The following is a 68637-nucleotide window of genomic DNA, read 5'->3' as shown; positions in this document are numbered from 1 at the left end:
CCCAAACAGACCTTCTTCCCTAGAGCCTCTCCTTCTTCAGGAAGGAAATGCGGCAGCAAGGTCCAGAGGAGGGACAGCAGCCTTCTGCAACAGCCACTGCTGCAGTCTAAAACTCTTCTCTCTGCACTCACCAACCTCTCCATGGCCCATGTGTGCCTCTCTTGGCCTCCCCTCTCCAGGGTTAGCTGAGAGAGTACAACACCCTCCCCGTACACCTGGGAGAACGGCTACAAGCCCTGCTTATAGTGACTTGCCCTCAGCCTCTGTGGCAGAGCAGGAGGGAGAGCAGGGAGAAACAGCTTGTACATAAAGCACGCTGACCCTAGTGCTCTTCTTTGCCCAGTAACAGCAGAGATTAGACCTTTGGGGTTAGAAAAGAAACCAAGTACATAAGCCAGGGATTCCTGCAGCCAATGAGAAACCTGGATCATACAGAAATGTTCTTCCAGGAATGAGCCTCGAGGACACACACAGCTTCCACAGAGCTGTGATTTATTAGTCTGGTACGGTGGGACAGGTAATGTGATCAAAGCTGAATGGATCTGGGATTGCCCCTGCTCCTGATGAGCACGGTACTACCGGCTTTTTTGTCCTTGAGGGTACGCCCCACAACAGGAGAACAGCAACCAGCAGTGGCACAACTCACTACAGGGCTGGGATGGCTCTGCCACCTGACTATTTTCAGACCCACACTTCTACTTCTGAAAACCTCTTATCATCTCCCAGAGAGAGGGCAGCTCAGGGCAGTTTTTGGTCTTTTAACACAAGCAGATGGTAGAGAATCCGTGGTGCAAGGTGGAGAGTGTTCAGCAGGGGGATTTCTGCTGCAGACTAGACAGCTCCAAGGACACGTGGGTGACACCTGTGGCTCACCCAAATACACTGCAGCTCTCCAAAGTTCCCTGCCTCATTTTGGGCTTGGCTGCAGCCCACAGTCCTTCCTGCTGCCAGGTATTGTGGCTCTCTACCCTCTGAAACCATGACAAATGTTTGCCAGGGAGATGTGAGACCTTGCCCGAGAGACGGGATCAAAATGTAAACCAGACCTCCCTTACCTGGCCCTGCACAGCATCATCGCTGGCCTCCTGCTCTGAGGAGAAGCTGTCATCCTCTTCTTCAGAGTAGTTATCAATGTCTGGCGAGCGATCTGAAAGCAGATACTGCAGATGCCTCAGCTGAACACGACAATGTCAAGGCCAAATGACCAATATTGCTGGCAGGTGCTTGGGGATGCAGACCATCATCCACGCCCTACCCAAAATGTTTGGTTTGGCATCATTTTGGTCTGTGATGAGCATTAACACACCTGAAGCTTTGATTTTAGGACCAGAGGGGACACTCCCATCCTCATGGTCAATGGGTTGACTGGACAAAGAGTAGATGCTGATTTCAGCCACTCGGATGTTCACATCCTTCATGTTGCTGTGGAGGCTCAGGAGTTGCCCTCCATCTGTTGGGTGCTGCATCACCTAGGCAGACAGACAGACAAGCCCCCTGGCAGGTGATACAGGTGACCGGCAGCCCGCTCCTCTGCCTCATGGGGAGCCAAAAAAAGCCAGAGCACTCAGCACTGAATGCCTGCCAGCCAGCGGAGCTCCCTTTCCTGCATTGGTACAGGGAGGTCATGCCAAGCTCCCCCCTGATCCCAGCACCCCATACCTCAGCCATATTAATGATGCCCACAGCAAGGGTCTTGTAGCCCAGGATTGTGCGGTTCTTGTACCTCTTCCTCCTCTGCAGCATGATCTGCAGTTTATTGCCATCTCTCTTGAGAAAGTGTGGGTACTGGGGAAGGGAAGCATAGGGAGATGGCAGCATGATAGCAGGGCTCAGCACAGCACAAGGGTAGGTAGAGAACTCTTCCCCAGTGTTGATATACAGCAGGATCTGGCCTGCTCAAAGACCATTACATTACCCTCCAAATCCCCACTGCCCAGCAAAACAATCCCCAAAGCACTGGAGCAGCTGGCCAGCAGCATCAACCTGTACTGTTATGATCCAAGCCCTCTTCAGAGGCTGCCCCCTTCACAGCCAGCCCCTAAAGCTGAACTTGCAAAGGAACGCTGTGTGAGGGAAGCACCAGGAGAGTGACAAGGTACCTGCAATGAGAAGGTCAGCTCCAGCTCGGTCTCCATCAGGCCTCCAGGTGGGAGAACATATTCATTCGATCTCAGGACTCGCTTTGAACCCTATGAGAAGATCAGTAAGTACACACAGCTAAGCTGGAGCATGTAGGCCACTGCACCACGTACATAGGCTCTGCTCTGTCCCCATCTCTCAGAGCCACCTTGCAAACCCTGCATTCCTCTTGAGCTGCCAAATGCCCCAAAGATGCCATGGCCAGCAGAAGTCTAAGTCAGCCATGACCAGAGACCCTTCAGCAATGGAGCCAAATCCTAGAGAAACACAAGGCTAGAGCCTCCTGCTCTCCTTGTGTCCGCTGCAAATGGGTCAGCAGTCCCAAAAGCCAAGTAGCAAGCAGGTAGCCCAGTAACAGAAACCAAAGTTACATCCCTTCTGCAATCAAAGGAGGTGGTGATGGGCAGAGAGTACCAAGGGTGCTTCGCTGATGGGAACTGCAGCAGCGTCAGGCCAGCCTGAATGGCATTGGTTGAAGGCTTTTCCTGCACTGCCACTGCTGATATTATCCAGGCTAAAAAAGGAAGAAAAAAAACAAACCCAAAAACTAAAGAGAGGAAGCGAGAAAGGCCTCCACACCTTGCAGTAATGCAGTGTCACAGTTCTCACCGGCTCCACAGCAAAGACAAGCTCTACAGAAACAGTCCTTGGTTTCCAAGAGCTGTCTGCAACACAGCTCCCAGCAACTATGCCAGGAGTAAGGCTTTCCCTGTGAAAAGGCTTCCTGAGACGGAAGAGAAGAGGTGGAGCTAATCCCCTTCACCATCTGTGAGCTTTCCTGGCCAAGAACGCACCGACTCTTCCTTCCTGCATTGCTCTTTATTGAGATGGTAGGTGGCCACCGCTACAAGCATTTACTTTGACACATTCACTGTTTGCTGTTTGGAGAGGCTTTCCACCAAAGATTTGGTCTTTCATCAGGCTACATGGCCCAGTGCAGTTATTCTTCAGGAAGATGTTACTTCTGAGGACAGAGCTACGGCAAAGGAAAGTCCTGTACTACCTGACAGGTGACAGGCGTTGACCTTTTCTTGTCCACTGAGGCAAAAACCTGGCTCCCGGTCATTGCCACATCTTGAAAGCAGGCCGAAACAGACAGAAAAGCACCACCCAAAATTTGAGGTGAAGAAGATTTTGGGGAAAGAATAACTTTTTAAATATCATCAGGAAATTTGGTTCCTTAAGGAGTAACTGGAATTGCTTAGGAGTACAAAATCTCCAAACAAGACCAGAAGGAACCCTGTGAAGTGAGGTGTGGAAAGAAAACCCTGCGAGTACCTTCTACTCATGACAAGAGGCAGAAAACCCAACAAAGGCTGAACCAGAGCCACCAGCTGCATCCAGTGAGCAGCTGCATCCCTCCCACAGCACCTGCTCTGGGAGCACGGGGACTTCTTTTCCTTTTTCTTTGACAGCTTCCCCTACTCACAGCTCAAAATGGGGAGTTCCCAAACGATGATGTCTCTCTGCTAAGAAGCAGAATTGCATTTCCCTTCCCACCATAATCACAGTTATGGAGCCAAGACTAGATAATGGCACCTTTGTGGTGCTAAGCCAGGCATACCTGGCAGCACCAGGAAGGGTCAGAGCCTTGTTTCCACATAAGGTGCCTTTCGGAGCAGCTGCTTCCTGACAGCCTTACCCCAGTCCAGCAGAGCTACCACTGAAATGGGAGAGAACATAGATACCCTTTCCACCAGTCCCCAGTTGCCTACTTAGGAAGCTGCAGGTCCTCCACAAACTGCATGCATCATCTGCTTCCATCCAAGAGATGGCAACACTTGCTGGGCAGCCTTCAAACAGCTATTTGCAAGTGTGACTCATCTGTTACCTAGGAGAGGAGCGGGAGGAATGGATCCATCTGAGATCGTTCTGTAGGCAGGTTGCATTGAAGCTGCCTACAGCTTCCATCTGCCTTCCAGGAAGCCTTGGCAGTCACAGTCCTGGCAAGGCAGCTGCTCAGGCCTGCGGAGGCAGCCCAGGTAGAAGCACAGCCCTCCCAGACATGTGGGTCTCCATGCAGCCAGCCCACTTCCAGCCCCAGCCCTGCGCTGCTGGCATCCGCAGCCCAGCCTTGGTTGTTCCCTCCTTCCTGTGGCCAGGCAGCTCTCTCCTGCCCAGCTCGCTCCCTCACGAGTGCCCACATCGAGGGGGCACAGCCAGTGCTTTCAGCTTTCCTGGATGGCACCATACATGCAGCCAGCCAAGCAGGATGCTGACAAACTATGCGTGGACTGCAGCACCTTCCTGATTTCCTCCCTCCAGGCCCCTTGTTTCAGACCCTTTCAGATCCTTCTGGGCAACGAACCAGGCCTGCCATGAAGGCAAATCCCAGCTCCCGGAGCTCCAGTAACGCAGTAGCTTCCAGCACTAATCCAGGATTTAGGTCCTAATGTGTGCAGCACAAAGAGCTCTGTGGGAGCGCAAAGCTGCTGAGCTCCCGCCTCACGGTGCGTTCAATGGGATCAGCGGCTTCCCAGCCTGCTGACAAGAACGAAGGAAGGACACCGGCACCCCAGCTGGGTTAGGGGAGCTGCGGAGAGGGCAGCCCGCCTAGGAGGCTCCTCCAGTGATGTTCCTTGGCAAAGCATACGGCTGCACCCCCAAGGACTTCTCTCCACCAGCAGCTGCAGAGAGGGCTGGACCGCACGTATGAGATGGCGGCAAACTCCCTCTGCCTTTCCTTCTCCCTGGTTCAGAGTAGAGGCATGGTGAAAAGGAGGGGGCAGCCGAGGCAGCAGTAAGACTGTTTTGGGTGCACATGGCAGCAGAAGGCATGAACAGAGCTGCCCCATCCATCACACAGCCCTCCTGCCCCACTCAGGATGGGAATCCAGACAGAGAGTGCTGTCAGAAAGCACCCACACCTAAGGTTAGCTTAAGGGGTTGGAAATAATGGGGTAGGGATGCTGACCTTCCAACAGCAGCCTGAGAGCATACCTTTGGCTGAGGCAGGATGCTCTCAGTCCCAGTGCCTACCTACATTCATCCCTGATGCCCACCCAGCACCAGGCAGCTTGCACCTACTCCTGCAACATCATTGCTACCTACCTGCGAGCCCAAATCTCCCCAAGGCTGCTAAATGACACAGGAATGAGGGGTCAGCACAGAGGGAGGGACGCACAGACCAGCACTTCACGGAGGGCACAAGGACGGGCTCGCCGCCATCAGGCAGCAGCAGGGAGAGGAGCCTACCTGAATCTTCACGGCGATAAGCACAGAGCTCAGCTCTTTGTCCAGCTCTTTCAGCACTGTGAGTTTCTTCAGGCGCAGACTGCAGAGCCTGTAAGACAGAGAGAATGGGACGCATTCAGGCACCACCATCCCTGGGGCTGTGCCACATGGTACCCGGTGCTGGGAAGGCAGCCTGGATGCTCAGCCCAGCCGCACGCACGGGCTTGGCCAAGGGACGCTGGCATTCACGAGCCCCTGAGCCAGCCCATTGGGGAAAAAAGGAAAGAAGGAAAATTAACGGAGCTAAAGCAGGCTTAACGGATTAGCATGCGACAGGAAGTCCAACAGCAGGCCGTGTGGTGATGAGATCCCTTCCCTAGCAGGACCGTTGCCAGCTCTGCTTAAACCTACCTTGGCCACGAGTGCTGTTTATTTATAAACCAAAGTACTTAAATCCACTCTTATCCTGGACTTAGTTATGGCGAATGTTCCCGTGCAGACATCACAACTCAGCTGTTCCTTGCACAGTGTCACCAGAGCTAAACGTGGAAACACGGCCTGGTGAAAAACCCACCGAGGAAACTGAGCTCAGCAATCAAAGGATCAGCTGGTGTCCATGAGACGGCCAGCATGGGAACAGCAGCTAGCAGCTGAACCAGGGAGAAGCTCGCAGAGGGGCTAAGCACAGCTAGCACCACTCCCCAGCCAGCACTGACTGGCTTTCCAGGGACTCTGAAGGAGCCTTTAAGGATACTAGAAGACTACAGCTCTACCTGGCAGCTGTGCTCCTTATCCAAAGCAGTCTCCTCATTAGCCCCCTGTACTCCACCCAGAGGAATTTGGGAATCCCATCAGTAGCTGGTGTTTCTCCTCAAGGAAGTGTACATGCATACTTACAAGCTCTGACTATTTCCTCAGTCTGAAACAACGGGGCTCTTGCATCCTTGATCTCATTTGCTCAGGCACAGCTGCGACCCTGCAACCCCAAACCCTGTCCAAAACCCTGCATTCTGCAGCACCACCTCCCTTCCCAGACAGATTAGCATGCATGTTCTGGAGTCTACACGTATTTATTTACAGCAATTGAGTACAACTTTTTTAAAACAGTGCTCCTCAGCAGCTTGCCTACCCCTAATGACCCTCTTTTTATCTGTTACTTAATCAGTCTGTGCATCGCCCAGATCTGTGTCACTGCTTTGGCTTTAGTGCCATTTCTGGCCAGCAATGGGTCCCCCACTAATCCCTGCAGATCCCTACAGGACGGGACTGATCCACAATGATCACAACAGGTGAAATTTTTCAGAATACACAAACAACACAGGCACCAAACTCATACTTGGAGCCACTCCCATCCCCAAATAGGTATACTTGTTCCCTTCCCAGATCCAGGCTGCTGCTAGCGAGCCGTTTCCTTCCTCCCCAGTAAAATGAGTTGGAATTTTTGTTCTGAAGTCCGATGGAACTTTTTTATCACTGTGACCAACTTGCCTCGTGAGCATACCTTGAAAAGCAAATTTCCTGCAACACATACATTTAGTGAAATTCAGTTCCAGCATCAGAGCCCTGGCTCTGGTCTGAAGAACCTCCCAGCCCATTTCCCCTGCAGGCAATGGCAGTTCCCAGATGACACACACACCATGGATGGTTTTCCTGTCGCATTGCACAGCCAATGTTTCAGCAAATCCCTAAAGCCCTTGATGCCAGGGCAACACAACCCAGAAACCAGAGGTACCATTATTCTGGCTGCTGGAGGGGCAAGGAAAAAGGGAAGAAAACACAAGGTGTGCACGGTACAGGAAGAACAGGCTAGAGCTTTGCCCAGTAGCCTGGGGTACGCAGCAAGAGCAATTAGTGGGGAGAGGAAGACAATTCTGACCTACCTCTTGTCTCAATACAAAGATCTGGCTACACCAGAGGAAGGGGGAGCAGCAGCTTTACAAGCACTATGCAAAATGGGAGCTACACAGCTGCCCAAAAACTTACCCATGGGCTAGAAAAGGTTCCTGGCAGAGGCAGATCTGAGCTCAGGGTGAACAGGGTGTGCTGGCGTCCTGCACTGCTCCGTGCTTGGCTCACTGACCACTGGTGAGTTACAGCTCTGGGCAGTAAGTATTATTTTCCTGAATATTGTGACTGACTTCAAGTGGCAGCAGCCAGGCTGCTTGGTTTTTTCCTGAAGCTCCTATGCCATCTACAAATGCTGGAGCACACCCACCCTTCTCAGCAGCACTCCTTCACGCATCCTTGTCAATACTAATGCTATGAGATGCACAGCTGCAGGCTAAGCCTTCAACAGCAGCTGTTTAGCAGCTCTTTGATGTTTTTCCTGACTCTGACAGCTCCAGTTTGTTTTCCAAGGTGATACCCACCTCTGAGACAGGGCTCCTGGAGGGATGCCAGCTGTTCAGCAAGGCTCACAAAGGACCCGGCTGTGTATTCCTGCTCCTTTCTCTGTTTGCTTCCTGCAAACCCTACCCCTGGAGCGCAGGAGGCAGTGAGCCAAGATCAGGCACTTCAAGCACTAGAGATGCCCTGAAGCTCTCCCTGCAGCACCCAGGCCCAGATGCTTGTAGAAAGTTAGATTTGCTTTGCCCAGAGGCCTGCCTAGCTCACCTTTGATGGAGAAGAGCACAGAAATGTGCTGTGCCCAGCACAATGCTGCCCAGGACACTCTCCCAGCCTTGTGAAGTCAAGGTACTGCACTTCGTCGCAATGAGATGCTGCTGGTGCACACATAGGAGAAACCTAATCCAGTTTCATAACCCTACATAGGGGAAGAGAGCAAAGGCACACCAGGAGCAGGTGAGAGTGTTGGTGTCAGAAGGGTGCATGCCACCAAAGCACAAGGCAACATCCTCTGTTAGGACAAATGGGAAAGCAAAGGGAAGAAAACAGTGTCTTCTACAGCGGCTACATCCATCTTGTCTCCTTGACCCTCGTGGCCCTGGAGCAAGATTTCTCCGTCCTCACAGGAGAGGAAGTCCACCCCAGCAGCCCCAGGTGCTCTCATCTGCCTGGGCAGTCCATCTGTATTGGCATTAAATGTCACTGTCTCACAGCATACAGACGTTTTTCAGGCATGCCCTGCCTCAATCAGCCCTTGGAAGTGTGCCTAACTCTTTAATCTCTCATCAGCTCTGGGTTGGTCAGTGGTTTGCCCTTGAGCACACTGCATCCAGCTGCTCCACTCAATGCATTCCAAAGCTGCATGGGCTGCCACCCAGAGGCTCAGAGCTGTGTGCTACCTGTGTGTGGGGCAGCCAGGTGTGAAGGAGGATGCAGCACAGCCAAGTGATGCATCTGCTGATGTTGCCCAGAAGGCACAAGATTCTCAATATCTAACATGATATGCAAAATCATTCTCTTCCTCAGGGCTAAGTGTGAAGACAAAAGCACTAATGGGTACTGCATGTTTCCCAACAAAGTTCTTTGCCTGCTAACATTCAATCTGATTCAAGTCAGACACAAAGCTGGCAGCTCACAATACCATTTTACAGTCTGGTCACGCTGCTCTGTGCTAGGAAAAGTCAGCAGCAGAGAAATGCCCTAACAAATCATCACGGGCTAGTACTACTGTCCCTGATAACTGCACCAGCTGGAGTGCTGCTATTGTAACAAAGCTGCTCTGCTGCCTTCCCAGATGTACTCAGCCTTTGTTTAAGGTTTCTCCCACTGGTTCTGCTTCAAACCTTTTCTTTTTGGCCAGTTTGAAGTCTGGCACCCACCTGTACCTTCATAAGACAGTACCAGCCAAGTGAAGTAGAAGGGACAAAAACGTGACTTGTTTTGGTTCACTGATCAAACTGTGAATGGGAACGTATAAAAGAAATAAAAGCTAGTTCAAGGCCAAATACTGGAGAGTTTTGAAAACAGTCAGAAGAGGCAGCTCTGGAGCTGCCTATCCAGCATGGAGGAAAGTGGCAAAGAAGGGCTGGCAATAATTAAGACTGCACATGACTGTAAACTAGCTGGTGACAATGTTGAAGAGAAGGACAGAATTTCAAGGATGTCATCAACATCAAGGGAGCCGACCTCACCAAAGGCCCAGGATCTGGGCATCTCAGGAAGGTACTTCTCAAATGAAAAAAACTCATTCAGAAATATCTGGCAGTTCCTCACAAAGAAATGCTGCAAAAGGTTCAGACAAATGGCCCCATGCCTGGAGGGAGGGCTAGCACAACAGCCTGGTGAGACCAGGCTATCTTCAGACCCCAGGGCCAAGAGGCAAGCATCTAAAAGATGAAACCCAGCCAAATTACCAATGGCATGCATAGCAATGTGCAGAAACCACAACAAAACACAAGACCAGAGAAGCCAAGGTCCCAAATCATTCACAGCTTGTTAGGAGCACCCTATGTTTGCCTTCTCTATCTGAAGATGTCCTTTCAAGAAGCACGCAGGGCTCCTTCTGCTTCCTGGCAAAAAGCTGGTCACAGAAACACATCCTTTAGGGATTCCCAAGTACAAGCTGCTTTGCCCAAACCCCACAGACACCCTTGGAGTACTTGGCCTTAGAAGGTGAACCTCATCCCTGGCAGTGGCAGGGCCAGGGGCAACCAGCTGGGCAGGAGATGTCAGAACAGTCCTTTAGGCCAATCTGTCACAGAAGCAACAGTTCCACCATCACTGCAGGCACAGGATGCTTCCCCTGATTCCTGCACAGCACCAGCAGCCCAGTGTGTCCAAGGTTCCCATATTCAGTCCAATGTACTGCAATAGTCCCCACCAGCTCCCCATTAGGGAGCACCCACAGTCAGTGCAGTGTGCTCCAAAGCCATGCTGCCCAGCTTTAGCAAAGCTCTCACTGCAGCCCTGGCCTCACTGTCTGGAAGAACCATCTCAGTGTCATGGAGCTGTCTTCAGTGGAGGGAATGGGAGCAATCTGGTCCTGCTCATAGAAGCAAATACCACCAATGTCCTCCGGTGTCACCTACACTTTTAAAGAGTTTGATATGCATTGAAATTGCCCTGGCAAATTTAAGTAAGGCTTTACAAGAATAATCCCTGCTTAAAATCAAGAGGTAATTAGAGAGGCACGTATAGGCCATTTAGTCAGACCCCACTGGAGTTACCTCTGCCCTCAGCACGACCATACACAACCCTGCCATCCTTCACATTGCAACAGCCAAAGTACATCAATCCTGTATGGAAAACAAACAAACACACACAGAACACTAATCTAACTCTCCAGCACTGCCACAAAGTACAATGTGTCCGATTGTGTCCTAGTCAAAACTGAATACTCTGCAAATAGCCTTTCTGGCTACAGGGATTTTGGGAGTCTTATCTAAAACTTCTGTCTCCTCTGCACACAATCTTACTGCTTTGCCCCACGTAACCCAAGCATCCAGGTTCAGTGCCAAAAGAGCTTCTAGACAGCATCCAACTCTGTAATCAGAAGAGATGAAGGATGCCAGCAGGGACAGGATGAGGACACACAACACAATCAAAGGAAGGAAGAAGGTCACATCAGAAGAAGCAAGAGCATCCTGCGAGAGCAGGACCATCACGGGCAAGAGCTCCTGCTTCCAGGAAAGCCAAGGAGGAACAGAAGTCAGGCAGCAAGTCCTGGAAGGACAGCACCTGAGCCTGACACAGGGCACACTGCTCCAGGCCAGGGTTTTACAATGGGGCCAGGTTAAGAACGCATACAGCCCTTCTCAGTCCACAGGGTCCTTGGTCATGGATGCATTGTGCTTTCCAGGTGGATGCACTTTCTGGGGCCTGTGCAATGCTGACCATTCATCATCTGGGCCAAGAGCCTCCTGCTTCAGCAGTCCTGAGCTGCCCTGCAGGTTCTGTCATGCTGCATCCTCAGCACAAGAATGTTTGCAGAAATCCCTGCCATTCAATCACCTCTGCAGCTGCCTTCCTCCAGACCAGATGTGTGCAGACAAGAGCCAACACAGCACTCCTCAGAGTGGACACAAAAGGGGAGATATTGTATTCAAGTCTTTGGAAAAAGAGAAATACACTTAAGTAAAACAGACACAGATTTTAACAGTCATCCTACTATGCAGCTAATAATAATGGTAATAATAATTTAAAAGAAATGGCAGTAAAATGCTTCTTAGCTTCAAAGAACTGAAAGCAGCAAGTTGAGGGAACTCACAAGGCAGACATCTGGAAGCAGGGTTAGCTGAGAGCCCAACCAGCCACCTCCTGCCCTGGATAAATGGAGAATACCACAAGCAAACTGAAATGAAACACTTGGTTTTAATTGCAAGTTGCAAAGCAGAAGAAACCAACTCAGAGCTTGAAGGAGCAGAAAGCTGGTTTTCCCCTTTGAACTGCCAAGTAAGTAAGAGGGTATGTAAGATAAGATCTGCTAGCTTCAGGCTCCTGGAAAATACTGACCAGAATCCATTGGTTTGACTACTCATGAATAATGATCCTCCATCCAATTAATTGGGTTTTCCATGAAAAACGTGTTTGGTTGAATGTTCTTATAATCCACTATACCTAAAATAGCCTCAGTGAGCCAACTGAAAGGGCTGACTTTGGAGATTTAAACTCAATTCTCATTTTCATACAAAAGCAGATTAATTGTGAGCGACTTATCCATCTAGTAAACACAAGAGAAGTCACTCTTCACTCCTAAAAAAGTAAGCTAGAAATGAATACACTGTGTGACCCTATGATTACATAGGATCCCTGGAGGAAAGGCCACTGGGAGTTCACAGCTGAGTGGGTGCACTTCACCTTGTTGATCACTCTGAGCCCATGCTGCTGAACAGCAGGTGGTAGAGGGATGCCCAGAAATGGACTACTGACTTCAGCCTGCCTCTGTGAGACGGTACACAAAGCTTCTTCCACGTAGCTGAGTTGCCCCAGAATGCAAGAAGGGCAGATGCAAGCTTGCAGCAGAGCCTCAGAGTCTGCTGACAGCAGCAGAATGAGCAGCATGACTGTTAGCAGCTGATATTCCACCTCTGGCCCATCCTGGAGGAAGGAAGCTTATGGTGCCTAACAGCCTCGCATGGTTCTCTTTCCATCACCAAAAGGGACAAAGGATCCAACTCTCATCCAAGACTCCAAGGACTCCTAAAATAAGCATTCACAAAAAAAATCATATCAAAGAATCATAGAGTGGCTTGGGTTGGGAGGGACCTCAAAGATCCAACTCCCCAGCTGTGAGCAGGGTTCCTGACCACTAACTATATCAGGCATGTTGCCCAGGGTCCCATCCAGCCTGGCCTTGAACATCTTGACCTCCCTCAAAAAGGCCTGAGGCCCACCCATCTGCACTGGCCGAAGTCATGGGTGAGTGCATGTTGCCAAAAGTATTGACACGAAGATGTATTCATGTGCTGCATCTCGAGATCTATTTTTTTTTGCATAAGTCCTGGTGAGTTTTCTGAAGCAAGCCTCCTCCCCCGGGCCTTGCCTTTATGATAGGAGCTGTTGAAGCACTACCATCTTGAAATGCTTTCTGCTGAGCACAGTGCTTGAAGGTGCTCTTGATTTAGATTTTGGTCATCAGCAGAGCAGGAGACTGAAGCTGCACGTATTACTCCTATAACTAAAGACTAGTAACAGAGCCTCTTTGGAAAGAGGAAGAGAAGGGTTGTTGCTACCTCATTGCTGACAGCCCTGAGTGATGCAAGGACAGCTCAACTGCTACAGCAGAAGAGGCTGCTGCTGTTTCTGAGGTTTCTTCTCCAACCACCCTCCCGTACATGCACAGCTATTTGTAAAACAAATAAACAAAACCCCAAAGCATTTTGTTGGCAAATAAGAGCCCTGTCTGAAGAGCTCTCAGCTAAGAGGAAACAGAGACGTTTGGATTAGCATCAAAAGCACTCCTGTCGGGAGAATGCGGGGTGCAAGCAAGAGCTATGCAAACCAGCCAGGTGGCCAGAAGTTGGACAGCAATGTTCAACTCCCACTAAGCCTCATCTGAACCAATGCTACCACTCTGGTGAACCAAATCTCTCTTCCACCGCTGTGCTGGAAAGCAAGTGAGAGAAATCCTTCCATCACCACCATCCCCTCTAGCTAAAAAGCAACCAGCCAAAATGCAGCTGTTTGCACTCATCTCTTTTCATTGCTACTGCAAGAGATGAAGAGGATTGGCCTCATCCTCCCACCACACTGCACAGCTTAGCAAAGCTGCTGCTGGTTCAGCACGGACCCCCAGTGCTCCCTGCCTTGCTGCATGTCTCAAGGGTGCAGAGAGGGAGAGTGCAGTGCCCAAGGGCATGGAGGAGCCAGATCCAAGGGTCCCACTTAGGACTCAAGCTCAGGTGCCACTTTAACAAGAACTGGCTTTTTACATATAATCATAGCATCTTCAAGGTTGGAAGAGATCTCTAAGATCCCCTAGCCCAACCACCAACCCACCTAACCCTACTAACCACGTCCCTCAGTGGGACATGGACATCCCCATGACTCTGGAGCACCCCAGGGATGGTGACCCCACCACCTCCCCAGGCAGCCTGTGCCAGTGCTTCGCTGTTCTGAGAATCATTTTTTTCTAATATCATATCTATAGATGCCTTTCTGATTTACATTAAAGCCACAAACCTCTTCAATAGAAACAGATGGAATTGAACTGTGCTAGGCTGCTATCACCTTCATCAAATCCCCTTTTCTCCCTCCAGACATTCCTGATGGGCACATTTCCCTGACCTACTTTTTCCAGAGAAGTTTCAGCTACTTCCCCTGAATGGCAATGAGCTCCCAAGTGCCAGCAAGCAGCTCCTAGAGAGCAGGCAGTACTTCCCTGGAGCAGCATTACATGGGGAGAGCCAGGAGTCCCTGAGCCCTGCCACCAGCATAAGCCCACCTCGGGGTCTGGGTAGAATCAAATGCTAGTTACTGCATAATGGCATGAATGCAAAGAAAACATAGAGCTCATCAAAACTTGTGGCTGGGTCAGACTGACATGGTCAGCTTGGCCTCAGCTGCCAGGGTACCTTGCACAGCACCAGTCTGATGGAAACGTGCTCCTTAAGACATGCATGATGCTCTCCCTCAGGACTCTGTACGGATGTTCCAGTTTCTAAGGAAAGGGAAGAAGCCTCATATCATCCCTCACTTCAGAAACTGCCCGAAGGAACACTCCTACTTTAAATGTGTGTGCTGATCTCTGGAAAGTTTCAAGGGCTTCAAAACCATTATTTCACCAGACAGAGACAGGGTTAGATTCTTAACACTGTCAAGGCAGAAAGAAAAAGGAGGGCTGAGCCTGAACAGCTCAACTTGCATCCCTGCAATGCAAATCTAAGCCGCATCTGAGCCTTCAGCATAGTGTCACAAATGCTCTCTAAATAAACTCGGGCAGGTACAGCTCTGCACAGAGTGAGAGTATGTATGTGTGAGTGTGTGTGGAGATGGGCCCCTGACAGACACCACGGGGTCAGAGTTCTGCACTGCTATACCAGTCTTCTCCAAGGAGGATTTCTATGTAGGATTACAGCAAACAGGCACCTGAGTACACATACCCTTCCAGATCTTTGCTGCTGACATGACAACTGACATGACAACTTCACCATGACAACTGATTATACAGTCCTGTCATTTATTTAAACCATTATTTACCCACGTGAGGACTTTCCCCTTCGTTCTGCAGCAGCATAGCTTTCTAAGAAGCTCCCGAGAAACCTGGTTGAAGGCATTTTGGAAATCCAAACAGCCTATTAACTACATCTCACAGACCTACAGCCATCCCCTAGTTTTTAGGCCCACCCTAGCTCAAGCAGTGACTGTGTAGATATCGAGGCGGTGTCACAGAGCTGGGACCTCAGTTTTTCCCCTTCATTTTGTTAAAGTCTCCCCAGTCTCAAGTGCCAATAAAATAAAGTTCATTGGTTTGAAATGTCAAGGCTAAAAATGCAACAGAATTACTTTCATCCTAACCTTCTTTGATGCTCTTGCACAAATCCCAAGCTACGTTTATCAAATAATCTTCTGTTCTTGGAACAGTGTTTCTCAGTATCATATGCTCATAGAATTGTTAGCAATGATCACCAAGTCCAATCCCAGCCCACTGCCCACGTCCCTCAGTGCCACATCCCACGGCTCTGGGACTCCTCCAGGTGACCCCAGCGCTCCCTGGGCAGCTGTGTCAGTGCAGAATCACTTCTGGAGAAGGAATTGTTCCTAGCAGCCAACCCGAACCTCCCCTGGCACAACGTGAGGCCATCCCCTCTCGTCCTATGGCCGTTCCCTGCCAGCAGAGGCCAACCCCGCCTCACACAGCCTCCTTTCAGGGGGTTGCAGAGCCATAGCTCTGCCCTGAGCCTCCTCTTCTCCAGACCGAACAGCCCCGGTTCCTCAGCTGCCCCCCATCACACTTGTGCTCCAGACCCCTCACAGCTCTGCTGCCCCTCTGAGCGGCACCCCAGCTCTGCTGACAGACCCTGCCCTTGCCAGGTACCACCTGTCTGCATGAGGCTCTCATCCCCACTAGTCCACCAAAGCAAAGATGGCAAAGCTGCTGTACCTTTCCACCTAGGTATGAGAAGGCAAACCAGTCCTGACTTGCAGCGATTCTCAAGGTTATCCATTCTCAAGGTTGAAATCCTTCTATGAGTTACTGCATCACATTGGAAGGGAGAACAACACACAGTCGTTGATGTTAAATTAACTGAAGTTACTCTGTCTCAAGCATCCCATTTCTCAAGCCTTGAGAGAGCAAACGGAGCTTGGCAGCCTCTAAAACGTGTCAGACACGCTACTGAACCCATACAGCTCCCAGAGGCGTGGGAGGAAGTAGCGTGAACACACAGAGAGAGCTTCCCCAGAACACACAGCCACACCAGACACCCTCGCCTGCCTGCCTTCCAGGAGGCTCCCAGAGCTCCTGCAGGCACACTTGACTGCTGCCGTGCACAGGGGCGCGCACTGCACAGCACCTCTCCCACAGCATCAGATGGTCACAGGGCCACAGGAGGACAAAGCCACAGTGTTGGTGCTGCAGCCATTTGGTGCCTTCTGTCACATCCTGTTACCCAGAAGATGCCCCTCTGAGAACTTCCTCCAGAAGGCTGCTCAGCTCTTGGGGCCATGGCTTCCCTCAAGCTCCCGGCCTGTAGCAAGGCTGCTCAACCACCACGGCACTGGTACAAGGTGACAGCCTGACAGCCAGGCCCTAGGAAGGCTAGCCCCAGGCCACCTGAATGAAACACAGTAGTCAACATGCACAATTAAAGTACATCTCTTCATGTTGATGACTGCGATCCTTGTGGTCCATAAAAAAAAAAACCCAACTCATTACTGTGAGATATTGCCCAACCACTTCTTTACTGCGTGAGCATTTACAGCTCCTACCACAGCCTGGCTGCTCCTCACCAGTGCAGCCTGTCACAGACCCTATGTACATGCCCCACGTGCACAGCCAGCAAACGGGATCTTGCAGAAAAGGCAGGAAACAAACAAATCACTCTCAAAAACAGAAAGCACTGCTCTTAAACTGAGATACTTGCTTAAACTGGGAGACAACACCCACAGCAGAAGCGTGTTCCATAGGCCCAGCCTAGGTACTATCTGTCAACGGGATGCCTGGAGCCCATCAGAGCAGTTATTTTTCAGGCTCAGATCTTTAACTTAAGCTTTTCATTAGGCTGCATGGATACCCCGGGCAGAGTTCAGCCTCTCGCTGGATACCATGACCAGCACAGAAACAGCTCAGTCACTTTGGTGCTGACACTTCTGACCCCACCTCTACACGTGCAGCCAACCAAGACATCAGAAGCAGGTTTCTTGCAGACGGTTTTGACCAAGCACAGCTGGCAATGGAATTTCTTTTAATCCTTACCAGGTGAGCAAAGAAGCCAAAAGTATTTCCCTTTTTGGGAGCTGAACCAAGGGCAGACGTGGTACACTTCCCAAGCCCACCACTCCCAAGGAGACAGTCCCTCCTTCTGTACACTGCCTGACAATACCGAATTCATATGGGGGCAGAGAAGGGAGTCTTGGTGAGGGGTGCTGGACTGCAGAAAGCCAATGCCTTAAGCACCTCCTGGACTCCTCTCCAGCCCCAGCATTCAGTGTGGAGAGGAGCGGTCAGCCCATCCACATGTGCCTGGCAGGCTCACTTCCAGTGGCAGGACCCGAGGTTAGCAGTCAGCAATGGAGAACAAGCTGCTAGCAGTCACCCCATGCGTGGTGTCAGTTCATACAAGCCTATTTCAGGAGTTGAGAAAGTTATTACCATTATTTCTACCTTTGCCTGCTCGATCTTGTTGTCCTAGTTACCAGAGCCCTGGTGTCTAAGGCAACCAGCCCTGGCAAGCCAGCAGGAAAACGCAATGAGATGTTACACAAATATTTGAGAGCACTTTCTGAAATAGCAGAAGTAGGAACAAGTTACAGCAATTTCGTACCCAGCACCACTCCAACCCTTACTTCAGTCAGACTCCCAGTCACCCCCATGGAAGGCAAGGAATGGACATGATGCGCTGCAAACCCAAATCTGAAACCCAAGAGCTCACACAGTTACCTACATGGCACACACACTCATGTGCCCAGACTGAAGCTCACAACCTGTGCTAGCCTTCAGCAAACTGCTCTTCTCTACCCCTGCACAACCCCTGCAGCACCCAGGCTCCAGGTGCCTGGCATACTGGAACACTTCACACAGGCATTACAAGGCACCTCCACTCCTGTGCCTTGTGAGATCACTAAGAGCTCTGCAAGAATTCAAGCCCTGACTGCATATTTGCTTCTCTGTTGTTTTCTTATCATCCACACACAATACTTAAGATGCCTGCAGGGTCCAGCCAGTGAACAGCAGTAAGCCAAAAGTCCCTGTCAGCAAACTGTGAGGCTTGGATGGTGTCAAAAAGACAACTGGTGCAGTCACCATGCACCATGAAGCCATCGGGCACACACTTCCACCTGGCAGCTCTTGAGGCCTGGAAAAACAGGTATGCTGTAAGGAAGCACCTCCCAGCACACCTTCAAACAGAGCTGAGCTGATCTGACACAAATAAGGTTGTTGAGGGTACAGATGCTGAGGCTGGCTTTCCTCCCAGCCAGAAAGACTCATGGCTGTGACCATGATTAGCTCCATCACAGTTACTTGTTCAGGTACTCAGGAGGAATAACTCTGCATGTCCAACAGTAACCAGGGACTCTTGACGCAGAACTTGCTGGACTGAAAAATAAAGATTTTAATAGCTTTTGAAGAACACTGTATGCTCAGCTTGCCCTAAATATTATGTGCTTAGTGCTAGGCACCTCACAAGAAAAACAAGGATCAAAATCCTGAATGGAAAGCGAGAAAATTTCAGTCCAGATGTGTACGTAATACCTCACAATGCCTAACAACATGGACGTGTTTAAAATTCAGTCTAAAAGAAACAAAAAGATACCGCTACCTCTCTTCAATCCTTAATGCCCCTGTTTTACAGCATGCTTGGCATTTAATTTACCAGTTAGTTATCAGTTAGGAGACATTCCATTTTCTCCCATGATGACTCCCATTGTAACACTCAGAGAGAGACACACTCTAAAAGCATCCTCATGAGAAGGCACTGGGGCTTCAGGAGCTAACTGGGGAGCACGCGGAGCCAGGATGGGGGGAACAGGACAGACATGCACTGGCTGCACATCCCAGGGAGTGCCTCTGTTGGAAAGCACCAGGTCCTAAATTACCTCTAAATATTCTGCCTACGAGGGCTCAGCTCAAGGCCCTGTTTGAAGTATTCCACTCAAACAAACTTCAGAGGAACCAGCTGCCTTGCAGTGAGTGCTGTGTTAAGAGCTGTGCTTCTGCTCAAGTTACCAATGTTTTTGGGTTTGTTTTCCACCTAAATGAAAACGGCAAATTACTTCCAAAAAGCTTGATTTAAACTGTGGCTTAGCTCACTCTGACCTAAATGCACTGAACCTTTTGCTGTGGCAGGGGGGAGCAGGCAGGAGCAGCAGGGAGGCAGCTGGGGGAAGGCCCTGCAGCCCCTGGGGAAGACAGGCTTCCTGCCCTTCAGGGGCTGCTCCATCTCACACAGCAGGATGAATAGCCAGGCTAATTGGGAAGCTGGGAACCAGGCTGGGGCTTGGGGGAACCGATGTGGGTTGCCACAGCAACTCTGCAAACCCACGCCACCAGAGACCACCACGCTCAGAAAATTCAGAAAGAGCCCTTCCGGCAGCTGGATGGCAGCCAGTTACCCTGCTTATGGAATTGCAGGCATAGAAAAGCCCAACCAAGCTCAACTGTATGCATGGGGGCTCTCCAAGGGACACCAGAGCAGCTGGGATGTCAGCACCCAGCAAAGCCAGGCTGCGAAGGCACCATCGGGCAGACCCCACACAGCCATCAGGATGCATTCTTCCCACAGGTTTTCCCATCTGAGGACTGCACACGCCTCTTCCAGAGCAGCACACACACTGCGTGCAATGCAGCCAGCTTGTTCTCTGCCCAGCCTTCCCAAGCACAACAGACAATAAAAATGTAACACGAGACTCAGTGGAGTGAGTAATGCTCAGAACCACTTTATGAGGGCTGACAGCAATTCAGGGCACAGCAGTCTTCCAGCATTTTCCAAAATCCCTGATAGAAAACCAGGTATTTTCCCTTCCTTTTTGTTTACATCAGCTCTCAGAGCCTGAACTTGAGCACCTGATGTTAAACACCTGGCTTAAGCCTCAGCCATACAACACTCCAATCCCCTTGGCTTACGGCATTAGCAGGAGTTAGCAGGCTTACTGCAATGGCTCCTGTCAGTCCCTCAGATCACTCCTAATTGCCACGTAGAAAGTACAAATGATTCCAGCAATTCCAGAGACAAGCTGAAACGTGAGACTCAGCCACCATTTGCACTTCTGTCAGCACTGCTTTGGCCTCCCTCTGCAACAGCACAGCTCGACACCGTGATTTCAGGGGTATTTGCACATCTCAGGAGTTATTTGTTAGCTCTTTCTGGCAGTTATTCTTGGTTTTGCATGGCTTTTGATTAAGCTGGTGTCTGAGCACAACTGCTGACCTGCCCAGCACTCACCTCTGGCTGGGAGCCACACTCTTGACTGATGTTTAATCCCTTGTAACGCGTGGTCGCTCTCCTGCTGAACGGAGCCCCAGGTATTTCATGGGCCTAAAACACTCCGTGCCCAGGAAATTCTGTAACAGCCTCACACACAATCAGGAAGGATGAGTTCTTACGCAGGCCCTCGTAAGAGATGTTCACAGGAATCAAACACCGCCCCAGCTCTTCAGTGACACAGGCATGGCTTTTTCAGAGGGCACAGCCAGGGAAAGCAGTGCACCTGGCCATCATCATCCTCCTCCACCAGAAGCCTGTGCCTTGTTCCCAGCTCCCCGCAGCTCCCCGTCACCACCATGTGTTTGAACACATGATGAACTGACTCAAGCTGCCAATCCAGCAAAGAACAAACCTCACAAAACAGCTATTTGTCTCTTTTCAGACCAGCATCGAGATGGCTCGGCACGGCTTCCAGCCAAAGTGAGGCTACTGCAATTAGCCACTCTGGGGATACTCAAATCTTTTTCTCCTTCATCACACCATAGTGTGAACGCAGCCCCATCACAATAGCACTGCTGGCTTGATTTGAGTACTTGCATTCCATGTTTTGTCCTGTGCTGAGTCCTGCAATCTGCTACCACGATGTCAGCTGACAGCACTGGCTGTGCTGCCATGAGCACTCACACAACAGCTTTGGGTTGGGTGGCCCAGCTGCTTGTCTTGCATGAGATGAAAGATACCATGGCCTCGCCTACAACAGGACAATAAAGCATTGTGTATCAGAAGCAAGGTCATTCCGAGAAAGCAAGGATACTTAGTTACTGCTGCAGAGCAGTTTCTCACAAACGTGACTCTCGTAGCTATGTGCAGAAGCTAGAGGCAGTTTACCTGCATACCCAAGCTAAAACCAGCCCCCATGAGCAGACGCTGGGGTCCTGCTGCCTACCAGCACCTGCAGAAGCTGCCTGCAGCCATCTCCCACTACAGGAGCTTGCTGCTTGGTCCCCTGGTTGGCTCTTCCCTTCCCTATCTTCTCTTCCATGGCTCCATCACTCAATTACCTGAACCTACAGACCTGATACTGTAGTACCTGCCCAAAGGACTGCCAGCTCCCATTGCCACTGTAAGCACGAGCTCTGTTTCAAAGCAGATTTTCATCCAAGTGTCTTTCTGCCTGCTGGCAGAGCTGCTGCTGGCTTTGGAATCCCACCTACAACAACAGGGAGGCTTTTCAGCCACGCTGCTCTTCTCTCCTTTGGGCTGGAGAGCAAACAACTCCTACCAGCCTGCTGAGGATCCTGCTGGGGATGTCAGCTGCTGAGAGTGCTGGGTTTTCACACCACCTCATCCTAATAAGTCACCCCAAACACCACTTTCAGGCTTTCCCATCTGTGTTCCCTGGGCACAACAGTGTATTTTACACGCTGCCTTCACACCACCTTATGCTTTCCGTAATTCTCATGTGTTACTAAACTACTCACACTACAGGTGATTCAGCAAGGCAGCAAGACTGGAAGCCTGCCAACAGCCATTGAGAAACAGCTTGAAATACATCCCAAAGGACAGGAGAGAAAAAAAAAACCTTGCTGCACACCTCAAAGCTCAGCTTTCTCAGACTTGCTTTAAAGTAGGTGTCCGAGGAACGAGCCAACACTCATCAAGTTTGTTATGCTCTGGAGCAGTGACCGCAGGCTGCCTGCCATCAGGAGCAGGAGCTTACATTGCATTGTCTTCACAGGATGGAGCCCAGACACTCACAGCATGGAGACTGGATTTGGAGAGCCACGTTTTACGAGCACCTCATCCCTTTCACCTACAGGCTGCAGTCCCTGGGAAACACACAGCTTGTCCTGATGGAAAATTCCTGATTGTTCTAGACACCTTCCTTCAGAGCAAAAGCTGCACATGCCTTCAAATCATCATGACTCTCAAGGACAGGAACGCTACCAGGCTTGACATTCAGAGGATGACATTCCCCCAAAGCATACCTCAGCAGGCAAAGCAAAAAGAAGCCAAAGTCTGCGTTAAGAATCACAAAGCTTTAAAGGAAACCTCCCACTGACAACACAACGGAAAGCACACATCGACTTCTGAGAAGATGGGAAAGAAACGTGGGTGGGAAAGAGAGCTGCCCCACGAGCCCCCAGCAATTCTAAATGCTCCTGCTTTCAGGTGTGCCCACGTGGAAGAGCAAGATGTTTTTCTAGGCCCTGATGTCTCTCCGCTAGAGAAGAAAAAAGCAGCCATGCTTGAGCAGATATATTTAGAGGGCACTCACTGTGGGCTTGCATTTTTATTGCAAGAGGGCTCACGAGCTTCATTCACCAAGGCACAGCAGGGAAGGAAGCATCCAGCTTAGGTGAATTTTCTGTGTGTCTGCCTTCCACACGAGCAACTCGTTATTAATGGGGTGAAAACTCAGCAAACCTTTGTGTCTCTGGCTGTAGATGTTCAGACAGCACATTAAAACCATCGTCAGGAGATCTATGATTGGCAGTGGCTGTACACACAGCTTTAAGTGCAACAGAAGGCTTCCTGAAAAGCTCTTTTAGCCAGTCACAGCCAACCTCTTACACACTCCCAGGCCTGAAAAACTCCCCACAACTTTATTTCTTACTCACCTGAGCGCTTTACTACCACCTTCCTACCAGCTGCTCCATGATGCCATCCACAGACCTACTCAGTGAGCAGTTTGCTCAGTAGCTTCTCCTCCCAGACACCACAGCCTGTCCATGCACAAGAACATCACTAGGCATAAAACAGACTCCCTCCCTCTTTACCCGTTTTATCTAATCCCAAACAGCAAGGCTGAAATATAGGAAATCTCCAGGTAGTGCAAAACCTGCAAATATAGAGGGAAGAGAAACGGTGAGTGCAAATGGCTGGCTGCCACTCAGCATCTCCTGCCCATTACACAACCTGCATGTTTAGGAAAAGGAGAAAAGCTTGAGAACTCTGGGTATGAGACAGATCCTAGGAAAACCCCACGGGCTTGTGTCCCTGTTGCACTTTATACAGTTACAAAATGGCTTTGGACTTGGTCAGAAAAAACGACTTCATTCAGACCTGAAATTCAAAGGTCTTTTACAATGCAAGCACTTCCAATGTGTTCCTGCCAAAGGGGATCATTTGTTTTTGTGTATATGTGTGAGCACACCTATTTCGGTTACACCTCTGAAGAGCAACAGATGCTCTGCAGAACACGCATCACACATCTTGCAGGAAGAATTACTACTGCAAAACGAGGAAAGAAACGGCTTGAAAGTCTCCTTTCAGGCAGCGTGAGATGAGCTCTCAACACCAGAAAGGAACTATTTCTCTTCCAGTGCCTTCACTTTATACAGTTAGCCAAGAACCAAGAGCTGGGGCACTCAAAGGTAGTCCTAAAAACCCTCACGTGATCACCAGAAGATTCTTATTTTTTTTTTCCCCAAGCATTTTATTTATTTTAGATTCCTTTTCTCACTACCAGCTGAGAGACTCCATCTCGGCTTCACCCTATTGCTTGGCCAGAGATACCACATCAGACATCAATTAATGTGCATTACTGGCAATTCGGGCTCCTCCTAGAGCTCTGTCAGCAGTACTCGCTCTGCATTGGACTGAATTGATTTCTGCACTGGAAGGGAATTTAATTCTCAAACCTCACATGCATCACATACATCTGTACCATCATATAACTACTGCTGGCAGAACACCACATTAACGCCACATCTCCCTTTACGACCTCTCACAGTGCTGCCAGTTATTGTGAGGAAGATGCTCTGTAGACACGGCTCCATCTGGACAGCTGAGCCTGTAACCACCCCAGCAGTGGACACCACCGAGTGCTTCTCAACTCAACACAGTCTGTTTGGCTTGAAATCACAACTGCTGCACTCACAAAATCATAGGGGTTGGAAGGGATCTCTGAAAATCATCAAGTCCAACCTCCAGCAAAGGCAGGTTCCATACAGGAGGTTACATAGAAAGATGTCCAGGCTGGCCACTCATGGAGCTTCTCTCAACGTTTACTAGAACAGATGGCTTGATCAAAGCTATCCTGGATTTTAAACCTTGATCTACTTAGGGTTGCCTTCTTCCAAAGAGTTCCAACCCCCTGCACATCCCACAGCCAGCTCTCCTTGAAAAGTCATTCACATTCACAGTATTAGTGAAAAAAGTAGGTTGTAATTAAGCAGAGTTATTAATCTTTTGTCACTGGGGACCCCAAGTCTATTCAAATTCATGTCAACAGGAGTGCTGGCACCGCCATGAGGATGAGCCACAAGTGCCTCATCATGTTTCAGAAGAGGAAACAAGATCTTCTGAGGGGCAGCACCTAACTGCTCAGTCTTCTGCGCGTAGATGCTGCCTGCTTCTGTCATCCCATTCCCAACAACTTTTGCTTTCCTGCCTCTCACCCATTAAGAGCTGCTCCCCTGCCATAGCTACGTGCTACCAGAGTCTACAGCTCTGCCTTCTCCAGGTTTCACAGCTCTGGTGACTACAGAGAGGAGAAATACAGCCACAGTGGCACAAGTGCTCTTTGGAACACGTTTTTCAAGATTCTTCTTCTCAAGATGATAAAATGATCAGGATCTACTTAAAAAATCCCAATGTCTCCCAAATGCCAGTTAGATCTGTGAAGAACTGCTCAGGTCTCAACAAGAGAGGCCAGCACCTTGGGGCCAGCAGCTCTCACACTCCTCTGTCAAACTGCAGGCACAGGGTGCGAAGCCCCACACCTCCCAGTTCCTCCAGGCACAGAGTGCTTTGGAGGATTCCTTCAGACACCACATCCATGCCTGCAGGGGTACAAAACCGAGACTTCTAATTGGGGTCCAATGGTGTCAGGATTAAAGGATGGCGGTAATTGGATTGCTTACTGTATTCACAATCAATAATAAGGTTAAGAGATTTCCTTTCCCTCCTCTCGGCCGGGCTCTGAACAGGCAGAAATGATGAGGCAGGCGAGGGAGGTGTTAAAGCCCTCCCCCCGGCTGCCTAAGAGCAGTGCTTAGGGCTGCTTGCTCTGCCTGCACAGAGCTGACACTTCTCACCCCGCTGGCTTGCAGGCACCTCTACCTCTGCGTGCAGAGCGAGCACGCTTTGCTGCACAAAGGATGAATGAAACCGGGTGCCTTGGAACCATTCTCCCATCACTCCGCATCCTTTCACATTAAATACCCACACAGATGCATCACTGGGGAAAAAAAAAATATCCACTCAAATTGTGCTTAAACTACTGCTAGGCATGAAACAGCTTAGCCTGAAAATACAACGCTCCCTCCCACCCCCTTTCCTGCAGTTGTATCAACTCCTTGCAGGCTGCCTTCTCCCTTTCTTCAGTTTCAGATAAGTTCTGGGTGCCCCATCCCTGCAGGTGCTCCAGGCCAGCAGTCATAGCTTTTAGCAGTTTCCTACGTGAGGCTAAGACTCGTTTGCCATTACTGACAACACCCAAACATTTGGGGACTGGAAAGAAAAAAATAAAAAGGAGAATTAATTGAGGGCAAAGCAGCCCGAACCCTGCCGCCCCGCCACGTGCACAGGAGAGCTGCAGTGACATAACTGCGTCCCCCAGGCTCTGCTACCGCCAGGCTGCACCGCTTTTACAGAAGGAAGTAATTTAGAGTTAAGATCTTGTTCGGGCAGAGAAGGGAAATTTAATCCCTGTTCTCCACTACTTCTTAGCTGTTGGATGAATCACTTCACCTCTGCTTCCCCTTTGCTGTTCCTAACCAGAGCCTAGAGCCAACCCCTACGGAGCAGGCAGCGCTTCATTACAGTGCATCAGGCAGCATCCACCACACCGGGCCATGCAGCCTCCCGGCGCCTCCTGTCACACACGCTGATTTCCAGATAATAAGCACATTGTCAAGAGGCATCTCCTGAGGAAGGCCTACGATGTGCCCAGACAGCCTGTCCCAGAGCACACCGCATGCAGCACGCTGCCATTAGCCTCTCTCACGCTCCACTGCACGCTGCGCAGATATTAATTGCCCCTACCACGAGCAACGTCTTTCCTCAGCACAAATGGAGCTTAAAATCTCAGCAGGCAGTCCACACAGGGCTCCCAAACCTTCCTGCAGATCTGTATCCAAGCCTGACTTCAGCGTCCAACTGCAAGGTCATCTTCCTGCTCCATTTCAAATAAGTAACTTGGTTAACAAAAAGCACATGACAAAACTCATTGCTGCTGCATGAAGCATTAGGAAGAGCTCACTGAACAATCAGGCAGTGGTATGGCTGCGTGTTGCAGCAACTTTTCCATTGTTTTCTTATGGGCAACAAAAAGGGACATGACTTCCAACTTCCAGCTGTTTGGAAGTTGTTACCCAAACGCAGATGCAGGACAAATAGAAAAAACAAAGTGGAAGTCTGGTGCAGCACATTCAGCACAGCTACAATACGTGATAAAGGGAGTAGCATTTGTATGGCTAAAAATCACTCTTTTTTTTTCCCCCAAAAGTAACAGGTTTTAAAGCTTTCTGTCTGCAAACAGAGCAGAACTGCAGTCCCCAAACCCAAGACCTTCAGGAAAAGATGCTGCACTGCCAGCTGAGCTGAGAGCACAGTGCGAATGCAGCTAGAGCACCAGCAGCCCAGCACTGTGCCTGCTGCTGAACAGTTTGCTTGCAGTGTCTCCAGGCCAAAATAAAATGTGTCAATGAATTAAGCACCACCAAGAAGTGATTACAAAAAAAAAAAACAAAACACTTGCAGCCTTGTCTACAGGAGGAAAAAACATGCATGTGCCTAAGATGCAGCAACAAGTACTTTGTAACATAGGTGCAAGTCAAACAGGGAAGAGCCTGAAACTCACTCCCAGAGAAAGAAAACCTGAAGGCTACTAAAAACCATCCTATGAATACCAGAAAAGAATGAAAAATAAAAGGCAAACAATAATGTGTGGCCACAAGTAGTAGCCCCTAAATTGACAACACCAGCCAACTACTTGGAAAATAGAACATAACTAGGGACTACTCAATCACAGAAGCAAGAACAGTGCCATGATTATCAGCAGGAGCATGCAGGGCCCTTGAGGAAAGGAGCAATGAGATGAACATAGTTGTATAAATAAAGTGGGGTAAAAACACAGCAGACTACTAGAAGATAGCTAAAGGAATGCAGGAAGAATGCAGAACAAGTGAAAGGGAGCTATTATAGAAACGTATCAATAATGTACACCTAAAAATGCTGACGTAAATAATATGGATTCAGAGACACTACTTGAAGCTCCACTGAAAATCAGGCACCAGGATGAATAGGGAGGCATTTTGGATGAATGTGATTGGTGCTGGAGAAGAGCCCCAAGCTGTGATTGCATGGCCACTGCACTAGTGAAAGTGCCAACCTCATCTGTGCCCCAGACACCCACTTCTGCAGCTGGGTGCACGGCTCCAGGTGAAGGTAGGCACTGGGGGGGCCTTGGTTGGCCACATATCTCCTTGGACATCCCTGGTGGCCCTTGAGGTGTCCCTGCAAACACTCAGATGTCCCAGACCTCCTCATGCTTGCCCATGGCTCCTCTAATGTCCTCATATCCACTTGGATGTCCCACTGTCCCCACATCTTCCGGGACACCCCTGAAGCTGCTCAGATATCCAAGTCCTGGGACATTCAGCGGCCCTTGGGACAGCCTCCTGTCTCCTTGGATGTCCCCAGTGTGGCACTGAAGGACATTGTTTAGTGTGCATGGCTGTGATGGGGTGATGGTTGGACCTGATGACCCTGGAGGAGTTTTCCAACCTTTATGATTCTATAATCCTGATTCTTCCCTAGTAAACAAAAGTGTTAAAGGACAATAAAATGAGTAGCAGATTTTTCTTCAGTTATGCAAAATGGAACCTAAGCAGGGAGTTCAGCCATTATCCCAAACTGCCCGTAATGAAGAGAATGCAGTTATCACAGACACAGAAAATCAGTTTAAATACACAGATGAGCATGTAACCTGGGTGTTTTTTGTACAAGCAACTATCCCATGTACACTGGCTTTGGATCCCTCACGTCACTTGAGACACTCTGGAACAAGAAACAGGGTAAGAAGGACATGCAGTGAAAGTGTAAAAAAAAAGTCAGCACAAAGAAGGCAACAAAGAGGACTCAGGAAAACCAGAACACAACAGTTTTCATTTACTGAGCAGAATCCCATGTTAGGTTAGACGGTGAGATGGGAGGAATAGCAAACTCCTGAGAGATGACAATGGGCAGCAAATCATAACAGTGATTGCATCGCAACAGGCCTGCAAGAAAACACCATGTAATTTTGGGCTGTGTGCACAGAGGATGAATCACACTGCAGAGCAGGGAGTGGTCTCCAGAACCACGGCTGTGATGTGCTGAGGTACCTGAAAGGCTGCGTCTCCCCTTAATCTCATCCACTGCCAGTGAGCAGAAGAAAAGAAAAAATGCACAGAGAAAACAGCTTTGATGCAGTTCAAAAAGCTCCCCTATCACCCGGGGTGCTGAAAGAGAAGAACTTGAGGTGCTCAGACTACGGCACTGATGTGCTCAGCTGGGACAATATCAAACAAGGGATGGTTTTCACCTCCGGCTCTTTTTGGGAAGTGACTTGTCAAGTTGACAGCAGACACGTGTTCCATCTCATCTAGGACCATCCCACACTGCACAGGAACACACCAAAGCACCCCACAGCTCCCAGGGAGAAAGGTGATCTCCACCTCGGAGGAGGGTGCGTATTGTGCAGCTGCTGGGGATCACAAATACCTGCATTCGCCAGAGGAAGCGGAACGAGCGCTCGGTGCCTACCGGCGCAATAGGAACACAGCACAACGTATCTGATGAGCAGCCAGATAACAGAGCTAACGCAGCCTGGTCAATGAAACCCCGGTGAGCAAAGCTGGGAGGCAGCACAGCAGGTACTTCAAATAACACGAAGCCTTCAGGAAAGGCGAGATTATTATTCTGAAAGGAGAACACACATTTCCCCCCCCCCCCTCCCAACCCCAATCAATCATCCTGGCAGGGGATGCTCGTCCCGGGTTCCACTAATGAGCAGAAAGATGGAGTAGCAGGCAGCAGCCCAATTAGCATACACACAGACGGGAAGCACAGCACAGAGCAGAAACCCCAAGAGAGCTCAGTGACGGACAAGGCACAGGCAGTGACAGACAGTGGACAGCATTTCAGACATATTTGCAGGCTCACAGCCAAACCCACAGTATTAAGAATAATAAGCAATCAGACGGCCGTTTAGAACATTTTGTTTTCTATATAGGACTAAGAGGAAATCGTAATTCAAACATGGCAAACAGCACCAGTTACAAGAGACTCCTTCCTTGCACAGATCCGTGGCCTCTCCCAAGCTCTCCCTGCCCAGAGCTGTGCCGTGCTGCCCTGGCATCCTGGTGCCTTTGTAAGGAGTGATCCGGAACCACTTAACGCTCCCAGGGGTGTAGCTTACCCAGACAGCAGCTTTCCCCAGGGTTGGAAGTTCACCATGAAAATCCTCAATTTACCCAGCAAAACTGCCCAAGAACATCACAGGCAAATGCTTGTTATTCCAGCTGGAGTGAGATCATTCCCTAAAGGAACACTAGGGCTGGCAGCAAGGCTTTTGTGCTTTGGGCAAAGAGAAGCCAGTGGCCAGCAGCACACAGGAAACACACCCATCTCCCATGGCAAGGTGTCCAACAGGACCTCAGAGCCATGCAAGTGAGGGGGATGTGTGACTCTCAGCACTTGGAAAGATCACTGCAGCCTGTGCCTATCTCCAGTTGCACTCGCAGAGATCACTGTCCTTCCAAGACAACGCCACAACTTTCCAAAACATGCACGTGCAAGTTTTAATGAAAGAGAATTCAGAGCATCTTCTGCAATACGTCTCACAGAATCAATCCAAGCCACTGCTTCTCCTAATCAGTGTGCTTCTCCAGGTCCAGGCTCTTCCAACTATCTGAGCACACTGTGAAGGTGGCAGCAAGGCTGGCTGGGTTGAACTAATGTTGTACCAAACCAGGAGGCATTCCAGACTAAAAGCAACATACCTGTGCCCTCCTAGCACCATTCACAGCACAGTCAGCACAGGTAGAATCTGCCTTTGCAATCTGAGCTCGGCAACACTAATGCATTAGTCAAAACAAGACTTGTAGCTCTTACCTCCGATTAGAAACGCGATGACTTATCACTGAAACAACATCCACATAACACTGAACACAGCAGCTGTGTCATGGAAAAGGAGCAAGAACAAACACCAACAGGCAGCCTTATCTTGTTTCCTAATTCCCTAGGAACGTGCACTTCTGGGCTCTCAGATACTAAAGGGGATAAAAGGAAGAGCAGTCCTATTAACCACTATTTAGAAAGAACAAGACTCAAAGCATCTTTGCACAAAGTCCTTTCACACATTTTTTTTCCAAATGTACTAGCTGATCAGCACATGAAACAATGAAAGCACAGTAACTGTTTTGATGCAGACAGACATTTCACTTTGGCAAAGTCCTGGTTCATTTCTTGCATTTTATGTACAGCAAAGACTGGCTACAGCCCTTCAGTGGTACAAGAAAGGCCAAAATACCCCTGCTTGGAGAGCAAGGCAACTCACCAACGAAACCCCAAACTAAATGGTAACTTTGTTCACTGGCACATAAGAGATCCAGCAGAAAAGACTTCCATTACATCCTACGGTTCACCTTATGGAACCAAGATCCTCCTAAAACACACTGCAAGTCCTGCAGTCAGAGCACTGAGCAATTTTGGTAGGTCCAGGCTTACACCTCGTGGTGCCAATCCCTACCAGTTCGGATTGCCTCTCTGAAATCCTCAAGGCTCAGATGCAACCCTTTGACAGTCCTGCATTAACAGCCAAACAGCACAGCCCCACAAAGGCTGATCCAGTGGCAACTGTGGAAATTAAATACTTAGGATGGAGCGCAGCAACAGCAACAACTTATATCCAGTCCAGAAAAACAGCAAAGCATATCGTGCAGCATAAAAATCAGCACAAAGCTCTCCTTTGCTTAGATACACACAGGGCTGCGAAAATCAAGGCTACTCATGCATAACAGACAGAAAAGCCCAAGGGAGAAGGATTATTACCCTTGAATGGATATTGTTTTGCCACCACTACCACTCCCAAAGAACAGTACAGACCAGAGACTGCCCGTGCTGGGCAATGGGACAACACAGTGAAGTTTCTGCCTGGAAGAACATCACATCAAAACTAATGAATTACACAAGCAGACCAGAGTGAAAACATGGGTGAGCCATCAGCGAGCATGGCACGCAAGGTCACCATTAACCCAGCTCAGATGTGGGGCTGGGTCTTCCTTTTGTTTCACAGCCACCCACCCACATAGAAGGAGCTTCCCTACAATCTGCTCATTCAGGAAAGCTCAGGCCACAGACCATGAGGGAACACAGCAGCAGCAGCCCCACACTGCTCACAGGGCCTGAAGGGACTTCTCCAAACCCTGCTGGTTCCACAGGTGCTGCTGCATGCCATGCTGGAGCTTAGGCCTCTGAAGGGAGCCAGCTTCCATCAATTACTTCCCACAGAATAACAGAAACAGGGAACCTCCAAAGCTGGAAGGGACCCCCGAGGATCACCGAGCCCAACCCCCGGCCCCACACAGCACCCCAGCCCCAGGGTCAGTGGTGTCCCAGCGCTCCCTGAGCTCCGGCATCGGGGCCGTGCCCACTGCCCTGGGCAGCCTGTGCCGTGCCCACCGCCCTCTGGGGCACAGCCTTTCCCTCACCCCCACCTGCCCTCCCCTGACGCAGCTCCATGCCGTTCCCTCAGCCCTGTCGCTGTACAGAAAGCAGAGCTCAGCGCTGCCCTCCGCTCCCTGGAGAGCTGCAGCTGCCATCAGGCCTCCCCTCCGCTCCTCTGCTCTGAGCAAACCCAGGGCCCTCAGTGCTTCTCACACACCTCGTTCTCCAGACCCTTCCTCACCCTCTTAGTCCTCCTCTGAACCCACGCCAACAAGTGCTGCATTTGGAGATGTTCCAGAAATGTCACTCCGGCATAACTTTACAGAAGTTTCCTCCAAACCGGAGCTGATAGCTGCTCCTCACAGCAACCGAGACACCGTCGGGAGCAATCCTTGTGAAGGGGTGCGCTCCTCGATCCCCCCAAGAGCAGCTCCTTCCAACTTCCACACAGGGGACACACCCCTTCTACTCACTCACCAGCATCCCACCGCCCACAGCAAAATGCAGCCGCGCTATTCCCGCACGTTCCACTTGTCCTCACAGCTCCTCCTCTCTCCAACACCGCCGAACACCGCGCGTCCACGTGCTTCGACTCACCGCTCCGTACCGCAGCTCCACTCTGCGGGAAGCCGACCTGCCGCTCACCGCCCGCCCTCGGTTGCACCCAGCCCGCAGGCAGACGATGCCCGGCCGCGTCCCGCTCCACACAGCGGCACGGCGGCCCTGCGCTCCGCCGACAAGTGTGGCGATCCAGGCGGCGGCACGGCACCGGCGGGAGCAACCCCAGGGCACGGCCGCTCCTCGCGACGAAGCCTCCCGGAGCCCTTCTTCCCCCCCTCCAGGACCGCCGCTCTCACACCCCGCGGCAACCATGACTTCTTCCCTCTTTGTGCGGCGCCGGAATACGCCCCTTGCAGACGCCGCGCCCGGATGGATCCCAAGTCCTTCTCCCCCCGCCCCTCGGCGCGAGGCTCCGTGACGGAGCGGCCCACGGTGTCGCCTCGGAGCCCCTCGGCCTCCTATCGCGGCCTGCGACGACTGCCCGGTTCCGGGCCCCCGAGGTGCCGCCTCCGGAGCCCCCGCCCCGCTCCGCGCCCCGCGCCCTCCGGCGGCGGGCTCCGCCCGGCTCACCTGGGCACGCAGCTGGGCGCCGAGCGGTCGATCTCCCACGTCGCGAAGAGGTTCATAGGCACCGGCACCGGACCGGGACCGGCCGCCGCCATTGCCGCGACCGCAGCCGCCGCCGTCGCCCCACCACCGGCCGCCGGGGGCCCCGCGGCGGGGCCCGAGCCCAACGCGCCGACCGCCGCCGCCGCCGCCATCCCGCTGCCGCCGGTGGCGCTGGGGCCGACCCCTCAGCGCCGGCCTCCGCCTCAGCGCGCGCCCGCGGAGCGGGGCGGGACGCGGCGACCCCGCAGCGCCAACCAGAAGGCGGCAGGGCGGCGGCGGACGGACCCGCGGCCAATCGGAGCGCGGCCGGAGGGGCGCGGCCTTGCGGCGGGAGGACGGCCAATGGGAGAAGGGGAAAGGGAGAGGCCCGGGGAGGGAGCTTCGGGCGGCGCCTGCCAATCGGAACGGCGAAGGGGTAGGCCGCGGAGAGCGGTAGCCAATCGAAAGCAGAAAGGACTCGGCGCCCGGGGAGGGCTCGGCCAATGGGAACGGCGCTGCCAGAAGGGGGGGCGTGGACGCGAGCCCTTTAACGCGCAGCAGCCCCTCTTCCCGAGTCTGCCTGCGCGAGCCCGCCAAGGGGCGCGGCCGGGCGCGCGGCCGGTTGGCGGGGTTGCCGTGGCAACGGGGCCTGCGGGCCTGGGCGGGGGGTGCGCGGGGCTGCGGGAAGGGGCTCCGGCCCTCGGCCAGGTCTGTGTGCCGCTGTGGGTCTCGAGCGCAGCGCCGACGTTCTCTGTTATCCATAAGGATTTCAGGGTCGCTTTCCTGATTGCCAACGTCCTCCTGGATCTTTTCTTTTCACTTGCGTTTGTAAATTTGGCGTTTAATCCGCAGTTAAGCCTCGGGCCTCTTAGTAATACGCAGATACTCACGTCAGCTTTCGGTTTGACCAGCAAATCAATCTGTGCCTTAACACAACTTTCCTACCTCCCTTCCCCAGTCCATCTCTGTACCCGACCAACAGCCCAGGGCACAGCGCTCCGCACACCTGCCGTCCTGCTGTCAGAGCAGCTGCTTCACAGCCTGCCTTCCCTCTGAGCAGCCCATAATGACAGCCTTCCCCTTCATCCAAGACAGCCCTGGCTCTGTGAGAGCATTTGCTAAGGGGTCTCAACAGGGGCTTCTGAGGAAATGCAGTTGGAGGAGGGATGCTGTTCTGCGGGTGAATGTGGAAAGTCAGGTCTGAGGCAGGAGCCGTGGTGGCTGTGCTGGCCTGGCCTTACCTCAGCATCTCCACCCACTGTGTTTTGATCTCAGCTGGGTATCGCCGCTACCTCTCCCCACAAGCAGCTGACTGCTCCCAAGGACCTCAAACCCTCTTGCAGGGGCTCCCCAGCAGCTGACTTTTACCCTCTGCTTCTCAGTCTCGGTTAATATCCCCACCTATCCACGTGGTGCTTCAATGGCACTCCAGGCTTTTGGGGATGCTCTGTGTCCTCCAGGAGGCACGTGGCACTTCTCTGCTCAGACCACGGCAGCCTGCTGCAGTGACAACCTCCAAACATTCAGACAGCCCTCAAGTGCCAGCAAGGCCTGCAGCTCTGCTGGGCCACCTGTCACCTCCGGCCATCTCTCTGCTCTGAGGTCGTGCCACCCTGTGATGATTTCTCAGAGCTGTCAGAGTACTCTGTGCAGTCCCCAGCCCACAGCTAGCCTTCCTCTCTTGCAGCCACCACGTGTAGTTTCTTGCTGACAGGCTTCGCCCTTTCCCTGCAGCTCCCCCTGAGGATGTTCAGTGCGATGGAGGTGGGTTTCTCTGGCTCTCTTCTTACAGCCTATTCCCTTTGAGCGCTTCCATCCGTACTGCAGCTCACGTGGTTTCTTCAGCCTGCTGGCTCTTCTAGAGATGAATTTATGCATTTGTTCGCAGTCTGTTTCAATGTGCCTTGTTTATTCAGCTACGCAGACTGCTCTTCATTTTCTCCTTTCGTGTTACATTGACTTCATGCCTACAAGTTGAGCTGTCCAGAACTATGTCCTCCCATGCGCACTGGCTTTCCCCTGTCTTTGGGGTCACATTTTTCCTATGTTTTTTGTCATAAGTGCCAGAACCTGGTTGTGTTATGGTTTAAACACAACCTGGTAGGCATCTAATTTAGCAGCTTCTCCTCTTGAGACCTTGCTGTGTACTGAGATTCACTTCATCCTGAAGCAAAAGCAGCCAAGAAGCCCTCTTCTTTGACATCCCAGCACCCAGTTAGAAACGTGCCTCTGAAAAGAAGAAAAAATATCACACTTTCTCCTTTTTCACACCTCACTTCTATGGGACTATGCCCACCAATTCCTCCCCAGCACTTCAGTACTATTGAGAGACCTTGTAGCAGTCCAGCGTTGTCCCCGGCAGACAAGGCACGAGGCACCGCTCAGTGCTGCTGTGATGGCCAGTCCTGCACAGGGTATTGACTCCTTTGGGCCAGCAAAGCCCAAAGCCCAAGCAAAGCCATTCCTGGACATCCCCCAGAGCCATGTACCTTTGACCCCTGGATGTGATTCAGGTGCAGCAAGACAGCATAGGAGCTCAAGATAACAGCACTTCTCTTCTACAACTCCCTCTCAAACCACCCTGCCTTTAGCTGGAGGAGCACCCTTCAGCCCGCATCGTGCAGTGGTCTGGGGAGGGACAGACAGACATCTGAGCCCTGGGCTTGGGTGAGACAGGCCGACCACTCCCCCCGCTCCTCATCACAGGCATCGAGGGCTGGCTTTGTGCTGAGCAGGCTGGGTGGGTCTGCACTGACACCCAGTGGCTGTGGCACAAGCGGCCTTCCTCCTTGCACCCGCATCAGCCTCCGGGCCGGGGATAGTGCCACAGCAGTAGGGCTTGGCCTGTGGGTCTCTGTTCTGCCACCACGTCATTCACCTTGTGGAGAGCCGAGTTGGGCCCTGCCCTTGGTCCTCCCCAGCCTCCGGGACCTGCAGGATGCGTGTGCTGAAGCCTCAAGCCTCCATTTGCAAAATTCTTTTTTAGCTGAGGTCACTGGAACTGCATGCGCTACAGCTACATAGCTAGACTCATGCACACACTGAGGTGTTCCAGCAGCTGCTACAGCTTCACACCTTGTGCCTGCCTTCGCTCTGTTTTCCATAATTTCCCCTGAGCCGCTGCCAGCAGGATTAGCAGCACACACTCTCTGGCCCATGAGGGCTGCATGGCTGTGTTTTAAACTAATGCTTTACAATGGGCACCATTTTCTCAGAGGCTGAGCTCACACCCAGAGGGCCTTGTCACCATTGCTTTCATACTCTATTATCCTCCTCTCAGCTGTTAGCAGGGTGGATATTTTGGTAATTTGCCTTCCTAGAGTATGTTCATCACTTCCAGCTTCTGCCCTGTGGCCAGGCCGTGGGGGCCATGAGGGTTTTGGAGCAGCTGAAGCTCTCAGTGCAGCCTCTACCAGCTCCTTGCTGGCAAGCTTTCCCCTTTTGCTCTGCTTCTTCAAGGATGCTCAGCGTGACAGGTGGATTTCTCTGGCCCTCCTCTCATTGCCTTCACATTGTGGTCTCTGTTCCAGAGGGATGCTCTGGTGCTAGCACTGGGGCAGCACAGGGCTGAGCCAAGGATGCTTTCCACCTGGAGCCAGCAGGCAACCAGGGGAGAGCCATCTGCTCGGGATCCCCACTTTACCCTTCTTTGCTTTCTTCCCATTTTGTCTCTGATCACAGCCACATCCATATGCGATCCATGCCACTCAGCTCCAGCATCGTGTTTTAGTGAAGCACGCCCATATCTGCTCTTGCTCTGGTTGCTTATTTTTATGTGCCTCGTTAAAGCAGCTCTTCTCTGCTTCCCACACGAACATTGTCACCTCCTGTCCTCGCCTCTAGTGAAGACTCAGGGGCTTTATGATTTCAGCCCAGAGATGAATCATCTTGTCCACAGCTCCACTGCTTGAAAACTGCCTCAAGCACCTCTTCCCTTGCCTCTGCCATATGCACACCTATGTGGCCACCTCTTGGTGCCTCTAAGGATGGAGACCGTGCAAGGGACTGCCCTGATCCTGACGGCTGACAGGGAAGATGTGGGTTTTACTTCGGCATTGGCTTCCCCTCTCTTGCATCACTCTATCAACTAAGCTGGAAGGACCCAGAAGGATCACAGAGCCCGACCCCCGGCCCCACTCGGCACTCCCCACCCCCAATGGGCGTCTGCCCCAAAGCAGCGTCTGATCCGACATCGGGGCTGCACCCACTGCCCTGGGCAGCCCTTGCCGTGCCCACCGCGCTCTGGGGCACAGCCTTTCCCTAACAGGTCATGGCCGGTCTTCCAGAACGACGCCTATTTACAACGAGCGCTGCCAAGGCGAAGTGGAAATGTACTAGAAGCCTTCCCCAGAGAGCGAGGACATCCGTCAATCACAACCGAGCTGGGTCTCAGCCCAGGCGCTGGCACGGAGCTGACCCCGGGACGAGCGCAGCCGCCTGTCGCCTCGCTCCGCTGCCGTACCGTGCCGTGCCGCCGAGGCGGGGGCCGCCGCAGTCCCCGCCCGCCCGGCCGGGAGGGGCCAAACGTCGCCGCCGCCGCCGCCGCCGCAGAGACGCCGCCGGGCGATGCCGCTCCGGGCCCGGGGCCGTCAGCGGGGCTCCTCCGCCGCTTCCGCCGCCCAGTCCCGGGGAGCCGCCCGAGGTGAGCGCGGCCCCGTCGGGGAGCTCCGGGCCGCAGTTCCGCGGCTCCGTGCCGAGCGCTCCCTTCCCCGGCACGCGGACACCGCGCCGCGGGTCCCCGGGCGATGCTGCGAGCGGACAGCGAGAGACGGACGCGGAGCCCCGCCGCCTCGCCCCGGCCGTCCCTGCGGCCCGCCTCGCGGCCCGGCTCGGAGCAGCTGCCCTCCTCGTCGCCTCTCTCCTGCTGCCGCCCGTCCGTCCGCACGGCCGAAGGCTCGGGACATGCGGGATTCGGGGCGTTCTCGTGCCCGGGCACCCCCAGGTAACGCCGGCTGGCGCGGCGCGTGGTATCGGTGCGACGCGGTTCCCGGCCCGCGGCGGGCAGAGAGAGCCCCTGCGCGGCCCCAGCGTCGGGGAGCCGGCTTGGCCTCTGTCTCAGCCGGGGGACTGGCTCCCCTCCAGAGCAGCTGCCGAGCCGTGCCAGGCTGGGCCTCAGCTCCCTCCGGCTCTGGCAGCGGCTGCCCGCAGCTGTGCTGGGCCGGGAGGGAGCCCGACAGCACCCGTGCCATCTGAGGCGGAGGGCTGCTCGTGGGGTTTTGCTCTGAGCCCACGTAGGAAAGCCGAGCGTCAAGCTGAAATCCAGGGCCAATTGCAGAGCTCTTGCATCCCAGAGCTGCTTTTCTTTGCTCTGTTGTATCCTGACAGGGAACATTAAGCAAAGCTCTTGCGGATCACAAGGCTGAAAGAAACTGAGGATGGTAGGCAGATCTCTCCCCTCCTACCCTGCAGGACGGCCATACTGAAAATCATCTTTCTCCTACTGCTGTGCATGAAAATAAAGGAGATGAAAAAGATAGAGGGCCTGGCTTGCTATATTGTGGAACTGCTTGGGATAAAAGCATAGACATGGCCTTGTGTGCTTTGCAGGAAAGAACATAACCAGTGCCACTGGCTGGGAATGGCCATGGAATTAAGGCACGTGCCCTTCATGATGGCAGCAATTAGCTAATGCAGTGAGCTTCTGGAAGAGGCTGTAGCATCCCAAGTATTCAAAGGCCATCCAGCCTACCCCTACATGCAGCCTAGGAGCAGAGGTTCCTGCGCTGCAGGAGGAAGCAGCTTGTTTGCTCGGACTCAGGCTCTCGCACCTTTCCCTAGCAGGATGTTCTGTAGGGTTCTGGCCAGGCTCTGTCCCATCAGATAAGCTGGGAGAAGAGTCTGTAACCACATGCCACGCCTTCCTTTGGCCATCTGTGGTGAGGGGATAGAATAAGAATAGGGATGGGGAAGCCCAGCAACTCCCTGATGGTCCTACCTGTTCCTCTGTGCAGAATGGTTCCCCCACCACCCGTCAGCAAGCCTCACGTGTGCCTCTCAACTGTACTCATCATGAGCAGCCTCATCCTCATGGATGCCTACCTGGTGGAGCAGAGCCAGGGCTCCAGGAAGCTGGGCATCTGCGTCATGGTGGCAGTGGGCGACGTGTGCTTCTTGCTGGTGCTCCGCTACGTGGCCATCTGGGTTGGGGCAGAGGTAAAGACAGCCAAGCGAGGTTATGCCATGATCCTCTGGTTCCTCTATGTCTTCGTTCTGGAGATCAAGGTTTACTTTGTCTACCAGAACTTTAAAGCTGATCGGAAGAGCCTAGATCTCATGGCTCGCAAAGCGCTCACCTTGCTGCTCTCCATCTGCATCCCAGCCCTCTACGTGCTGCTGGTGGCCACAGAGCACATGGAGTACGTCAGGACGTTCAAGAAGAAAGAAGATCTTCGCAACCGCCTCTTCTGGGTCATCGTGGACATGCTGGATGTGCTGGACATTCAGGCCAACCTGTGGGAGCCCCAGAAGAAGGGGCTGCCACTCTGGGCCGAGGGCATCATGTTCTTCTACTGCTACATCTTGCTCCTGGTCCTCCCTTGCGTCTCCCTCTGCGAGATCAGCATGCAGGGGATCGGCATTATGCCGCACCGCATGATGCTGTACCCGATGCTGAGCATGCTCACCGTCAACATCACCACCATCTTCATCCGAGGCAGCAACATGCTCTTCTTCAGGGACTCCCGGGTCTCCAGCATTTTCATGGGCAAGAACATGCTGGCCATCGGGCTGAAGGTCTGCATGTTTGTGCAGTACCAGCGGCACAGGCACCACGCGCCGCCAGGGCCAGGCCCTGCCCCGCAGCATAGCTGCCAGCCCCAGCCCTCCCCAGGGCTGCAGAAGTCTCGGGACCAGCCTGCCTGCCCTGAGGAGCTGGCCCAGGACAACACGTGACATGCCAGTGGCAACCGCAGCCTGGGCACCGCCACGCTTGGCCATCCCCACAAGACACCAGGAGGGTTGCTGCGCCTCCTGCCTCTGGACAGCAGGGACCGACCCTGTCTCCTTCCTCCTCTGGCAAGGCTGCTCCATTCCCCAGGGGCAACACTGCGATGGGGCAGCCAAGCAGTGCAGGACCACAGCCCTCCAGCTCAAGCCAGGGGCTGAGCAGAGATGTCACGTGCTCCACCTCAGCGTCTTGCCCCAGCCAGGTGCCCCTCCTGGTGGGAGTGAGGATCTGGCTCCCCCTCACCTCTTGTCCCTCTCAGACAGCCGCAGGCTCGGTGGGGGCTCGAAGAGCTGACCTTTTTCGTATCTCCCTCTTTGCAATAAAAGGCCTGAGCTCTCCTTGTGTCTGTGTTCCCTGATACCCAGCTGCAGAGCACTTCTTTGGGGGGGAAGATTGGGTGGCCACCCACACCCTAAGAGCATCCCAGGTCACCAATGATGCCTAGTACTGTTGCTGCCTGTCCCTGCAGCAGCTGATGCCAGCCATGCCCATAGCTGCCCTCCTTGAAGAAGTCCACATAGGTCCCCCACAGCATGCCTATGGAGCACTAGACCTAGCAGACAGCCTGACAGGACAGCATTAGAAACACAAGCCAAATAACCTAATGCAGTCCCCTGAGGCCATGGGAAAAAGAAGCTTCACTGACTGTAGACACAGAGGCATCCCTCACCAGCCAGTGCTGTCACACTGCAGCCTGCCCCAAGGCTCACTCCAGTGCTGGCTGTGCTCAGGCCATGCCCTACGGTAGGTTTCTCTTTGGATGGGAGAAAGCCAGGAGCAGACAAGAAGAGACACGTCAGCAGCCTTGCTCTTCACCTTCCATGTGCTGGACAATTAGTTTGGGTCCCAGCTCAGAAGTCTTCCATTCTGGCACTGCACTAGGATTGCTCCTTGCTGGGCAGGATCTACCAGCAACAGAAGATGGGGACACACAGACCTGGTAATGCCACAAAGACCATTGGCAAGGCCTCGGCAGCAGTGGCTCCCATGTGAGCCCAGGACCAAGCCTTCTTACTATATTGTCCCCTTGCACCTTTACAAGAGGAGACTTGTTCAGTTTTGGATTAAAAACAGTGTAAAACAGCAAGCTGCAGCACAAAGGGGCCATGATAGCATTGAGCTTTGGCACTGCCACACTGCTTCCAAGGAAATTCTCTGAAGGCATAAGGATGCAGCAGGCTCTGTTTCCCAAGTCAAGTCAGGAGAGGAAGGTCAGGCTCAGCACAAAGCAGCGAACCACATGCAGGCTAAAGGCAGCTGAGGATTTCCATGTCCCTAACCAAGCTGGCATCCTGTTTCTGCTGCCTTTGCCCAGCCACACTAAAATCTGTTACCAGTGCAGAGCTCTCATCACCACAGGAATTGCAGCAGAGGCAGATGCTTCAGTAACACCCTCAGCCAGGCATGACAGAGTTGCTCATCTTCCATTTTCTCTTCTTCACAAAACCTTTTCCCAGGCCTCACACACCAGCTGCCACCTGCAGCAGTGGAGCAATGTGCAGGCTTGGCAGGAGTGATCTGCCTTGCTGACCAGAGTCTGGTTCATAGCACCTGCATCACATCAACATCACTTCTGCATTAGCACAGCCATTGAAATTGAGCCATTAGCAGCAAGGAGAAATAACAGAGTTGGTGGTCAGCTGTAATGCCAGAGAGAAGCACATCCTCTAAGTTCAAACTGCAGCAAACACCTTTATAACAGCAGTGATAGTGGCAGTAAAGGAAAGCACGTATTTATTTTATACAGAATCAATGTTATGTAGAAATGCTAACAGCCCTTTAGAGAACGGGCCAAGACAGGGGCAGCCCTGCTGGAGAGATCCTGGGCAGCAGTGCCTGACTACAGTCAGCTGCACGCCCTGGCACCAAGGTGCAGCCCCAGAGAGGGATGCTGATCTCTTTTGCTTTCTCAGCTCTGGGCAGACTACATTTGGACGCTCCACCCAGCTGGGCCCTGACTTTGGATCTCTGGGCTCACTCCAGTCAAGAGCACGAAAGCTGCCGGGGTCTGGAGAACCATGCTGGGAGGTGAGGGCTTTTACTCAGTCGTGGGAAGCGAAGGCTTCAAGGAGATCTAGGAGCTCCTCTTCCTGCTCACCTCTCAGACCTACTACAAGGTTTTTAACAAGACACAGCCGGGCACTTCATTGAGAACAAGACAGCGATCACAGACTAAAACTAGGCAAGATTCCTGGAGGAAAAAGGAGTTTCACCTTGAGAACTTGAAGCAGTGGAACAGGGGTCCAGAAATGGTAGCACCCTTTATCCCTGTACATCTGCAAACCCATATGAAGCAAGCTTTCAGCATCCTGGTCTGAACGCAGAGCTGGCCCTGCTCTGAGCAGACCAGATCATTACCCTCCCACCTGATGCCCTTTTCATTGGGACCCAGTAAGACATGGAGAAGAGCCAGCAGTGCAGGGCACAGTCTGAGCTCTCCTAGCTACAGGCAGAGCAGGTGCAGAAACTGATCAGCACCATATGCATCTGCATGACAGGCTTGTCACCACCCAGATATGATGTAAAACACAAGTGCAGGGGTCTCTTCAGCTACCGAAAGCACATTTTTTTCCTGTTCAGACTTCGCTGCCTAACAGCATCACTACAGCAGAAGGCAGAAAATGAGAGGAGAGGCTGCCATCTTCCAGGCCTGGCCAGAGTGCATCCCAGTGCCAGCACCACCTCTCCAGGTAACAGCACGTCTGTGCAGCAGTCACAGGTTCTTCTGTGTGGGCAAACGGCGCTTATCTTTGACAGCATTCCTCTTTCTTTTCTTGTTCAGGAAGCTCTCCAGCTTTCCACTCCTCTTTAGCTCTGCATACTTCTCTGCTAGCTCCAATTTCCGTTTCTCAGCTGTGAAGGAGAGAGGAGCAAGGTTTCAGATCCAAGCTGAGTTATCTCTACACACCTTCTTGCTTCCTCCTGCTGAGCACCAAGCTTGGCTTATCACTTGAGTGCCAGCACCACAGTCCCTCCACAGCTCGAAGCTTATGGACAGCTCATCTCCAGAGCTTGCACTGCTGTCAGCAGTACCCTCCTCCAGGTCTTCCTGCAATATGTTCACACCGTGTACTTACACTTCTTTAGGAAGAAGGGTTTCTTTCCCTGCTTGGCCAGCTCCCGTTGCTGTCTTTTCAAAGTCAGCTCCCTTTCCCTCTGTTTTTGCTGTTTTTTCTGTGCCTGTTCTTGCTGTGTCTGTACAGAATGGATGGCCCATGTCAGCAAGTGTCTAGGCAGACCTCAGGTCACACATCCTCTCTATCAGTGCACTGCCTAACAGAGGGGATGCTGCACCAAACTCACCATGCGGTTCAGGAGCTGCTGCAGTTTCTCCTTCTGTTCCATATTCCGGCATTTTTTCAGCTGCTTCTGAACCATCTGGAAAAGAGAGCAGAAAGCTGCGTCACTGCCTGCCTGCCAGCTCCATTGCAAAAGGCTTCTGCCTTTTGCTTCTGCCACCCCTGCCAAGCAAGTTTCTTCTGGCCAAGGACAGGCACAAGGCATTACTTCCTTCTCCTGCTTCTTGATGGTGTCCAGGAAGCCGTACGTCTTCATAAATATTTCAGGGTTATACTCTCCAGACAGGTCATCAAATCGAGGGTCTCTGTGGACCTGAAGGCAGAGGCAAGAGTCAGAACCAGATTACTCTGTTAATATCCTGCTTATTCTCAAAGGGCCAACATAAGGTCAAAGCAGCAGCCTCCCCTGCATCCCATCTTCTGCTCTTCCCAGAGACATGCTACCATCACCCGTGTTCAGCAGGCTGCTAGCTAAGACCTATCCTCCACAAACAGCCTTTGCCTCCTTCCGCAGCACCATCACCACATCTGTGCCCCTCAGCATCACTAAACACAGTCAGTGCCTGAAGTGGGGAGAAAGAGCACCCACCTTCTTTGTAACAGGGACAACTTGTCGCAGAAAAGGCATGGGTTTCTTGGCAGACATCTCCACTGGCCTGAAAGAGGGAAAAAACATACTTGTAAGAAGCAGAGGGCAGAAAGAGACCCAGACTAACATCTCAGAAGGTCAGAGAGACCCTCTAGAGAACACAGTGACAAAACACCAGACTTCATGGAGGCTGTAGGTATCAAAAGCCAGGTGTGAACACTACAACCAACTCACTCATAAATGTGTAACTGAATTAATCCTACAGAAAACATCTGCATGCTTTAATCTAGCTCCAAAGCATCAAAACCTCACTGTACCAAATGAAAACCTACCACTGTACAGTGGTTATCAGTGAATAATTATTCCTATTTCCATGTTTTCACACATCACATAATGATCCTCTTCTCCTTACCCAGCTCATGCACTCTTGAGTGATACACTGAAAGGTGAGACCAAAGTTAGGACTTTCTCACTGACCTGGGTAGTCACAAGAGCAGGCCAGTTCTAGTATGATCAAGATCAGTGAGAAAGCATACCAAACTCTAGTAAAGGAGAAATCAGACCCCACAGGAATAAGGGTCATGCAGCTTATGGTACTTATTCCAAAGGACACTTCATGCTGAATCGGGGCATGTGGTGTAAAGGAATTAAGGGAATGAGTCCTTCTTGCAACACAAGCTTTGAGAGCATGATGCTTCAGGCGTAAAAGCAAGATGATGTAAGGCGACAGGACAGAGCATGACTCTCCCCATCCTGAATGCTGCATCCTGTGATTTATCACTACACCAGGTAAGTTATCAGAAACAAAGATGTGCAAATCACTGAGTCCTGGCATTACACCCACTCTCAGCAATACAGCAGCACTGGGGTGAGGAGCATAAGCAACCACGCAGCAGTAAGTTTTCCAAATCCCACTTAAAGCAATGTTCAGCTTATTTTCACATCTTCTCATGAGGCTGCACCCCTGTGCAATGCTCGAGTCAGCTTCACAAACCACTACTGCAAACAGCTGAGCTCCCAGGGATTACCCTTAAGTGCTTTTTTAAGAAGTTAAATTCCATAATAAAAACCATGAAAGAAACAGCATCTGGGATTTACAGTGGTACAGTGCTGAAAGGATTAAGGAAATTAAGTAATAAAAGCAGAATTATGCAAATAGAGTAGCAGAAATAGAGATGCCGTGTAAAGACAGCACACTACACAGAATCCCCCAGACTACTGGGTAGAAGGTAAAGTAGAAACATTATTCTAGTCAACTGTTTAAAGCAGAGGAAAGATGCATTCAGAAATAGGTTAGGGAACGCCACGGTAACAGAGGAAACCTGTTCAAATCATTTGGATAGGACTCTGAGGATTAAGAACTGCTAAGTGCTGCAAATAAAGGATAATGGTTTGACAGATGTGAATGGAGGAGGCCGGAGGACTGCTAGAAATCAAATAGGTTCTGTTACACTGAATTCATTTCACAGACACCACATAATAGCACCTGCAGAGTACATGAACTGGAAGTGTAAAGAGCACTGAGAACGGGACAGAGCCTGTGACTGCAAGTACTGCAGAGGGGAAAGAAAGGAACATCAACAGATGAGCCACGGAGGGGATGACAGCAAAAGGATGAATGAGATCCCAGACAATCAGCTGACCCTGCAACTGCAGCTATGGGAGCAGGGCAGAAAACACTGAGAAGCCACAAGAGGTTCAGAAAGCAGCAGGGCTGGGGAGGTACAAGTCAAACACTATTGATCAAGGAGAAGCTCATCATGCCTCTGGGTTAAAACACGGGAACTAAGCACTGCTTTAAGCACCAGACAACAGCAGACAGCTGGGGATGTGAGCATGACAGAGCACTGAGAGCTCAGCAACACTGACAGATCATTCCCAAATAAAGCACTGCAATGAAGGGCACAGCTGCACAGCACATCAGAGACCTACGCCAGCTCCAAGGCAACGTCAGCACGGCGAGGAGCTGCCAGCACTGCTTCTGGAGCACACAGAGAGCACACAGAGAGCACACAGACACATCCTGCCGGCCATGAGGAACACCTTTACCCCTTTTTGTTCAGCTGCTGCTTCACCGGAGCTCTGCCAGGCGTTGCTGTTTTCTTCCCATCGCTCAGATGCCGGCACGCTCTCGTTCCGGCCGCGTTCTGCATCCGCAGCCGTTCTTCCAACGACAGGTCAGCCTCATCTGGAGGAGAGCGACGCACAGCTGAGCGAAGCAGCTTCTCACGGCTGCCCCGAGGCACTGTGCGGCCCCGAGCAGGAGACAAGCGGCACAAACAGCGCTGCCGCCCCTTCGCGCCCGTCCCGCAGAAGGAAACCGCTCCGCCTCGTTAAACCCCGCGGACCCTCGCTCCGGAAAAGGCTCCCCTCCCTCCGCCCAGCAGCCCGGGTACAGCCGCAGCCCCGGGAGCCCCAACCACCGCCCCTGTCGGAGCCCCGCTCCGTACGGACGCCATTCCCGCAGCACAGCTTCTTCCGGCCGGTCGCAGCGCCTCGCCTCTCCTCACCTCCCAGCTCTGGGCCCGTCTCCTCCTCCCCGCCCGCCCCGCCGCCGCTCCCCACGCGGCACCCCGCCGCGGCTCCCGGCCGTCTCACGACCGCCCGCCTCATGGCCGCCCGCCCCGCCAGCGGAGAACCCGCGGAAGCAGCGCACGCGCAGTCGGATAGAAAGGAAGGCAAAACGGGCGTTTATTGGTGGAGAAGCGGCGCGCCATGCGCATGCGTCGTGTGCGACCCGGAAGCTTCCAGCGCGTCGCCTAGGAGACGGGCTAGCGCCAGGGCGGCGTCCGGCTGCGGCCGGCCGTAAGAGCAGGCCTCCGTCCTGGTATAGGCGGCGGGCGGCGAGAGGCTGTCGGCCAGGGCGCGGAGCTGTGCGGCCAGCAGACCGAGCCCCTCTTCCGGCGAGGAGGCGGCAGGCGGCGGCGCTGGGGCTGTGTAGAGCGGCGGCGGGCCGCGCTGCCGGGCGCGCAAGTAGAGCGCCTCCTCCTCCCTGCGTAGCGGAACGCAGCTGTGAGGGGCGGCGCGCGGGGACCGGGAGCCGATGGCGGCCGTCGGGCTCGGCCCCCGCGTCCCCCCGGCCTCCTCCCTCCCCGAACCCTCACCTGAGGCTGCGGCCGGTGCAGGTGATGCAGCGGCCCCCGCGCCGCGCTGACACGCGGAGCCAGGCCCAGGTGCGGTCCCTGCGGAGCACGCGCAGCACGACGGGCCCCGGCGCGGCCCCGGCACCCAGCGCTGCGGGGAAGCGGCAGGGTCAGAGGGTGGCGGGGCGCAGCTGGCCTCGCTGCCGGGGCGGGCCTCGGTGGCCCCGCTGCGGCCACAGCCCCAGCGAGTCGGAAGCTGCAGACGGCAGTCAGGTCTGCAGCCTCGCAGGGCAGGGCTCGAGGCAAACCCACGCGGTCGGTGTTTGGGGCGTAAAACTAGCCTACTGTTTCATGCTTTTTACAGGGAGCGGGACTCTGTTCACTTTGTTTTGGCTATCCTAGGCAGCCAGGTTTCAAGTGCAGCCAAACAGCATTAGAGGAAGATACGTGTGAGTGTGGGCATAATACTCACCCACAGCCCTGTGCTGAGCGGCTGCTACATCAGCATCTTCAGGATGCAGGAGGCTGTACCATGACTGGCCAATCAGTTCCTCCCTGAGGTAGCCGAGGTGGTAGATGGCACTGGGGAGGACAAGAGGAGTGGGTCCAGCCTGCATCCCAGACCCAGACGTTGTGAAGGGAGATGATCCTGGTTGTTCTGGACAGCTGGCTGGCACTCTCACCTCTCTGTGACATCCATAAACCTCATGTCTAGGGCATGTGTGCTCTGAAACAGGTTGTCCTGAGAATCAGCGTCATGATCTGCATCCAGCTGTGCAACCGGGGTGCAGAGGGCCAGGAAGGCTGTGGTGGAGGGGGAGGCCGGCCAGCGTGGGACCACAAAGCGCCCACATACTGCCACAGCCTGATTTCCCCCGTGCTGCAGCCGGAAGGCCTTGGATGTGCGCATCTCACTGACAAAGGTGATTTCTGCAGAGAGCAGATTAGAGACTCCTCAGCGCCCTCGCTGGCAACCTGCTGGGTCTGACCTCAGCCATGGAGACTCAGCAGGGCAGCACCTATGAGATCCCAGCCTGGAGACCTCAGTGAGCACACTGCGCTTTCGTTCTCCCCAGCCTTACCCCTGCCTGGCTGCTCCTGGGCAAGGAGAAGCTTCTTGTGCACGTCCTCCCATGCTCGCCCATCCATGATGTCGAAGATGGTGTCCCCGTGGGCAAGAAGCTCCACCTGATAGAAGGAGCTGTCATGGCAGGCCCCAGCAGGCAGTGTGCTGGCACACTGCAACACCATAACCCTCCAACACTGTGCAAGAGCCTCTCATGAGGACAGTGTGCCATGCACAATGGGCATAGGGAAACAGTGACTGCAAATCCACATTGGCCAGCCCTTACCATAGAGAGACCCAGGATCTGAGACACGTTCTCAGAGATGTAGACCAGCTTGCCACCGGCTGAGAGCACAAGCAGAAACCCTGGCAGCAAGGAGAGCAGCTCCGCAGCAAGGACCGGTCCTGAGGGAGGAGCTGAGGCTGCAGGGGGAGCACAGTGTGAAAAACTGTTTTGAAAGGGGACGGGAGCAGCATGCAGAGCAGAGCTGCGCCCATGAAAAAGGAACAGTAGTGCCATGGGTACCTGGAGGGAAGAGGTGAGCTCCCCGAAGCTGGAGGCACACCAGGGCCATGGTGTGGAGGTAGGAGAGCCGCTCCTTCTCCTGCGTGGAGATGGGCAGCAGAGAGCGCAGTGCTTGCAGCTCCGCATTGATCTGGTCCCGGCGTGCCTTGGAGGCACTCTTGGTTGACCTGCAAAGCCAACTGTTTAGGGAGTCCTGCCCAGGGAAAGGGACAGCGTTCCCCATCTCCTGCTATGGGAACACTGGGCCCCGGGGCAGTTCGGTGCCCCACGCAAGGTCTCTGAGGAATAGCAATCCTTTGGTGGATGCAGACAGAGGTGCGTGTGGCTGCCTAGCAGGAGACACTGCTGGTGCTTGCAGCCCCGTGCTTTAGGAGCTAGCTGAGTGATATGACCTCCCCACCAAGCCCCGCTAGGGCAGAAACCGCATCCAGTGCCAGATCATGAACTGCAGCCCATTTATCTGCAAGTTGCACCTGCCTTCATTCAAGCCTCCCAAAATCTCTCTGCCCCCTCCAAGATCCTTTGCCTCAGCATCCCTGGGTGGCAGAAACCCCTTGCACCTGGCTGGGTCTCACCTTGGCCAGGAGCCGCTCGCAGCCTCCCCTTGCAGGTAAGGGGCGGAGGGGGGCTCACCTCAACGGCTTGGAGGCACCGTGCGCCTGCTCAGCCCTCCTGGGCAGGCAGCTCGTCTCTGCCTGCAGCGGCCTGTGGCAGTGGCTGCAGAAGATGGTCATGGTGCCGGCGCTGGGATGCCTGGAGCTGGCAGCGCGCTTCTTGCTGCCTTTGCCTCTGGCTGCGTCTGAACCTGCTGACCCCGCTGCTCCTGGCCTCCTTTTGTAGCCTGCAGGGGCCAAGCTGGCGTGTGGAGGAGAGGTTCCCCTCCTGACGCAACTCCAAACATCTTGGGGCTATTTTTAGGAGGCAGGCTGCTAAAAATAGCCCTCACAGCCGGCTGCAATCTGAGAGGGGAAGCAATAAAAGGAAGCTGGGGTCTTTAAAGCAAACTCGGTGGCTCAGGAGGGGGTGATGACGAAGGGAGCAGGGATCCCACTGGAGGGCATGTGTCCATCCGGCTCCTGGCCCACAGCTGGCAGCCCAGCACTCGTTCCTACCATGGGATGCAAGCTTGCAGTGTGTGCAGGGCCCTTTGGAGAAAGTGCTAAAAACTCCCTCCCCTCCCCAGCAAGGCCCTTTTCTTCTCCCCACCAAATGCTTCCTCTAAGAGGAAGCCGGCACAGGACACTGAGCCCCTCCAGCCTCTGCTCAGTGTCCCCAGGCTTGTTATTCTCCTTGGAGAAGCCATTCACAGAGACAAGAGCATTTTGGGGTATTTCTGTGCTCAGCATTGTGCTGACTGATGCAGCAAGTCGGGGCGGTCTGTGCACGTTTCCTGGTGCCCAGCACCCCACAGGGAGAGTAAGCTTGGTGCTTCAGTGCTGAGGAAGGGGATGCTGCAGCAAAAAGCTCCAGCATTTCATGGCACACAGCCATCACCATCTGTCAGCTGTCCCTGATTTCTGCATCCCAGTAAAAGCCCACAGTTCCCTCCTACCTTTCCCTGCATTGTTAGCACAATTTCACCCCTGCACCCACCCACCTTGAGGCAGCAGGGCCTGGGTGATGCTCACCAGCTGCCTCCCATTCACCCTTCTGTCACTCTCCTGGGATGCAGCTACGTTGTGGCTCAGGCCAACTCTTCCTGCTGGCCCCAGCTCCCACCAAGCATGGAGAGGTTGCAGCTGGCTCAGCCACTGTCCTCTCCTCCCATACCTCCCACCCAGCATAGCTGCCCAGACTTGGACACACAGAGCAGCAAAAAAGCGACTTCCACCTCAGTGTTTATAAAACGCCCACTGGTCACTGTGTTACAACCTGAGCCAGGCAGCAGAGCCCCCACGTTGTGTGCAGGGGCTCAGCTCCACCCTGGGCCTGCAAGCAAGTGCTGGGGGCAGCTCAGCACCACTGGGTGCAGGCACAAACGTCATCATGATTACAAGGCAGCACAGGAATAGTTCCGAGCCTGGGGCTGGTGGCAGGAGTCAATTCAGGCCCTTACTGGCAGGGCACCAGGCCAGTGCGGCTGCAGCTCTTCAGGCGAGGATGGGGGTTCACCGCTGTGCTGCTGGGGCACGCAGATTTCTTCCCCAGGGGCACGCTCTGCCTGCACACCCATGCTGCCCTGAATGCAACAAGGGCCCAAGGAGGCCTGGCTGGGGCAAGACAAACGGAGCTCACATAGGTTCCTTGCTTGAAAGGGCTAAAAATTCATGCAGGCAGTGGAGCAAGAGGTCAGTGTGTGGAGGGGTGAGTACAGGGTGATAGAAGGCTGAGCCAGCATCAGCCCTGCGAGGAGACGATGGGGCGGCTGATGGTGCTGTTCGTTGTCATGGCCGAGAGCTCCCATCTGTAACACAACAACAGGGCACGATTAGAAGAAGCATGAGTCCAGCAACCAAGGCTGGAGCGCCCCAGGGAGCACGCATAGGTGAGCTCCAATGCAAGGCCTACAGTACCTGATGTCGTGGGGAAGGCAGGACTGGTCCAGGCTGTACTGGATCACTGCTAGCTTACACAACGTCTTTAGGCTAGGGCCTGTGGATAGAGGGCGATTAGCCACAGCAGTCCTCATCTGGGCACTATGGGGGATCAGGGCATCAGGCAATCAACGCCACAGGAAACGGTGCTTCTCAACGAGGCACCTGGTGGCAAAAGGCACACACCGTGCAGGGAGCACTCACGTACTGAAGTCGAGGATGTAGAGATCTGAGTGATCCATCAGGTCGAATTCATCGCCCATGCCCTCCTCCGGAGATGGGCTGCAGAAGCCAAACAAAGCTCATCAAGCAGTGTCAAAACACTTGCATAGCAATTGCAGTTCTTTAGGCTCCCCAAGGGCTGAGCAAGTCCAGGACTGAACTCAGCCTGCCTGGAACCCTCCGAGGGGTTCTTAAGAGCAGGCTGGAGATGGGATGCTACAGCTGCTCCTGAATGCAAGTGCGCTGGCGCCAGCTCCGTGCAACAAACCAGACCCATGGGCTGCCCCACAGCAAACGGGCTGGCATCCCCTGGAGAGCCCAGTGCAGAGTTCACAGCGATGCTGTCTCATGTGAGTCTGCCCCAGAATGTGTTAGAAAACAAACAGATCAAGGAGCCTGGGCAGGCAAAGGCCACCCCAAATGCAGTGCAGCAAGATACAGTCCACACCATGCCTTTTCAAAGACCTTAGGCCAGCTTCAATGCACAACCAAGCAAAGGCACCCAATGGGAAATACGAGGTCAGCCAGCTCACCTAGGGCAATTCAGACACTGCTCAGTGGCACAATGCACAGTCCAAAGAGCAGTGCTGGCAGCCCCAGTGAGGTAGGCAAGATCAAGCTGGACACCCATGTCAGCTTTCTGGGAGGCTCTCTCTAGTTGTACTGCAAGACCACAGGGCATGGGAGCCACAATCTATCTCCAGGGATGCTCTGCTCTTGCTGTCTACCTCAATTCTCGCTTCCCAAGGTAGCACAGAACATCTGCAGACTGCAACACAGTGTGCTGCTTGTGAGTCATGCCACGGACTCTCCAGAGCACTGATGCTGCTGGGGACAGAGCAAGCATGCAGTGTACCAAACCACCTCAGCACTGCTGGAGTGTGGTAAGCCAAGCAGCTTTCTTTGAGCGCATTATGGAAGATGCTTTGTTGCAGTTTTCTACAGAAGGTAGCAGCTCAGAATGAACAACTGAAGCAGCCACTGAGGTCTCCTCTTGGCTCGGCAGCAGCTCTTTTCCTCTTTTTCTGCAAAAGCCATATGTACTTGTTGCATTAGCACAAGTTCTCCTATTTTATTAGCATATGTTCCACTGCCTCAGCCTGCAGCTGGACTACCTTTAGGCTTCCTGCAGTTCAGGCTGAAGTTGTGTGCTAAGAACAACAGCACAAGGTTTGAATCAGATTCTGCACAGCCACAGAGTTCATTGCTCCAGTTCTCACACAGGGAAGATCTACTGCAGTGATTTCAGCACGGCCATTGAGATGTATGAGAAAGGTAGAGATGGCAGCTAGGAGACACCTGCACAGCAGTGCAGGCACAGACATCTCTCAGTCTGACTGCAGGAATTACTGCTGGCTCCATGCACAGCTGCTCGGCTGTGTCAAAATGGGGGCAGCAGTTTCAAGAGACTGCAGCTGAGCCATCCCACCATGCCATGCTCCCATCTGATGTCAGTCCTGGGGTACCAGCAGGAAGCTGTGATTTCAGGTATGGTCAGGGAACAACAGGCAGCCTCAGTTGAAGTTCTCTGCCTTTGTGGTCTTGACGGAGCAGCCAAAGTCACTTGAGAGATGGCTCACTGAGTCCCCCAGCACAGACAGACCAGCCTGTGCTGGAGCATTAGTGCTTTGCCCAAGCACTGATGGCTGTTTGGAGATCTTGCAAGAAAGGAAAGGTGTTCTGAGTCATTCTTTGGCTTGCCACAAGGCAATTCAGTACATTCTTACTGCTTAGCTGGGACCTCATGCAGTGATTCTCACTGCAGTGTTGCTTGCTGTCCACCTATAACCCACCAAGCTTCACATCAGACAGGAGGTAAGGCAGCACCTATGTCCCCACTCCTCAGCACCCCCACAGAAATACGAGGCACAGCTTGCTGCTGGCAGAGAAGACCTGCTGCTGATAAGTCCCAGCTGCCTGGATACAAGAACACCACAATCTAATCTCACATCCACGTCACAGGAAGACCTAGGGCATCTCTTATCTTCCAAAGAGAAGCCAGCAGGCAGCACAGTGCGCTCGTGGCTTTATTGCCCAACTGCAAGCAGCTGGGGAAAGCCTGGAGTTCAAGACCAGGAGTGCTGCAGCTCCCAATACACAGGGAACCAGCCAGAACCCAGCAAAACTGTTTGCTCTCCCTCACCAAGCCAGGCTTTTCTAAGCTAGGTCAGGATAGAGCAGCTCCAAGCCAAACCTGGATCAGCACCCATACAGCTGAACTCTGACTCATGGTACTCCATCTCCTCTTCATTCTCCCTTTGTCTCTGTTTGTGAAGTGGTGACTTTGGGAGGAGACCAAGCCTGGGACACAGCTAGCAGAAGCACTGAGCTTAGTGCCACATGGCTTCCCTGTCACCGAAATGGGACACAAACAACAGGATTGCTGCTGGCCTTAATGAAAACCCACAGATAGGCAACAGGACGGAGCACTGGGCAGGACTGCAAAACAAAAAGAAGCGCATGGATGATGCAGCAGCAGGCACCTGCAGAAGAACTCCTGAACAGCCTCTGGTGCAGTGAATCCCTGTCAGGAAGGACAGGGCACACAGGGGTTTGCCTGGCCGTGCCTGACACCGTTGCCTGGCTGATCCTGCAAGGCGCCGCTGGATCCCCCGCATCCGTATGTTCCCCTCCCCTTCCCCAGCAGGGGAGCACAGGTCAGCAGGCAGACCGCAGGGAGTTCTCCATTTACAATGACTTCCTGGAAAACTTCTTATCTTGCCAGCCGGCTCCAGAACACACCTGATAACCATTACAGGAAGCCAGCACAGCCCCCACCCCAGCCTGCAGGGCTGTCCCTCCATCCAGGCAGGCTACATTCTTGGCCACCAGCGGCTTTTCCTACCCCAGCCTGGTATGGATGAACCTTGCAGAAAGAACGAGGCAAACACTGAAGTTGGTCAGTGGAAAAGACAAGCTGCTGCCAGTCTGTCTGGCAGAGGTGGACTGGCCTCTGAAAAACTGGTGTCAAATTTAATGTGGTTTGCTAGTGTTAGTTAGGACAGCTGAGTTTTAACACCCAGGTTCATCTGCTGCACTATCTACCAAAGACTGCAACAACTGAGAGCATCCAGAGCTGCCATCGAGCCTTCTGCTACACAGAGCAGCACCCAGTATCTGTGGGGAGCCTGGATAAACTCAGCACCTCCCAGCACCTCACCGTGCACTGCAGGCTCCTTCGTACCCACACAGGCATCCTACCACTATGCCTCCTCCCACTGCCAAGCTCTTCTGCAGCTGAAGGCCCTTTGCTTCATCAGACATTGGTACATCAGCCCATCAACTGCCCTGTCTTGTCCTCTGCCCCAGCTTCTCCCCAAAAAGCCACTACCGGCGTCCCAGAGAAAGTCTCAAATCTTTCCAAATCATTTGGAGGGCTGAAAGCATTTCAGATGTCTGTGAAAGGTAAATGCTGGCAAACAGGCCTGTGCTCCAGAGCTGCAATCTGTCATTTCAGACAGCGCAGAGCATGTCCTGGTGATGGGCTACTTCCTTCCTTTTAGCAGCTGCTAAGGCTCTTGGCCACATCCAGCTGCTCTCCATCCTGACAGTACCAACTCCAGTGTTTGACAGCTAAATCCTTAACACTGGATCCCTTCTATGAAAATGGAAATTTTGCTAAGGAACACTGGTACACAGAAGGGAATGCTACTTTGCGTGAATGGCTCAAACAGCTCCCGGCTGAGCTGACATCTCTCTGCAGCTCAGCAGACACCAGTCCTGCCAATGAAGGAGAAATTCTGATGGGAGAAGCAGGGCAGCATGTAATGGAGAATAAATCAGTCTGAAGTCTGCTTCAGCACAGCAGACCAGGCCTGGGGTACCAGCGGGAAGCTGTGTCTTGCTTGGAGAATAAGACTTGTCATCAGGTGCTTCACAAGTTAACACAACTTCAGTTTCCCCTTTGCTTTTTCCAGAGGAACTATGATGTGTGTAATTTGTCACACTTGATGTTAGATGGACAGTTGCCATGTGGCTACAAAATGAAGCTGACTACAGCATGGAAGGAAATTGTGCTGAAGGGAATGGCAAACCCTTCCCCAAAGCCACACCATTGGCCCCCTACAACTCACCTGGTGCCTCCAAAGAGGATGATTTTGTCCCCTACTCTGCAGCAGCACTGCCGGCGTCGAGGACATGGGCCTTTCCCCTTGGGCTCAATCTTCCTCCATGAAAGGGAAACTAAGGTAAAGGGACAGGGGTGAGAGAATGCACCAGCTTGCCACAAAGCCCTGACCAAGACCTAGGTATAAGCAGGTTATGGAATTAAACCACAGAAGCAAATAAATGAATAAAACAGAGGCCCCACAGATACCAGTCAGCCAACATGCACCCTCCCCGTCCACCTCTTCTTTGCTGGAAGCAGAACAACGCACTCCCATCGGGTTGTTGATGGAGGCTCGCTTTGATGCCAGGCACGGCCCTCAGAGCTCTGGACAGGAGTTGCAGGTTCTCCCTGCAGCCACTGTGACAAAACCAGGCCTTTCAGCTACAAAGCTCGAGCCCAGGGGCTGTGGAAAGCAGCAGGTTTAACATCACAGGGAGCTGTGCAGGCAGGAGCGGTCAGCTCCCCTTCCCCAGCGTGAGCCTGATCTGGAGTGGAAGCCCAGGAACCAGCTCCATCTGTTGGCAGCCACGGAGAACGCAGAGCACCCTCCTCGAGCTGGGGCAGCTGGCTGCGGGAGAACGGAGGCTGAACCAGGCAGAGAGCAGAGCCTTTGCCCGTGCTGCTCCCTGTGGCAACGACGCTGGGGGTGATTAATCACAAACGTAAAGCACCAAAGCTTTCAGCAGCTCTCACACTAGATCACAAGTCAGCTGGGGAACAGCAAGCTGGCTGCTCCCCCATAACCACATACAATTCTTATAAGGCTTCACTGTGCAAAGTGATTAGCAATCAAATCACGTCTCGTGGATTGCCAGAAGTGTTTGAGTACAGAGGACTCCAAAACATCTTACAGCTGACCGATAGTTGGGGTACCAGATCAAGAACCACCAAGCTGACACAGTACCAAGAGAGCGTGCTGTGGTGATGCTGCAGGTTAAGCTGACTGGTTTCCCCAGTCTGGGCTTCACTAACCCCATACCTTTTATTCTGCCATCATTTCTGTGTGTTAAAGAACAGACCAAAGTTTTTTTCCAAGCACCTTCCAAATAAGCACCTTTCAGCAACATTTCCTTTTTCTAATGAGAGCTGGAGATGGTTTGAGGAGGTGCAGGGGCACTGAGCACAGCACATTTCTGTCTATGTGGTCATGGCAGCCATTTCCCCCAAGCAAGCCCTTGGACTGTACGTTCATCTGAGCACTCACACACCTGAGAGCCTCGAGCACCATCAGTGCAACAAATTAGAAGTGTAAATACCTGGATTGAATTTCCAGAGGTCGTGGAAGTGTCTGTTCAGGCGCGCGTTGTAGCCACCAAATACGTAGAGCTCCCCATTGTAGCTGACTGTGGGGAGTAAAACAGACATCAGCGTGCCACCCAGGGCAGAGCCCAGCAGGCCCCTGTCCCAACACCAAACACAAAGCAAAGCAATGCTCGCTGCCCACTTTAGCTTATATCACTTTCACACACAGGGCTGCACGCAAGGCTTTGCTACGGGCCGCAGCTCTCCACAGAAGCCAGGCTCTGAGCACCCCTCACCCTCCCACACTTCCACCCAGCGGAGTAGACACCCTTGTGCTAAGGATGGGAACTCCTTTCCATGTTCTCCTCTCCCAGCAGCCCCACACTCACATGCTGAATGGCTCCGGCGACCTTCAGGGAGCACTGGAGTGGGAGGGGAGTCCAGCCAGGAGTTTGTTTCTGTATCAAACACTTTAATGCGGTTACAGTAGATCTCGTTGTTGGAGTGAAATGGCCCAAAACGATCAGCTCTGCCCCCAAATACATACATCTTTGTTCCAATGATGGTAGCTGAATGGAAGTCTCTCCAGCGAGCTGGTGTACCCTGCAGGGACAGGTTAAAACAGCAAGAGAAACAGTGCAAGTTACCCAGGGCGGTGATACCTCTTGATAGGGATATGCCTTCTCCTGCAGATCCCAGCCACACCAAAAAGGAGCTGGGAGACAAGCATGGGCATCTACCCCAGAGAACAGCCCAACTGAGACTTTCTCCACAAACCAGAATGAAAACCAGACACTGACCTTGGCAGAGATTAAGGTCCACATCATGTTTGTGGTGTCCAATTTATGGATGTCGTTTGAAAAGCAGTCAGCCTGGAAGACAGCAGCGCAGCCTGGTTACCAAAGCACTGAGAGGCCTGCTGACACCAGACCAAGGCATCTACCCTAGAGACTCACACCACTCCTTTGGACCCAGCACTTCCTAGCAGACGCAGTGCTTGCTCCAAAACATCCAAGCAAGCAGCACGTGCACTTAACAAGGAGGTAAAGCTCATCCCTCCTTAAGCTGTTCCTTCTCTCCTGCAACCTTCCCATTTATTCAGAGCTTGGCTCCTACCACCAAGACCTGCACACAGCAGAATTTTACCTCCACTCCATGCCGCAACAGAAGAAGGTGGAGAAACTTCCTCTGCTAAGGCCATGCAATGAGAGGTAGGAGCTAGGATTACTCTAAGGAAACTCAACACACAAGAGTAAATAAAGGTGAGGATCCAACTAATCTGCAGCTTGCAGCTGAGTAGAGCTTGCACTCACACAAACAGAACAGACTTCTGCTCCTCCAGACAAGGGAGATGGCAGCAAAACCAAGAAGGCAGGCTTGTTTGGCCTTGGTTAAAAACAACCCATGCTTGTAGAGCTGCAACCAAGATCATGGGCTTAACGTGCCAGAGAACTCAGAAAGCCAGGGGAAGAACCAAGGCACTGCCATCACAGCCCAGGCTTTCATCCAAACAACGCGGTACAACTTTCCTCGAGTCTGGTGATAGTCTGAAGTGATATTTACTCTTCTAAGTTCAGAGCATAAGGATTTACTTCAAGGGGTGTTAAGCACACTGGCAGTGCAGGATGATCTCTGTCCTCCTTACAGGAAGGACAGGTGCTTGCTGGAGAGGCTCAGCAAGGCATGAGAAGAGGTACAGAGTACAGGGAGCATGCACCACACTGGGACAAAACAACAGCACTACAGAAAGTAGTGGTAGTACAGGAAAGTACAGGAAGCAGTGCATTTCTCGGGCGTTTCTTAGCTAAATTCAAATACATTTGTTATAATTGCTATTTATTTATCTAAAGTTGTTGGAGAAATGCGCCGTAAAATAGAACATTTATATTTTAACTCCGTATGCTTTGGGAAAGCAAACAAAAAATCTGCCCCTTTCACAGACCTACCAACCACCTCCTCTGAAAAATCATGGCACTCATTATCCAGGTTAGGCTCATAACTTTCTCGAGTTATAAAATGAAAGCAACTGTGAATATAAATATGCCCACGTCCCCCTGCCTCTGCTAACGCCCTGGGTAGGAATACCCTCTTTCCCAGGGGATTGCCAAATAAGTGTTTGAGATTACTCACCAGCTGTTCATAGCCTCCAAAGATAAACATGCTCTTTGCCAGGACGCAAGCTGAGTGCCCGTCTCTTGCTCCTGGGACCATTCCAGACACCTTTGGCGTGAACCACTTGTGCGTGTCTGAAATAAAACAGGAGGCAATGCTAAGAAGGTACAGTAGATGTCGGGGTGGGAGGGCTCTCCACAGCCATTCCTCATTGCTAGGCAGAAATCCTTATTTCACACACAGCACCTGCTTCTTCAGGGAGCTTCTCCAAGCGAGGCTGCCTACCTGAGCTTGCACAGAGGGCACAGCAACAGAGGCCCTCAGCTCTGGGGCACAGCCAACGTCCAGTGTGACAAACAGCTCAAGTTCTACATGTGATTAGTATGGCACTGCTTGAGCAATGTTATTTCTACTGACTCACAAGTAGGCTTTGCAAGAGGTGCAAGAGACTGGAAGCTGGCAAGGACTGTAGCAATTCTCAAGAAAGGCAAGAAATAAGACCTTGGTAATTACAGGGCTGTCAACATCACTTCGGTGCTGGTAAAACTATGGAGATTATGCTGAGAGTTATTGAAAAACACCTGAAGGACAACGTGGTCATTGGTTCGCAGCCAGTGTCGGTTCACGAGAGGAACGTTCTGTTTAACAAATTCAATCTCCTTTCATGGCAAGGTTACCCACCGAGTTGTCCAAAGGAAGCCTTCTGATGTAATGCCCGGCACAGAGCTCGACAAAAACAAGTGAGCAGTTGGCTGGCAGATCAGGTTATAGGGTTGTAGTGAACGGTTACATCAGGCTGCATCCAGTCAGCAGCAGGGCTCCTCAGGGCTTCATTTTAGGGCCAGATCTCTTTAACATCTTCATAAACGACTTGAAAGTAGGACTAGAATGTGTTTTGAGCAAGTTTGCTGATGATGCTAAATAAGGAGGAGCTACTGACTCTGCTGAGGGCACAGAGGCCTCACAGAGAGATCCAGATAAATTAGAGAGCTGAGCAATCACCAACCACATGACAAGAGACAGATTCTGCACCTGGGAAGGGGCAACCCTGGCTGTACAAACAGGCTGGGGGTGAGACACTGGGAGCAGCCCTGCTGAGAGGGATCTGGGAGTCTTGGTTGGCAGCAAGTTGAACATGAGCCAGCAGTGTGCCCAGGCAGCCAGGAGGGCCAGCCCCAAATCCCTCTCCGCAGGGCTATTCTCAATTAGTTCATCTCCCAGTCTGTACTCATATCTAGGACTGCCCCAACCCAAGGGCAACACCTTGCACTTGGTCTTATTGAACCTCATTCGGTTCTCATGGGCCCACTTTTCAAAGCCTGTTCATGTCCCTCTGGATGGCATCCCTTCCTTCTGTTGTATTGAGTGCATCACTCTGCTAAGTGTTACCAGGAAGCTTGCTGAGGGTACACTCAATCCCACAGTCTCAGTCATTGATAAAAATGTTGAAGAGAATTGGTACCAAGACAGATCCCTGGGGGACACTGCTTGTGATTGGCCTCCATCTAAATGTAGAGCTGCTGATCACAACCCAATGGCTACAAAGGTCCAGCCAATTCTTTATGCACTGAACAGTCCAGCCTTCAGCTCCACCTGGATCCACCATATTCTATGATTCTACAGTTTATCAACTTTGCCTCTACAGTTCCAACTACAGTGAAGAAATCACGCTAAATGGCCCAAGTGACCTCACAGCTTGGAGATGCTAACTAATTAATTGAAGAAAACTAGCACTCAAAAACCCAGCCAGAAGTGACTGACCCACAAGGTTATTGTGCCAACAGAGCTGCAGGGCACATCTTCACCTCTGCAGCTCTCCCTGTCTTATCTGCTCCTCTTGCCACATCTGCACCCCCTCACCCAGGGGAGATTTCCCTGCCCTCCACCCTTCACAGTCCCCTCACCACCGCTCCCCACACACCTACACAAGCTGGATTCTGCCCTCAGCCCACACGTCCCAAGAACTGAGTTAGAGGAGGACTTGAAATCCAGCCAGAGCTGTTCTCCATGCAGGGCAACGTGGAGCTGTGCCAGCAACTCCCTGCCAAGCACAAACAGGCACCTGTCCCATGAGCCCACAGACAGGCACAGATAAGCCTTGAGGCAGACGGAGATGTCCCCCCACAGCCCCCCTGAAATACTGCAAGCTGCCAAGAGCCGTACTTATTTCAGGAAGTGGTAAAACTGGAGCCAAAGCAACATTCTTTGTGAGGATAACTCCTCTGAACTTGGCCCATGACCATAGCAGTCCACCTAGGCTCTAGCTGGAACCACACAGAGGGGTTTGCAAGGTCAACAAAATCCTGGGCAGGCCAGCTAGCAAGAAAGCTGCAACAGCTATCAAGTTCCCATCCTTCCCAAGAGCTGCTTCCAAGCCCAAGTCACATGGCAGCAGCAAGAGCTTGGCCGGGCATAATGTGTCAAATCAGATGGAAGAGACCTTGCCTCACGGTCAGCTCAGAGCCTTCATCTCCAAATGACAAAATTGCACTCAGCCAGGACTTATCCAGCCTGATGCAACGGATACAATAGAGCTCACACCACAGTCGGAGGAGTGCCAGCCACACTTTCCAGGATTGGCAGAGGACAGGCGCTGTGTGCACAGACAGCTGCGCGGGGTTTGGACCAGGACTTAGGGCTGGCCTTTTCAGTTAATTTGCACTTAATGCTAAAGTGCTGGAATTGGCAGGGACACCAGGCAGCTCCCACTGCAAGGCTTCTGCATAGAAGGCAATCTGCTGTGGCTTCCTAGCTGTGTGTACTGGGGGAAGGGGGAAAACCCTGTGCCCAGAGAGCAGCTCCAGGCTTCAAGACTTCTGGCAACAAAGAGAACTCACAACCAAGCAGCAAGCACTTGTCACTGCAAGCCCACTTAGTGGCTTGTATTTAAATGAACTTGCCCCAGAATCCAGATGTGCCCCCCTCCTTCCCTGACACTCCTGTCCACCCAGTCCCTGAAACACCTGTGTGGAACAACAGCATAATGAAGAAAGCAACTTGAAATCTCAAGGAGTTTATCCTTCGGATTTATCTAATCTGGCTCAAGCCTGCCCTTATTTCTCCATTCTGTCCTCAGCCACTTCAGCACTTGATTCTCACTCTGTTTCATGCTTTCAGAAAGAACCAGCTCCCTCGAAAGCAACAACAATCCTCGAGAGCCCTTCTTGCTGCAGCCTTCAGCCACAGCTAAAGGGTACATCAGAGAGAGCTCTTCAGTTACAGCTACTATCGCTGAGAGTGCACAAAGCTGACAAAAAAATCCAAAATCATTTGCCTGTCAGAGAATTTCACTAATTTCTATTCAAAGGCTTTCACAGAGAGTCAGGTGTGCAGATGCCACCCTGCTGAATCATCCAGCAGCACCAATTCTTCATCTGCCCTGTTTGCTCTACGCTGCCACTTTGTAGAGACCAGAGGCAGGAGAACAAGCTGGGCAGCGGCACAGCGGGGCAGAGAAAAGGTCTCACCAAGGGCAGCTGTGATGAGGATGAGTAAGGAGGTGGGACTTACTGACATCAAAGGCATAGAGCACGTTGCAGGCGCCCTCGGTGTCGTTGCGGCCTCCCCATATGTAGACGATGTCGTCGATGAGCACTGCTGAGTGCCCATACCTCATGTAGGGCACCTCTCTCACTTGATCACGACTGTTTGTCCACACTGGAGGCAGCTTGATCCAGCGCAGGGACACTGGAAGCATAAGTTAGAGCCTGTGTTAAGCCCACTGTGCAGGCTGGCCCATCTACCCATCGCGGGCAAGCGAGCGTTCATGAAAGCAGAAAGCCTGATGGCTCTGTTTTCCCCCTGCACAATAAGGAGCAGAAGCAGTCTAGCAAGCAAGACAGAGCTGTGCCTGACCCCGAATAGTAGGTAGCTAAGAAATATGGAAGCACTGCTTCCCACTGTTTAGGCAAGACTGCAGGAAGCACAGAGGACTGGAGGAATCTGGACAGAAATAGCTTTGGTTCTGCAATACCACATCAAAAGAATTTCTGCTCTTGCTCATCCTGAACCAGGAGGGAAGGTACAACACACAAGTAGACACCCCCCCCCCACACACACACAAACCACCACATACACCCTCCAAAACAGGAAAGAAAAGAAGGGGGAAGGTGATAATGAATGACACTACTTCAGGCTAGTGATGTTTTTGAACAAGATGCTCAAAGCAGAAGGAATGGGCAGCACAGGAATAATGCACTGCAGGGCAAGGTGAGAAGGCATCATTTGGATTTTGGAAGCACAGTCTAAGAAAAACAACACAGTAGCTTTGTAGAAACAGCAATAATTGCTATTAAAATAATAAGAACATGACAAAAAAAGTAAAACCAAACTTTGGAGCAGACAGCTGTGTCTCTCTTATCCCCATCCACACCTCAGCTCTCCCTGCTGACCTTGAGGTACAAACAGGAGTGTCTTGTGATTACAGGTTCTCCTTCCTGGAGCCTGTAGTCACGTTCAGTAGTAGGCAGGGCAGCCAACATGCATTACAGGGCGGAACAACAGTGCAGGAGTCACAGCAAGCATTACATGGCCAGCCTTACCAAAGGGAAAGGATCAGGCACCTCGAGAGGCGAGTGTCCACCTCTGACGCAGGAAGGGCAGGGGGAAGTACAGCCAAACTCAAGCTAAACAGGATGTTCCCTACCTAAAACATGGTCTTCCTCTTCATAACATTGAGAGAGACCACTCAAAGCCCAGTACTTTGGCTTTGGCACTTAAACCCAACAGCACTAACTCAGCAAGGGCTTGGGAAGCCAGCAGCACCTCCCAGGCAGTGGCCACAGCACCATGACTCTTTAATACCAGGGAGTGGTAAACAGGGAAGGCAATACAAGAGCATTCCTTTGGGCAGGGTAGGAATGTGCTCCCCACAAGAGCAGTGCTCTGATGCCATTTTCAACTGCCTTGACTGTGAGAACCCAGTCTCTCTGGCTAGAGGTGAATGTCCAGTCAGGAGTTCCTGAGCTACGTTCCCTTCCACATCATGAGCCGATCACCTCAACAGAACCATTTTATCCACCCCTGCACATGCCGCTGCCTTCCCCAAAGCCAGATTTAGAGCAGTGCATTCTTTGTACCTTGCAGCAAACTAGTCTGCATATTAGGAGAGGTTGCAGAGTGGGCAGCACGCACAGCAACCGGCCCTTGGTTGCCAGCTGGACTCATCCAAGCACCTGTGCAATTTTTCAGCCTAATTATAGGGGAGCACTTTGCGGACCAGCTCAGCAGTCTCTTCAGTTCAAAGAGCACTGAATCAAGGAATGCAGCCTCTCCCAGCCACGGTTTGCCACGTTCACTGGCACGTCACTGCCACAGTTCAAATCAGCCCTCAGATACATACTAGGTCCTCTACAAGATGGACTCTGGCTGCTTCGCAAACAGTGCAAACCCGACACCAACCAGCTGGCTGCTGCCAGAATGGAAAACCTCCACCGAGCCACAGTCAGGCAGCACAGAACAGAGCGGAACGCGTTAAGCGACAGCGTGCAGCAGAGCCGATAACTGAGCGCAGCGCTCCTTCCCGCCCCGCCTTTACCTGCATTAAAAACGTGCACGTCGATCTGCCGCAGCGTCTCATAGTCTTCTCCGGAGCAATACCCACCGAAGGAGTACACCTTGTGCCCCACGGCCACGGCCGCGTGGTTCACCCTGCGCGGCCCGCCTTCCAGGTGCACCGCCCACCGTAACATCCCTCCTGTGAGCCCGGCGCTCCTCAGGGCTCCCAGCACCACAGCCTCATGCTTCTCAGGCCGTCGGCACGCCGGGCAGACGTCACCTGGCTCTGTAACAAAGGCATCATGCTAAAATAACACCATCCGTCTCGCGGGTCTCCCTGCCTTCCTTGAATGCCAGCTATGAAGGTCACATTGCTGCGCCCTCATCTGCCTTCCAGCTGAAGATGGTCTTGCTCTCTCCTTGGAAAGGAGATGCGGTGCGGGTACCGCAACCCGAGCAAAGTGAGGAGAGCACGTAGAGATGCCCTCCACACAGAAAGCTCGGGGCACTGTGCAGGCAGCACAAGGCAAGAGGTTGTTGTGAAGGCAGCGAGCGCTGCGTGCCAGCCATGCCCCAGTGGCACACACACGATGTACGTGCCAGAACAATTTGTCTGCATGAACGAATGCACACAGCGAGAGCCAACTAGGAAGGTGAAAAGAACAGAGCTGGGGGAAGAGTGCGGTCTCTGGATCAGTTGTGAGAAATGCCAGAGGAGGGGAAAAAAGCAAAAACAAAACAAAAAAAAAAGAAACGCACCACAAGGATGACAACCAATTCAAAAAGCCCCAAAAGAACACCTCCCTCCAAAAGCAACAGAGTCCCCACTAGGAGTGTGCACTGCAACAGCAGCACTCACGCGTGCTGATCACTCAGCATCAGCATAAGCCCCTTCCCCCTACCGTTCGTAGCTCTGCACATCAGGTAGGATGATAACTCACACTGCAAGCAGGTGGCTCGGAGCAGCTCTCGAGGCATTCAGCAGGGCAGATTTCTGCAGAGCTTCACCCAGGACCCAAGGATGCGGAGCACAGCCCTGCCCAGGCACTTGTCAGACAGCACCTCTGTCACAGCCGTAAGCAGTTCGTCCACAGCTGAAAAGCAGCCATTAGAGGAGAAGTGTCAGTGTTTCACACTGCCCAAAGAAAAACCCCTTTTTAATTGCTCGGCTTCCGCTCCCCAGACTTAGCAGGCTCCCCCCACGCTCCATTTTAGCATTTGCAGAAGGCGAAGAACTGTGCAGACGCCTCAGAACGATGACTAAAATCCCCACACGTTTTCTCAGCCCATTTTTTTTTTTGGAAGGTGGTTAAGTTTGCATGAAGGGAATGCTGCTCCTGAAGCAGCCGTGTGCAGAGCCAGGCGGCCCCAGGCCCTCCAGGCAAGCAGAGCCACAGCTCACAGCCCTGGTGCCCACATGGCCCAGCGCCACGCTCGTGCCTTATCTCCAGCTCCTCAGAGCTGGGGAAGGAGCCAGAGTGAAACTGATAACCAAAGGACACAGGCCAAGCCAAGTCTGAGCCAAGCTTCCCTGCAAGCCAGTCAGGTCAAGACGTCCCTCCTGCAGAGCCACTTCTCCTTCAGATTCCACCTTGTAATGCCTTTCTGTTCCTCAAAGCCAGGAAGCAGCTATCCTACAAGCCCTCCACAAAGCGACAGAAGAGTTTCCATGGAGACCACCAAAGTCACTTTTTAGGTGATTCTGAAGGAATACCCATAACTGTCCTTGGGCCATCACTGAAAAACCCAACCAACGCAGGTTTATTTTCCTCAAAGCCACTCCTTGGCTCGGCCATGCTGGAGGAGGCTCCTGAAGTTTGGAGCGGATTTCACCAGCCGTGCCAACATTGCCAGTGCTCCTCCTGGGGCAGACAAAGCTTTTTTTTTTTTTTACAAAGCAGTTCATTTCTCACAGAATATCCTGAGTTGGAAGGGACCCATAAGGAAGAAGGTCCAACTCCTGGTTCCACCACCACTGCTTTTATGGTAGAAAGATCAGGGAAATTTCATCCAGAGGGTGGTGAGGCACTGGAACAGGTTGCCCAAGAAGGCTGTGGATGCCCCATCCCTGCAGGCATTCAAGGGTGGCTCTGGGCAGCCTGGGCTGCTGGTTGGCGACCTGCACACAGCAGGGGGTTGGAACTGGATGTGGTCCTTTGCAACCCAGGCCTTTCTATGATTCTTCTTCCCCTTGGAGCCAGCTGGAGATGCTTGCCAAGGAAACCTCCCCACAGAGCAGGCCACTACCGTCACTACCAGGAGCAGCTTCATCATCAAGCTGTCATGGGAACACAGGAAACACCAGTGACACATCCCAAGGAGTCACCTGGCCCTGCACAGCAGCAGCCCACAGCCCTGCTTAGGGTGTTAGAAGCAATGTTTACTCCGCAGCAAACAGTGTCGCAATGTTATTTCCTACAATTACAATTACTCAAGGCCGAACCTACCAGGAAAAATTTTTCGAGAGCTCATCCCTGACAACAAAGCTGCCAGCTCACACACACCCAGGGGTGGTGCTGGGTGACAGCACCTGAGTTCATGGCTGTGCTTCAGATGCATCACCTTTGCCCTGGAGACAGGAGTCCTTTGCAAGCAAACAGATGCATAACCATCTTGCTTCTTGCTGCTGTTCATCAGACCAGGCCGACACGCACTGGCTTTACACAGAGAAAAGTGTGGGAAGAGCGAAGGAATCCTTAGGGGCTCCCTACTATGAGAACTTCTTAGCAGGGAACTAACACACTGGGCTCTGGATGGTTCTTAGAGTTGTTCAGTATAAGGATTACAGAGGGCACAGCCAGGGAGGGAGAGGAACCCCAAAAGCTGTGATCCCAGCATCGTGGCATGCAGCCACGCAAAACACATTTGTGATCTCCCACTTTGGATGACGGGGATCTCAGGAATAAAGCAGAGAAATACGGATACAGCAGAGCCAGATGGGCACACGCTGCAGGAGGCGGCACGCCGGGCAAACCTGGTGCCCCAGACTGACCCGACACAACAGCTGATGCTCAGAGCATCGTGATTCCATGCTGCCAAAAAGTTCAGCCTGAATCTCTTTGATGGCAAAGCAGCGGGTTCTGTCCAGGTGGTGGTGAGGGGTCCCTGCAGAGCACCTGCATCCCTCCACCTGCCATGCACAGCGTTACACACCCAGGTGTGCTTCCAAGCACGCGGTGCAGCAGCGGCCGCACACAACCACAGATCAGCCCACTGACACAAAGAACCACAACACTGCACCAGCCGAGCACAAGATCCCAAGTCTGCTGGAGGAGGAACAGCCGCGGACATCCTTCAACACCTCCTCCGCTCCCCGGCAGCGAGAGGCGTTGTGCTGCCGGAGCCTCGCACAGCCCCGTGTTCTTCGAGTGCGGAGCCCCGACAGCACACCCGTGGTGCCGAGCACAGCCAGCACGGAGCAGCCTTCCCTCCAGCTGCCCCAGCGTGTGCCTCCCGGCACTCCTTCAGCACAGAACATCGGCGGCTGAGATCACCAGAAAACAATTCGCTCGTTTCCCCCCCAGCACACCTTCCAAATCTGGTGCGGCGATTCGGACAGACGGAGGGGCGGACAAAAAAAAACTAAAAAACAAAAAACAACAGCCATGGTTTTCACACCCGGATCTTTCAGCGGCTTTATTCGCTACTCGCATGCCTAACAATTGGCTGCGAAAACGTTTCGTTCGGGACAGAAAGCAGCCAGCATTCAGCACGGCACCCAAACCACAGCTCAGACGCACCGCTCGGCGCAGAGCTCGTTGCGCCGCCCGGCTTCCCCTCCGCATCCAAACCCGCAGCCGCCCCAGCTGCCCCCCGCCCCGCTCAGCCCTTTCCTCGTCACCCCGTACACAGCAGATCCCTACCGTGCGGCCGCCTCGCTCCCCGGCTCCCAAAAGATGCCGGCCGTGAGGTTCAGTAACACTTAAAATAGCGCAGGCGGCTCGCACAGCCCATATAGATCGTTCTATTTCAGGGATGCCCAACGTACCGTCAGAGATAGCCTGAGAGCAGCCCGCTTTTCTCGCTCGGGCTTGACATTTACCCCGTGCTTTGACCATTTATGCTACGGCAGGGTCGAGCCGCAAGCCCGCACGTCCGGCAGCGCGATTTCGGCAGCGCTGGAGGAGGCCACGGTCTCGGAGCAGCCCGCTGAGGCACCGCAGCGCCCGACGGAGTTCGCTCCGGCTGCCGGGGCGGACGCGAGGTGCGGCCACGGCGCCGGCCGACCCGGAGCCCACACGGCCGAGGCCGAGCGCCGGAGCCGCCCGCGCACACAGAGCCCCGCGCGAGGCCCGGGGGCCGCCGCACGCTCTCAGCCGCACCGCGCGAAGGAACGGGGCCCGACGAACGGCCCCCCGCGGCCG

The 68637-nt window shown here is 52.8% G+C and overlaps 5 protein-coding genes across 6 annotated transcripts in view; 1 reads left to right on the top strand and 4 right to left on the bottom strand.

Moving 5' to 3' along the window:
• The window catches only part of LOC122157446 (phosphofurin acidic cluster sorting protein 1-like), a 43175-nt gene extending 9952 nt beyond the window's left edge, over positions 1–33223 (bottom strand). Inside the window, exons 1-6 of the mRNA XM_042813096.1 lie at positions 33033–33223; positions 5335–5422; positions 2100–2189; positions 1660–1785; positions 1307–1469; positions 1056–1147 (exon numbers count right to left, since the gene is read on the bottom strand). Coding sequence (XP_042669030.1) covers positions 1056–1147; positions 1307–1469; positions 1660–1785; positions 2100–2189; positions 5335–5422; positions 33033–33223 — 750 coding nt within the window. The remainder of the gene's footprint in view (positions 1–1055; positions 1148–1306; positions 1470–1659; positions 1786–2099; positions 2190–5334; positions 5423–33032) is intronic.
• A 4572-nt stretch (positions 33224–37795) lies between these two features.
• LOC122157450 (transmembrane protein 121-like) lies at positions 37796–40318 on the top strand. Its single transcript, XM_042813102.1, has 2 exons — positions 37796–37992; positions 39002–40318. The coding sequence occupies exons 1-2, from the start codon at positions 37796–37798 to the stop codon at positions 39939–39941; spliced, it is 1137 nt and encodes a 378-aa protein (XP_042669036.1). The 3' UTR covers positions 39942–40318.
• Positions 40319–41704: 1386 nt separating this feature from the next.
• Positions 41705–46497, bottom strand: RRP36 (ribosomal RNA processing 36). Its single transcript, XM_042813104.1, has 7 exons — positions 46395–46497; positions 45934–46072; positions 43885–43951; positions 43504–43608; positions 43300–43374; positions 43074–43191; positions 41705–42849 (listed from the first exon to the last, which is right to left on the bottom strand). Exons 1-7 carry the CDS (start codon positions 46495–46497, stop codon positions 42710–42712), a joined length of 747 nt encoding a protein of 248 aa, XP_042669038.1. The 3' UTR covers positions 41705–42709.
• A 78-nt stretch (positions 46498–46575) lies between these two features.
• NPAS4 (neuronal PAS domain protein 4) lies at positions 46576–49293 on the bottom strand. The gene is made up of 8 exons (XM_042813103.1): positions 49193–49293; positions 48560–48726; positions 48320–48456; positions 48050–48155; positions 47651–47897; positions 47440–47549; positions 46989–47118; positions 46576–46876 (listed from the first exon to the last, which is right to left on the bottom strand). The coding sequence occupies exons 1-8, from the start codon at positions 49291–49293 to the stop codon at positions 46576–46578; spliced, it is 1299 nt and encodes a 432-aa protein (XP_042669037.1).
• Positions 49294–50381: 1088 nt separating this feature from the next.
• On the bottom strand, positions 50382–68409 carry KLHDC3 (kelch domain containing 3). 2 transcript variants are annotated; one of them, XM_042813100.1, is made up of 12 exons: positions 68262–68408; positions 65215–65367; positions 64314–64559; positions 62288–62464; positions 58796–58911; positions 57466–57537; positions 57055–57268; positions 56680–56766; positions 55389–55497; positions 51302–51375; positions 51073–51151; positions 50382–50963 (listed from the first exon to the last, which is right to left on the bottom strand). In XM_042813100.1, the coding sequence occupies exons 3-12, from the start codon at positions 64465–64467 to the stop codon at positions 50897–50899; spliced, it is 1149 nt and encodes a 382-aa protein (XP_042669034.1). In that variant the 5' UTR covers positions 64468–64559; positions 65215–65367; positions 68262–68408; the 3' UTR covers positions 50382–50896. The 2 variants fall into 2 exon arrangements, with proteins under 2 accessions (XP_042669034.1, XP_042669035.1); XM_042813101.1 differs by lacking the exon at positions 50382–50963 and having other exon boundaries at positions 51298–51375; positions 68262–68409.
• Positions 68410–68637: the final 228 nt, after the last annotated feature.

The sequence above is a fragment of the Centrocercus urophasianus genome, unplaced genomic scaffold (assembly GCF_019232065.1).
Source record: "Centrocercus urophasianus isolate 14NV4802_14NV808 unplaced genomic scaffold, USGS_Curo_1.0 seq_1378, whole genome shotgun sequence".
In the NCBI taxonomy this organism is placed as follows: domain Eukaryota; kingdom Metazoa; phylum Chordata; class Aves; order Galliformes; family Phasianidae; genus Centrocercus; species Centrocercus urophasianus.
Note: the sequence above shows the minus strand (reverse complement) of the source record. Positions and strands in the feature narration are given on the sequence as shown.

Excerpts from the sequence above, each read along its gene's own strand:
- KLHDC3 (XM_042813100.1), bottom strand. The coding sequence starts at position 64,467 with ATGTTACGGTGGGCGGTGCACCTGGAAGGCGGGCCGCGCAGGGTGAAC. Across the intron at positions 62,465-64,313 it reads CGTGCACGTTTTTAATGCAG|TGTCCCTGCGCTGGATCAAG; the intron begins GTAAAGGCGGGG and ends TTATGCTTCCAG. Across the intron at positions 55,498-56,679 it reads CCTCTGGAAATTCAATCCAG|TTTCCCTTTCATGGAGGAAG; the intron begins GTATTTACACTT and ends CCTTTACCTTAG.
- LOC122157450 (XM_042813102.1), top strand. The coding sequence starts at position 37,796 with ATGCTGCGAGCGGACAGCGAGAGACGGACGCGGAGCCCCGCCGCCTCG. Across the intron at positions 37,993-39,001 it reads TCGTGCCCGGGCACCCCCAG|AATGGTTCCCCCACCACCCG; the intron begins GTAACGCCGGCT and ends TCCTCTGTGCAG.
- RRP36 (XM_042813104.1), bottom strand. The coding sequence starts at position 46,497 with ATGAGGCGGGCGGTCGTGAGACGGCCGGGAGCCGCGGCGGGGTGCCGC. Across the intron at positions 43,952-45,933 it reads CAGCAGCTGAACAAAAAGGG|GCCAGTGGAGATGTCTGCCA; the intron begins GTAAAGGTGTTC and ends TCCCTCTTTCAG. Across the intron at positions 42,850-43,073 it reads ACCCTTCTTCCTAAAGAAGT|CTGAGAAACGGAAATTGGAG; the intron begins GTAAGTACACGG and ends TCTCCTTCACAG.
- NPAS4 (XM_042813103.1), bottom strand. The coding sequence starts at position 49,293 with ATGACCATCTTCTGCAGCCACTGCCACAGGCCGCTGCAGGCAGAGACG. Across the intron at positions 48,457-48,559 it reads AGCTCACCTCTTCCCTCCAG|CCTCAGCTCCTCCCTCAGGA; the intron begins GTACCCATGGCA and ends CTCCCCCTGCAG. Across the intron at positions 47,119-47,439 it reads CGCTCAGCACAGGGCTGTGG|CGCTGGGTGCCGGGGCCGCG; the intron begins GTGAGTATTATG and ends GCTTCCCCGCAG.